This window comes from Megascapheus bottae, chromosome 15 (assembly GCF_031878675.1).
Source record: "Megascapheus bottae isolate mThoBot1 chromosome 15, mThoBot2.hap1, whole genome shotgun sequence".
In the NCBI taxonomy this organism is placed as follows: Eukaryota; Metazoa; Chordata; class Mammalia; order Rodentia; family Geomyidae; genus Megascapheus; species Megascapheus bottae.
Window position 1 is genome coordinate 11101590 of NC_143523.1, and position 57005 is coordinate 11158594.

Below are 57005 nucleotides of genomic sequence, written 5' to 3' on the forward strand. Positions count from 1 at the left end.
CCTGGAAGTTGAAAAGACAGAATGGCTTCTGCTCTGGAGTCTCAGGAGGAGTCAGCCCTGTTGACACCTTGACTTCATCCTGGTGAGGTTTGGGTCCAGTGACTGAACCCTAGAGCTGGAAGACAATCAACTTGTCTAAGCCATGAAGTTGGTAAGAGTTTGTTGAAATAGCATCTGGGAGTAATGTATTACTAATCACCATGCAGGTCAGGTCAGAGAACAATTTCGTCACTCCAGAAAGTTCTCTGGGCCTCCTCCTAGTCCCTATCCACATTGGACTAGTTGTGTGTACCTTTTCCTGAACTCTGCATACATGGAGTCACTGAGTACTTATGCATTTTTGCCCAGGATCTTTTTGTTTCTGTTTTGTAAGTTTATTTATTATTATTGTAAAGGTGATGATGTACAGAAAGGGGTTATGGTTCTATGTCAGATAAAGAGTACATTTCTTTTTTTTTGCCAGTCTTGAGCTTGGGCTCAGGGCCTAAGCACTGTCCTTGGACTTTCTCAAGGCTAGAGCCCTACCACTTGAGCCTCAGCACCACTTCCAGCTTTTTCCTATGTATGTGGTACCGAGGAATCGAACTCGGGTATTCGTGCATGCTAGGCAAGCATTCTACCACTAGGCCAAACTCCCAGCCAAGAGTACATTTCTTTTTGAACAATGTCCTCCATTCCCTTGCTCTCTCCCTGTTTTTTCCTTCCCATTCCTTGCCACGTTTTATAGTTCATTTTCAACATAGTATCTCGTGAATACCACTGCTGCATTTGTTCACCCTTTGTCCCTCCATTTCTGTGCCCCTTCTGACCCTCCTAAAAACAGAAAAGGAACAAACAAGACAAAAGAAAATGAAAACAAAAACAACAACAGCAGAAAATCCTCCACATTTCCTGTCCTATAGATTATTTCAATAAATGCTATTTTATATGGTCAAATATAGGTAGCTATTGTGCTCGCCCAGGGTCTTTGATTCCCACCGGGTTTTAGAGCTCCAGGCTTTGACTGGGTACTCCAGTTGTTGGCTTTTTTTTTTTTATTGTTGAGTAAACAGCTCGTTGCATACGTATGCCACACTTCATTTATCTGTTCTCTTGTGAACTGATGTTTGGATTATTTTCAGTGTTGTTTTTTTCTAGTGTCAAAAACAACAGCAAATAAAAACATTCTGCTATAAACATTCTGGAACAAATCTTATTGTGGATGCAACTCATCATTTCTCATGGGTGAAGTCCAGGGAGTGAAGTTACTGGGTTGTAGGCCTGCAGCCTGGATACTGGGTGCTGCTAGCTGCCCTGCTTGCCTTCAGTGATGTGTGTACGGGTGTCCATGTGATGAGAGATAAGTGGCATTCTCTCTGGCCAGGGAAGAGGGCTCAGAAGTTGTTAGGCAAGAGACCCTCAGCTGCCACATGTGCTGTGGATCTGAGGATGGCTGGAAGAACCTGTTCTGTGCCCTGTTCAGTGCTGGAGCTTTCTTACTGGTCTGCATGGTGGTTTCCATATAACCCTGCTAGTGGGACAGTTGTGAGCTCTGTTTATGGCTGTAGAAATGGTGGCCAGGGACACTGTCCTGTCTAGGCCAGAGCTGGTAAAGGGCAGACAGACGTCGGAATTCTGCATCTTCAGTCCCTTCCCCCACCCCTGGAGGGATGGCTCTGGGCTGTGACTGTTTGAAGGGCAGCTGTGAGGGTCAACACCTCCCACGGGAGGGAAGAAGGTCTTTCTGCTTACATACTGCACAAGATAGGCTGTGCAATGGCAGATGGCTTTTCAGATGGCAGAGAGCACAGCTTGGCTGGAGCAGAGGGGTGGACCGGGGACAATAATGATTGGAGGTGGGCAGTGTTCAGGTTCTCATGCTAGCAACTGATAGACTAGTGTTGAGTCTGATCACAGGACAATAGAGAGCATCAGTAGACAACTGAGGCTGGGAGCCATGTGCTATACAATTGGTGGCCGGAATGCACTCGCTGGGCAGGGTGTTGCTGGCTGGGATGGTGTGGTGTTCTCATGGAAGCTCTTCACATACTTTGCCTTTGCTGGGGTTGTCCCTTCAGCCAGGGGCTGAGCCATGGACCCCTCTTCTTCAAGATGGACATTCCCTATTTAACACCCTCAGCACAGTCTCCTGAGCTGACAATCAAGGATGACCTCCATGGGGTTGCCTCCCCCAGCTGTCCTCCTGTCCTGTGATATCAGTCTGTCCTGGCACTAAACAGCTTACCCCAGAACTAATATTTAACCTAGGGGGTACTTTAATGTAATGCGTAAGTTGAAGATACTGGCTCCATCTGAGAATTCACAGCGGGATTTTCCTGAACCAAGTGCACATGTAGCGTGTGTTCACTGGAACAGGCCAGTGGGAATGGGGTAGGGCAAGTTCATAAGGGCCTGTTTGTCCTCCTATGTGCTTTCCAAGGATGGTTGGAGTTAGGACCTGAGGCTGGCTACCTTTTTCCTACTGCATATTTAGTCTCTAGAACTTTCTCACTCACTAACCAGAATATCCTCTGATTGTCTCCATGTCACCCAGGAGCTTTCCAGACTAGGTATGTAGAGAGGAAGAGAGGTCAGGAGGACAAGGGAGGAACACCTTTGGGTGTTCCTGTGACCAGCCCTACATTGTATTTTCCAAGTCTGAGCCTTTCCTGTGGCCAGCTCCCAGGCTCAGGTCAGCACATGGGTTCAGACATGCTCAGTGGAGTGTGTCTTCAGGGAGTCAGCCTGGTTCCTTTAGGAGGATCTATGCAGAGAGATGGTGGCTGATTGAGTTCCAGAGGGAGCAGCTGTTAAGCATGACAGTGGAGAGGCGTTCCTATACACAGCCCAACTGCATCCTGGGATGGGATGGACCTATGGGGTAGCACTAATGAAATGCCAGACTGCCCTGGATGCCCAAGACCTACTGCCCAGCATGGACCACTGTTTGTACATACATGGAAGTCAGTTCCCTGACCCCTTCTGGGAGGCCACATGTCCTGAGCCTTTTCCTGTCTGCTCAAGGCTATCATTGTGGCCTCTATCTGGCCCACTGAAGCACAGTACATATATTAGTTACTGGTTTTCTATAGTTCTGAGAACTGCTGTCTACTCACTGCCTCTGCTTATAAGAGTAAAGAGCTTGAAGGGACTCAGTTTGTATTTTTGTGTGGATGTGTGGGAGGATTGGGGATGAGGAACTTTGGCTTTATCTGCTTTGTTCCTCCTCAACTGGTATACATTATAGAGTTCTTGTTTTGAAATTTTAAAACTTACCAAAATTTAGGAATCCTATTAAAAAAGAAGAGGTTGAGGAGCTTGGGTTTATTTTGTTGAACTTTGGTTTTGCCTTTCTTAGGAATCAAGTTGAATTCTTCCCTGAATCTATCATATTTGACTCAACATATTTGCTTATATTTGCATACCACCCAACATACGTATTTATAAGTTTATAAGGTAAATCTAGCATCTACATATAAAGGAATTCATGTATCCTTTGTCTCTCTGGACCTGACTTAAGACAGTTTTTCCATTTCTTTACAAGTGGTACAATATCATTATTTCCAGTGGATGACTAAAATTCCATTGTGTGTATATACCATATTTTCTTGATCAATGGATCGTCATTGGATTGATTCTATACCTTGGCTATTGTGAATAGTGCTACAATGAACATGGTTATGCTGTTAGCCTTACTGTATCTTGATTTGTAGTCTTTTAGATAAATGCCCAGGAGTGGAATTGCTGTGTCAACTGTTAACTCTGCTAGCTCTGTGTTTGTTTTCTTTTCGTTTTTTTTTGTGGGTCATGGGGCTTGGACTCTGGGTCTGGGTGTTGTCCCTGAGCTCTTCAGCTCAAGGCTACCTTACCCCTTGAGCCACTGCGTCACTTCTGGTTTTCTAGTGGTTAATTGGAGATAAGAGTCTCACGGACTTTAGTGCCCAGGCTGGTTTCAAACCTTGATTCTCAGATCTCAGCCTCCTGAGTAGTTAGGATTACAGGCGTGAGCCATTGCGCCCAGCTCTGTGTTTTATTTTTTGAGGAACCTCAATCATGCAGAATGGTTGAACAAGTTTACATTTTCAACAACAGTGTATTAGGGTTTGTACAACTACTTAATGGTAATTAAAAAGGGGGGAACTATGAGGGATAAAAATAGAGATATTTCCATATTCCTATTTAGGAATATGGAAGAGGCTAAGGAGGATGAAGGAGGGAAATTATTGAGGGTAACAGATGGGGTGCATATGATCAAAATACATTATGCATGTGTAAAAATGTCACATTGAAGCATATTACTCTGAACAATTTATAGCTGCCAAAAAAGGAAATATAAAATGTAGTTGTTGAAAATCAGTAAATATTCACTTAGTAAAAGCTGTTTGACCAAACGGAGGGGGGCTCTGCCAATCTCCCCACAGCTTCTTGGCCTTGGGGTGGTCCAGGATACTCTGGTGACTGCTGGCTCCGGTGGCTTGGTGCCTACCTCCTGCTCTGTGGAGCTAAACCTAATTCTATAGAAAGTACTTCTTTGTGGCCTTTATCATTTCTTGGGAATAGACTTCAGACTTCCGGCCCTGGGAAAATGCTTCACCTAGTGCTCTGTATTTGTTTTGCTTCCCTCTTCTGCTCTGGAAGCTGAGTATTTTGTTTTCTCTCCCTCAGAAGGGAGTCACTCTTGAAACTTTGCTAGGCATGCTTAACTTAGTAAAGTGTTATGTTAATCAGTAACTGGACCCAGTTACAGATTCTTTCCTTGTAAGGTAGTAAATCCACCATTGCAGATTTTGTATTTGAAAAATAAGGAGTAATTATGGTTTTGAGCTTAGGTTTTAAGTCTTAGGAAGTCCATAAAAGGTGTCCTCTCCTTCCTGAGCCTCATGTGAGGAGGAGCCACGTATCCTGCCCTGGCCACTTATTTTTTGAGTGTGGTATGGGCTTCTGGGGTTGTTCCTATGTCCTGGGCAGCTGCCACCAGTCTCCCCTCCAGGCTTCAGTGGACAATCCTGGCTCATCTTTTTGTCTTTTTGAGCCTTTCTTGAATTTTCCATTTTTGTTTACCTTCCAGAACCCACAGTTTCTGGCACAAACATCTAGGCACAGTATCTTCATGCTGGTGCAGCTTGCCTTCCTGACTAGGTGGGGGCCTGACACTTGTGGGCTATTGGGCATGTCCTCCTAGCACTTATTCTAGAGCTACTTACCTGATGGGCCCACAGTGATGTCATCATGATGCCTGCCTACCATTCTTGTCTGGCCACTGACTTCAGAATGTCTAAGGGAAAAGTGCAAATACAGCTATGGCTCACTCAGCTATGGCTCAGGTTCTTACAGTGTCAGACTACAAGGTGTCTGTTAGTACAGGAAGGTTGTCAGGAGAGGCCAGTGCAAGCCGCTGCCTCAGCCCTGCTCCCAGAGTCAGAAATGAAGGGCCAGATTCCTGGGTGGGAAGGAAGGAGGGAATTGTGTGCAGGGTGGGTGGGGCATGGCTATCGTCCGATCTCCTGAAGGCAGGAGAAACTGGGGCCACTTGTATTTACAAGGCTGTTTCCACTTACTCTGCAATTGATGCATCATAATACTTGGCATTTTTGAGGTACAAAGTTAAGTCTTTTTTTAGTGTTCACACATTGGTGCAACTATCGCCACCATCCAATTCCAGAACATTCCTTTACTCTGGAAAGCACCTGGCACCCATTAGTAGTCACTCCCACTCCCATTCCTTCTGGAGCTCACTAACTTGCAACTGTTCCTTACTGCAAGCTGCCCAGTCCTGGAACACTGTCGCTGGATGTGGCTGAGAGAAAGGCCTTGGGTGTTGGAGATAGGTACTTGCTAGCTATGTGATTTTATTTTTCCTCCAATACTGGGAATGGATAAAATAAGAGGATGCAGACAGTGTGTAAATTATTATTATTTAATCCTCCACCCCAAGTAGTATAAGTTATTATTCCTTTAGAATGTATAAGGAAAACCAGACTGCAGGGAAGTTTAGTAACTGGCTCAAGGTTGCACAGCTTTGTGTCAGTTTTTGTTTACAACAGGGGGAAATCTGACTTTGTCATGTTTGCAGAAAGGTGAAATAAATTGTCTCAGGGTAGAGACCTAGAGCTCCACAGGCTCTCAGGTGGGTGGACTTGGCAGTTCATAGAAAGTCTCTGGTGGGCATCTGTGGGCTTGTGGCAATGGTAGCCTCAGGTGGCGGCCTCCTCTTCTGCGGGTCTGCCCTCTTCCGTGGGCACTTGCTGCACAGTCGGAACATTACCTCTCCAGGAATCCACACGGAAGAACAGTGGGACACAAATACATTCCCAGGCCTGTTCCATGATGGGCTTAGATGTCTCGGGATTTACCTCTGACCTAGAGAGGAGTTAGTCTGCTTACTTCACTAAAATTGGGGTGTTGATGAAAAGTGACAAATGCAGGATGGGTGGCCAGCAGTAGCCCCTAGAAGCTACTAGTCACTGAGGTGAGATTTGACTCGGCCCTCTCATGTCCAGGCCCCTGTGCACACAAGAACAGCAGTCTCTGTAGTGAGCTGGCGGCATCCAGGAGCCTGCTTCCCATTCCACTTCCCCTAAAACCTCTTTTGCTCTTCTACAGCTCAAAGAGACATGCCTGGCCTCTGCTTGAACTCCAGGGATGGGCAAATCAGTGCTTTTCCAGACATTTCCTTCCTTGTTTTGATGATAAAGTCCTTCCTTTGACCATGCTTTGGTGCAGAAATTGGAAAAATTCCCCTGTAGGTGATGTCATCCTGGCACCGGTGGCACTTGACTATAAGGATATGACCTCTCTGTCTCTGGGTGTATGCAACCACACTTGGGAAATGTCCCACCAGTAAGTGCCTTTGCACAGTGCAGAAGCTGTACAGCTGCCTCAGAACAATTCTTTCTCTAACGAGCTCTGCAGAGGAGTATTCATGCCTCTGCCCTGGCACAGGGGTGTTGGTGGTTTGGTTCAAGTTTAGATTCTCCAGGCTTGGGGCACAAGGTGGGTTAGAGGCAGCCATCTCTCCATGGACAAGGCACAATTCTTTTCTTACTATAAGATTCAGCAGACAGGAGGTGAGCCAGATGTGCCTCTTCTCCTGCTGTCACCTCCTTTTCCTTCCCCTTCCCCAAAGGGCAGATGGTGAAGGTTTGGGAGATGAAGTGTTCTCAGGGTAAGATCAACTGGCAAGGAATGGCAGAGGTGCTTTCTTTAACCCCACAATAGCAGTGGCAGCTGTGCCATTCTTACCTTGTTCTCCATAAACTTAGGGAAGTCTGAACCCAGGGTTCCCATAGGCCCAGGCAGGCACAATCTTTTCCTTGGAGTGGAAGGGACTTCATTGATCCATTCCATTTTAAAATGGGAAATCGGGCTTCCTGGTGGAAGACAGGACAATGAATGAGGTCATGGCCACGTGATTCTCCATGTGGTCCTTGGTGGTTCTGGAAGTGTGCCCCATGGTGAGCAGGCAGCGGAGACTGGAGACAGGGCCAGATGGTCTCTCACTCCTAGCAACACCATGGTGCATGCTTCCTTCCCATCATGGAGAATTTTCCCAAAGGTTCCATTTGCCAAGTTTCTGTCTGGCGGGAATTTTTAGCATAGATTTACAAGTCTGGAGAAGCAAACAGTAACAGAAATACATTTGCTGACCTTGTATATACGCGGAGGGCTCTCCCTGTCCCATGGTTTAGGCATGGGATCTCATGCTCAAGAGCAGCTAGACCAGTCTTGCAATGATGATGATGATGCTGATGTTGAGAGAAATACATGGAAAATGACATTTATACTTTCTTGGGTATTTACTATGCACCAGATTCTATAGATATTATTTTCTTTATCCATAGCACTTCTATAAATTATCTCACTAAGATCACATGACTTTGTTTTCTCGGTGAGAAAAATAACAAGATGTGAAATATCTCAGTCAAGGCCATGCTGCATTTGAGTTCCAGCTTTCCTGACATGCACTTGTGCCTTAACTCCTGTGTCATCACAGCCTTTAGAGTCTGAAGGCTCCTGAAATGGAGCCCAGAGAGGAATGAGCCCGGAGTCTCTGGTCCTGGAGCTGAGATGCCAGCCAGGACTGGCGATGCCAGCCTGGTGATGGTATCCTGGCTTCCCCTACACTATGTGTGCATCTGTGAAGTGGGGATTTACATTCACATCTGATACTGTTTGGGTCCCCAAAGTTCCTCATGTGTTGGAAACTGAGACTCCAATGTGACAATGTTGAGAGGTGATCCCTTTAAGAAATGATAGGTCATGAGGGCTTTGTCCTCCTGATGCAAAATAGCCCAGGAGTGTGATAGTTTGTGGAGAAGTGGGGTCCTGATAAGAGGATGGTTCCCCTCTTCCTGTCTCACTCTTGCTCTTTTGTCCCCCTCCCCTCTACCATGGATGAAGGAATAAGAAGACCTTTGTTAGATTTACACCCCCCACAGGATTGGACTTCCCCCTGCCTCGAGACTGTAAGAGATAATCCCCTGCTCTTTATAACTTCCCCTGTCTCAGATGCACCGTGTGGACTAAGTTAGCATCAGTCTCGTGGTTTCATGGCCATGAGAAAGGGCACCTGTGAGGGTCCTGATGTTCCTTCCTCATAGCGCAGAGTCCATGCAGACTCAGAGTCAGAGCTCTGGGTCTGTATGGGTGGCACCCTGACTGGCAGTGTAGGCTTCTGCCGAACTTTGCAAGCATCGCTTTTCTCATCCACAGAATTGGAGTAATGAGGTACCTCAGGGCAGGATTTCCTGCCATGCACCTGGGAAGTGCCTCGTCCACTGAGAGCTGGCTGATAGCTTTTCTTGTAGATATCTGCATTTGCATTTCTCTAATCATTTCAAACTGGTAATTTGAGTTTGACTAATCTTGCAAGGAGCCCAAAGTAAAAAACAGACATAAGTATCCAACTCCATGAAGGAATTCAGAAGATGGTGGGTGGGGCCATTACTCCATTCCTTGACGTAGTAGTTGATGTGGCAGGGTCAGTTTTCCATCAGGCCCGAGGAGAGGCACAGAGCTGCCCAAAGCTTACCTCTGCCTGCTTTGTCTGACACGAATGTTCTTTCTTTGTCATCGAGAGAAGCCATTTCGTTGTCCAGTGAGCCGACGGGTTGGCCACTGTTCCATAGCTACCCTGCTTCTTAACCATGTGCAACCTTCCAGGTATGATGCACCCCTCATCCCAAGTCTCAGGCCGGGACCTGAGCGTGGGGGAGACTGCTCACATGCTAGGTGCCTACGGGAGCATGTAGACCTCCTTCTAGGCTTGTTCTTCCAGTACAAAGGGTCTCAAAATGACATCTGCCATCAGGATGACAGCCAAGGGAAGTGCCAGAGCCTCTGCTGGCCTTCCTGGCCTTCCCATGTAATCCTGAACTCTGAGCTGCTCTCAAAGCTACACAAGAATCTCTTAGTCCTTACAGTAAGATGGCCTGGCTCTCTAGGGGCAGGATCCCATCTCAGACATGGGGAAGGGCCTCCATTGACCCTTCTTGCTTCCTGCCCACCCAGGGGATGTCACTCCCAGTGACATGAAATGCACAGGTCCTTTCAAGCCCATCGAGGCAGTGAGGGCAGTTTCCTTCTCCCTCATTAGCTGAGATTCCCACACTGATGTCTTGGTCCCTGACTTGTGCCTCTGAATGTGCTGGCACCTACTGAGAACATAAGGAGGTGTATCCAGACCAGCATCCAGCATGTGGAGGCACTCCTCCATATCACCCTGTAGATGACCCCAAGATATGCTCCTGCCCATCTGTCTTCTTCCCAGAGACTTGACTCAGTGAGGCAGGGCCATGTCTTATTTTATCTCTGATTCCCCAGCTCCTAACATGTTACAGGCACCAAATGGATGGATGGACGGATGGATGGATTGACAAACAGGTGACATATGACTGGTGGATGGATAAATGGTCAGACCTCCTTCAGCCTGTGCTTGGTGCTGTGATTTTGCATGGCAAATGCTCATTTCCATAATTATGATTTAGCATTTGGAGAGTGGTTGTTGTATGCTCAGTGTTCTTTGTAGTGAGTGGTCGCCCTATTCATGCCAATAAAATTTCCATTTACTTTGGACATCAACCATGGTGATTTAAAAAAAAAGCCCATGAATTATTTACTGAAATGGAAGTTCAGCTTACGGTAATAATGCATTAGTTCAGCTGGCCATGGAGCCTGTTAGAGGGTAATAAAAGATTTTTTTATTCTCCTTCTTCAAAGACATTTCCCAGTAAACTACACATGACCTTGAGCTGATCAATTTTCAAAGATGATGCCAGAAGGAGGACATACAATAGAGAAGAGGGAGGGCTTTTCCCCCTGCTAAAGTAGCTTGATTTAGGCAACTGTCACCATCTACCTGTTATGGTATATGGAAGAAAAGACACGTGTGTGTGTGTGTGTGTGTGTGTGTGTGTGTGTGTGTGTGTGTATTCGTGTTCCATTGTTCTTAAAAGCTGTGAGGACCAGACTTTTAATAGGGTCAGCCAGAGCTTCTGTCTTCATGGGTTGTATTTGGGGAGTGGGATCGATATTGCTCTGCCTCAGGTCTACTATTCTGCTCACAGTCATTTGCTGACTAATATCTGCTGCAGAGAAGAACAAGAAGCAGGTTTGTGAAATTGTGATGCCCTTTGAGGTTTACTGTAGCAAGATGTTTTATGTTAAGAACATTTGCTTTGATTAAGGCCACTAGAACTAGCAGCACATAAAAGTGAGTCTGAATTCTGCATGTCTTGCATTTTATGCCTAGAAACCAGACAACCAACATTCAAATTATTTCTCTCCCTTCCTCCCTCCCTCCCTTCTTTCCTTCCTTCCTCCTCTCCCTCCCTCCTTCCCTCCCCCTCTCTCTTTTAAGAAGTACTAGGGGTTGAACTCAAGGCCTCATACTTGCTAGGCAGGTGCTTTGCCATTTGATTTATGCCCCCTAACCCCCTTTGTACTCATTGCTTTTAAAATAGGGTCTTGCTTTTTTTCCCAGGCCCACTGGACTGTGGTCCTCCTGTTTATACTTCCCATATAACGGACAAAGGTGTGTCACCACACTCACTTTTTATTGATTAAGATGGAATCTTGCTACCTTGCACAGGCTGGCCTCAAACTACTTTACCAGTAGCTAAGGTTGCTGGTGAACTACCAGCATGTAGTGGCTGACATTTGAATTCTTGTATCATGGAAGCAAGACTGAAGACTAAAAAGACTAAAACAAATAAGACTTAAACAAATTCCCCTTTAAATTCTGGTTTGGTGTTCTAAGAAGTCAGGTCAGTAGACTTGTTGGCTGAGTAATCCTTTTTATTTATGTTTTCCATATTGCTGCAGAACATTTTCATTTATTTGCATTCATTTTATTCTGCAAAATATTTTACTCTTTGGTTTTTCTCTGATAGCGGCATTTGAACTCTGGGCCTTATACTTGCTAAGTAGCACTTTACCACTGAGTTATGCCTCCTGCCTACAAAACTTATTTTGAAAGTGACTTGAAGAAAGCCTTAAGGTTGGAAGACTTCAGGTTAAAGAACATAACTATAAGTACCCTGGTCAAAAAAAATTTATTTATTTATTTTTTTGCTAGTCCTGGGGCTTGAACTCAGCGACTGGGCACTGTCCTTGAGCTTCTTTTGTTCAAGGCTAGCACTCTACCACTGGAGCCACAGCACCACTTCTGGCTGTTTCTGCTTATGTGGTACTGAGGAATTGAACCCAGGTCTTCATGCGTGCTAGGCAAATACTCTACCACTATGCCAATCTCCCGGCTCTCACAACTTTATTTTTTTAAACAGTCATTAAACTAAACAATTTTTCTGCAATACTAACTCTGTAAGACTAAAATGATGTGGGGGGCTTGACCATTATTATTATTATTATTTACACTAGAAAGCTCCCCCAGCGCAATCAGTGATCTGTGGCTGACAGTTTGCCTTCTCGAAATGCTCTCTGCTTTTTCTGATATGGTGCCACATGGAATCTTTCTACTGGGGTTTGGAAGTGGTATCCCTGAATACTGCTGGGAAGTGGTAGAGCCTTTAAAAGATGGAGCCCACTGGAAGGAAGGGAGGTCACTGGTGTGCCATTGAAGGAGAAAGTGAGACCCCAGGCCTCTTTCTCTCTGCTTCCTGGTGGACATAAGGTAACAAGTCTTCACCATGTGTTCCTGACAGATACACTGTCCTGCCATGGGCCCAAAGTGACCGTGAGTCATAATTAACCTTTCCTCCTTTTAAGCTGCTTACCTCAGCTATTTTGTTCCAGCCACAGAAAGCTTGACTGAGATATCATGTCTGTCATGGGATGTTGGGGTGATGTGGTGCTTACCATGTGCAGTGCTTTGGGTGGTCTTGAGCCACAGTGCTACTTCCTTTGGGTGGTCTTTATACATATAGACCTTCCATAGTTTTACTCTTCTGTTGTCTGTTAGCTTTTATCTATCAATACTCAGAGAAAGATTATACTAAACTGACCATTTTTTCCCCCCTCAGGTGTTAGTCCTAAGGTTTGGATTCAGGGTCTGGGTACTAGCACTCTACTACTTAAGCCACAGCCCCCACTTAGTTTTTTTGGAGGTTAATTGGAGACAAGAGTTTCACAGACTTTTCTCAGGCTGGTTTCGAGCCCTGAATCCTCAGATGTTGGCCTCCTAAGTAGCTAGGATTACAGGCGTGGACCACCAGCAGCCACCCAACTTCATTGGCCTTTTTGGTGTATAATTACTTATTGGGCACCAGAGATCTCAGGACTTTTAGAAACGGTCAACATGCCAGAAGTAGCCTTTGTACTCTTAACCTATCGAGGGAGCAGGGGATATCCAGCCCACAGGCCATAAAGGTCAGAGAAATTATTTGATAGATGAGTGGCTAAACCAACATGTATTCTTCTCATTCTTCTCATTGGCTGTCATCAGCTATCCATAGCCATCTGCCTGTACTGATGATTTTGTATAGCCCATGGATGATGTTATACCCTGCTTTTGGGAGGAAGGGGGGGTTTTCACACAGAGTTCTGAGGACTACCTTGACATCTGGAAGAGTAAAGTATTTCAGGTTAGTCTGAGCGCAAATGTGTTACTATGGGCTTTGTATTTTCCTGTGTTGGGTTGGTGGAATGTACAAGTGGATTGCCTTTGATATGTGAGTATATAACTATGGGAATGCTCGCTGTGCCAATATCCATGCATATGACCCCTTCATGGCTTCTCCAACAGCCCCTAGTCCTGCAGTGATTAGCAAGGCACATGATTCATTTAATACTGCTCCAGAGGCAGTGGGCATGGGTGGTATGGGGAAAACCAAAATGTCCTTGACTTTTGCCCTTGAAACTCTTGGGCTACCCATGGGGTCCCAAGGCATGTGTTCAGTGTGTGGCCGGAGACATGTACTTTGTAAGTCAGTAGGATGACCCAGGGCATGCTCTGAGAGAGGTGGAGTGATGGGTTAATTAGAACCAAACTGCAGCGGGGATGGATTGTCTGTGGATCATAGCATGCTCACTAACTGCCAACCCCAGATTTTCTGGGCAATTAGATGTTTGATGTCTTCCAAGGCCTTCTGTGCAAATGCAGACACATGGTTGCAGGCCTTGCAGGTAGCAGGTGGCATGAGGGCAGCTCTCTGGGAGTGGATGGCACCTTCCAAAGGCTGTCCTGGGGCTGAGAGCAGGACAGAGCCATCACCAACAGGTGGAAGCATCAGCTATCTGGGTCCTATTGTAGAAGAGCAGAGTTCCCCTGCTCTTAGATGATCAGCAAAGCGAGTGGAGTCCAATATATACATGTATATATATATATATATATATATTCACACACACACACACACACACACACACACACACACACACACACACACAAATATACCTTGATCATACTCACCTCTTGTCACTCTTCCTCATCTCCCCTTCCCAGACCAATCTCAGTAGTCTTCATTGTTCCATTTCACAAGTTCACATAAACCTATTTGACTATATTCGCACTTCTTCACTTTCTCCCTTTCCTCCTCTGCTGCCAGTGGCACTCATACCCTGACAGAATCTGTTTATATTCTTGTCACTCATTTTTTAAGTGTATGCACTGAAACCATTTTTAAATGTTCAGCTGAGTGGCATGAATTATATTCACAACATTGTGCAACCATCACCACCATTTCTGATTTTTTTCTCATTCCAATCAAGAACTCTGCCCTCATTAAGCAATAACTCCCCATTCCTTCCTCCCTCTGGTCCAGCTCCCGATAACAACTTCTAGTCTATATTTTGTCTTTATGAGCTTGTTTATTCTGGATATTTCATGTATATTTTAAAATTAGGTAGTATTTGTCCATTTGCATTGAGCTAATAACATTCTTTTTCACAGCTTAATACCATTCCATTGTATAGATATGTCATTTTTTGTTTATCCATTCATCTGTTGATAAACACGGGTTGTTTGTACCTTCTGGTTATGCAAATAATGTACTGGATGGTCATATGCATGCATTTCTTTGAGTCTCCATTTTCAGTCGTTGGGATGCATAGGATCAGATTGCTGGGTCTGATAATAATTCTGTATCTGACTTTATGAAACCAAAATATTTTCACAGCAGCTGTACCATTGTACACATGGCTCTCAGTTTCCTCTGAATTTTTGTCAACTCTTGTTCTTTTCTTCTTCTTTAAAAAAATCATAGTGCTGCTAATGGGTGTGAAGTGGTGTAGTTCTGTATTTTTGGCTTGTTTTTCTCTGATTGCTAGTGACATGGGGAATCTTTTCATCAGCTTACTGCCCATTTGTATGAGAAATGTTTACGTGACCCTTTTGCCCAGTGAGTTGGGTTCTTGCTTCCACAGCGGTGTGACTTTGCATTTGTCTGGTGGAAGTTGGAGCTGAGTGTTTTTTGGGAAGACAGGCTGTGAGTCTGCTGAGGGAGGGTGGACTCTTTCACCCTTCAGCCTTTTTGGGATGCATAGTTCTGCTGTGGGAGTCCCCTATAGATAGAAAAAGGTGTATAGCCCAGGAGCAAAGCAAGGCAAGGAAGAGATGGATGGAATTGTGCCCTCTGAGACAGATAGGCCTTCCCCAGACAGGTGCAGGCCTTACACAAGATAGTAGGTTGCATACTAAGTAAGCCTTCCCCCCACTCCTGCATCTCAGCCCTGGGTCTCCCCAGTGCACTGCCCCTGACCTTTGTCTCCCAGAGGGAGTGTTTAGTTCTCTGCTGCTCTGGAACTCTGCCAGTCCTGGGCAGCGGGCACACGGGCATCAGGGACATGGGCTATGCTGCCCAGTAACTGTATGTGACTTCCCCTTGGGGATTCCTTCTTGGCAGGGGAGCCGCTGAACTCGGAGGTCTCTAGAACAAACATCTGTGTTTGAATAACGGAGACAGCTCTGGGGCAAAGGGTGCCCTGTGCTCTTGGTCCTTCTGCTGTCTGACCTTGGTCTCCAATGGGCCCCAGCTGCAGGGACGGACAGCCTTGCTACTCTGACTGCCTTTTTGCTGTGATTTTTTTTTTTTGTACTGAATGTCAGAACCCATCAGTGTCACGTAAGAGATGAGTTCACGGTGCTCTTGAGGCCCCCAGGCCAGAGCGAGGGTGGAGGGCACCTGTCTCGTAGGACGCAGTTGCCACCCTTTGGGGGAAAGTGTCCCATGTTCCTTTTGTGTAACCAAGGGCTGTGGATATGGTCCCAGAAAACACCTGGGAAACCTGCACACCCACCCAAGTGCTTCAGTCCTAGACTGAGCACCGGCTCTACAGAGCTCTCAGCCAGGGTCTTCTGATGATACAGCAATGTCAGTTGATGGAGAATGGATGCCGACTGCTAGCTGATGGGGGCCTACTTGTCATGACACATTACCCAGATTTTGAGAAGTCGCATGCCAGCTTTACTCCTGTTCCCTGGTCAGCCCTTTCTACTTCTAAAGAGCTCTGTCTTTCCTTCCAGAAACAGCCTCAACATCTACATATTCATCTCCTGCCCGGAGCCTTGGGGACACAGGAATAACACCTCTCTCCCCTTCCCACATCGTGGTAAGGCTGTGTGTGTGTGTGTGTGTGTGTGTGTGTGTGTGTGTGTGTGTGTTCATGTGCGCCTGCGCATGTGTACGCTCACCCCGTTCAGGCTGCTGGAAAGCCCCCACACATCCACTGGGAGGAGATTAGGAGATAAAGTCAGCTCCTGACAAGCCCCTCTGAGCCTGGAAGGGAGCCCTGGCCTTGAAGCTCTGGAAGACACAGGATCCAGAGATTGCAAGCCATCCTCTCATTTCTGATGCAGTGCCTTCATCCACTGCAGTTGCCAGCATGTCCAAGAGCCTGTGGCTGGGAAATTGCTTTCTGCCACAGTTGGCCTATGAGAGAAGACCTGAGCGGCCTGCAGGCAGTGGGCTGGAGACTGGACTGTCGTAGGGGCCTTGATATGGTAGACACAAGCAGATGTTCCCAGAGGTACCTGGAACCTGCTAAAAGTAAAGCACTGGATAAGGGAGTGGCTGTGCATGAGACCCAGCCGAGAACTTGAGAGCCGCCACTCAAGAGGGAGGTAGCTGGTTTTAGTGTCCTCAGAGCTATCCACAGTCCCGCATCCTGCACTCTCTCCATCCTGGGCAAACTAGGAGGGTTGCTCACCCTGGCCAGGTTCTGTAGTTCTCAAACACTGCACCTAGTGGGAGCTCGTAGGATAGTGGGGCTAGACTTTAGTAGTAGTGTCCTCTTTTCCTGTTCCAGCCCAGAAGGCCAACTACAAAAATATGCTGTTTTTGCTGGGCGCCATTGCTATACACCTATAATCTTAGCTGTTCTGGTGGCTGAGATCTGATGACCATAGTTTAAAGCTAGCACCCATGAGAAAGTCTGTGAGACTCATCTCCAATTAAGCACCTAAAAAGCTGAACTAGAGCTCTGGCTCAAGTGATAAGAGTGTTAGCCTTGAGCATGAAAGCTTAAGGACAATACCCAGATCCTGAACTGAAGCTTCAGGATCAGATTTAAAAAAGAAGCTGATTTTATAATTTGGAGTTCTGTGGGAGCTTTAAAATTGTTTTAGAAGCCCATGTTGCTTAAAAACAAAAACATAAAACAATGGAATCTGGAGCAGCCTGCCCCAGTTACTTGAGGACATGGGCTTGGCGGGGTCAGGCAGAGTCAAAGAGGGTCCACACGTGCCAACTGCTCACGTTTGTGGGATGCTGCACAGATGGAGAGGGCACTGGGAGGTGCAATGGGCACAGCTGGCAGAGTGCATGGGGACCCAGGGAGGCCCCAGGGGGGTGGTATAGGGAGCTACCAGGCTTCTGCCCCATTGACCACATTTCTGTAATGAATGATGTGCATGCACAGTGGAGAAGGGAAGCAGGCAATACCTACTGCCCTTGCCCTCAGTTTCTTTCTGAGCCACATAAGTGGCTCAGCAGCTGGCCTCATGTCCCCCCTCCCCCCAAGGGATGCCATGTAGAAATATGGGGGCCTCTCAGTCTGCTATGACTTGTCTAGCTGGGCAGGATAGAAGTGTCCTGAAGGCCATACCAGCCTCCGCCCCACCCCATTACTATGTATCTACAGAATGACACGGATGCGAATGATGCAGAACAGCAGACATTTCTCGTGGTGGTGGCCATTGACTTTGGAACCACATCTAGTGGCTATGCCTACAGCTTCACCAAGGAGCCAGAATGCATCCATGTAATGAGGTGAGTGTGGGGTGGGATGGGGCAGACATGGGGGGCATGGCAGGTCTACAACCTGAGTGGCCTGGGGGCAGGGCCAGTCCCAACTAAAGTAGACTTTTTTTTTCTTTTTCTTTTCATATATTTTTTTATTGTAATTGATAGAAGGGTTACATTATATTCACCAGATAGAAGGTGCATTACTTCACAAACATTGATACCCTTTCTCATGTCTTGGTCCCCATTTCCATCCCCCCACCCCACCCCTTATCTTGTTTTCCTCCATTCCCTATCCAGTTTCAAATAACCAAATATGCTTATATCCAACTAAAGTGGACTTTAGGATAGAGCTAGTCATGGGCTTAGGAGAGTGACTCTAGATTCTGGTCCAGCCCAATCCACTTTGAGGAGCCATTTTTTTTTTCCCATCTGTCAAAACATTGGTTTAATTCCTATTCCGTTGGTATGTACAGTACATTTGAAACTCAGATGGGGTGGTTTCCTGGTATGTCCTGGGCAGGAGGGGGCTAGAAGCCAACGTAAAGGATATCATGATCCAGGTTGTCCAGGGGCTAGTTTGGCCATTTTCTATGTGACTTTAGGCAATTGCTGAACTTGCTCCACCTCAATTTCCTCATCTGTGGAATGGGGGATAAGGGCAGTCCCTGCCTCACAAGGTGTCTGTGCAATGAAAGATTTATGTGCTCAGCTTATATAGATAGGGAAGTGGTCTAACACCAGCCCAGTGGCCTGACAGGCTAAGTTACCCCAGGACTCTGGGGCACTCATGGTTTGATGCTCCAGTACACAGCAGCCTGGCACCTCTTATTCCCACCCAGACCCAGGCTCACACTAATCTGTCCTGCTGCCAATATTGGCTATGACTTTCCTATGGTAAGTTTAGGGTGGCTAGAATTACCACCCCCATTTTTCACCTAGGGGAACTGCTTAAGCTATATAGTAATTGGCTTTACATTGTTTTTAACTGAGTGATTGTGGAATTCAGTGATCACTCCCAGAGTCAGATATTAGGCAGTTTTCTAAAGTGTCTCATAAAACACAAGTCATCATAAAAGTGGTTCTCAGTAAAGCTTGGTGGAAGCCTTACTTTCTCTGGGAAATCAGAGATAGCTCAGCCCAAGGTCATTGTCATCAGAGGCTCTGGAGAATGTCGGCTCACTAGGAAATAACAGAACCCAGTTCTGCCATCACATGGCCTCTAGTCCTCTATGATGCAGAGATGCTAACAGCTCTGTATGGTCTGAAGAGGGAAAATCTGGATGAAAAAATAACAAGACTCTGCTAGTCAGATTCTAGACAATTCTAGGAAACTCTGTTCCATAAGGATGGCCAGGCAAGAAAGTAGAAAAAGAGTGACGATAACTTTGAATTTGTTTGCAGGAAGACTTACAAAGCAGTACTGTGACGGCTCAGGCCTCTGAAGACATCACCATCTCAGTGCGGAGGCTTTAGAGGAGCTGTGACTTTTGTTTTTAATCAGAGCCTATTAACCATGCTGCAGACAGAAAGGTTTGAAGAGGAAGCTTAATCTTTTGCATTTAAATCAGAATGAAGGAATACGCATATGAAGGGGAGAGAGCTCATAAGGTCATTATCTACTGAGACTGTCTCTATGGACAGCAGCGACAAGTTCCTTTGTGAAACAGTGTTCAGAGCTGATGCCAAGCATAAGAATTATCCCTGTGTCACCATATGGTCTCTTCAGGGACCCTGTGGCCTGAGGGCTGAGGTTGCATCCTAGTGGAGCTTGACAAGGAAATTTGCAGGCATGATCGAATCAAGAGCCGTCTGAGTGTCAAGCCCTCGTGCTTGGATGACGCTTATCTGGACTGCAATGGTCCTGCTCTTGCTTAAAGATATGACACGTGTGGGTCAGGTTTGAATCCAGCCTGGGTCACAGCCTCCTCTGGTAAGTTGGGGAAGTGGTTCATTCCCTCAGAATCTTATGAATCTTCACTTGAAGTTCCTAGAGACATTTCTTGGCCAGGCCTGGCTGAGAAGGGACCAGTCCGGGCCCTTAGCACCCCTGGCTTCTAACTCTTGCTCCTAAGTACTAGGTCACCAGACCACCCCTCTTTCCACCAGTCCTTTCTGTTTTCTTTCTGCCTGTCAAATAGAAGTTTGGATATGTCTCTGGGTTTCAGCATACTCTTGTCTCTAATGTCAATCTGTGTGTCCATCTCTGCGCCTTCCCCTGCCCTTTCTGGCTCCTTCTCAGTCTACAGCCCTATGTAACTATTTCCCTGCTTGGTGATTCCTCAGTGCTCCCACACTTGAAGATTCTGGGGTACCTGAGCTCCCGTTCTCCAGCACAGCCAGTGGAGTGCTTTCTTCCCCTGGAGCAGCTCGGTTCCTCTCCATGCTCATCACTCTCATCCTGTGGCTCTCTCATATCTGCCTCCATTACTAGGCCTGACTTTATCTGGTCTTCCACCCTCCTCCTGGAGTTTAGTTCACTTTTAAGAACAGCAGATCTGATGGGGTCTTAAGACCTTCACTGGCTCTCCAGTATTTCCCAGTGAAATTTCTTGAGTCCTAGAATTTGCCTCGGCCTGGTCCCAACCCCTCTCCTGGTTTCATTTTTCGCTCTTCTCATCTAAGAAGCAATCCTGTCCTCCACAGATTACATTCTGTGTAATCTGCACCATCTCTTATGTCCACACATGATCTGTGCCTGCTGGCAGCCTGGAGTGTCCTTTGAGATCTAGCTATCCTGCACTTCTGGTCTCCCTGAGCCCTGCATTCTCTTCTCCACCCACCCACTGGCACCTTTGCCTTCTCTGTTCTCAGATTCTTTCCCTCAATCCCTGTTTTTAGCAAGTAAGGCAGAATCTTTGCCGCTGTTCAATTCCTACTTTGTTTCTCACAGATTCAAGCCAGCTCTATACATCTCTATTTTCATTCAGTGCTGACAGATTAAAATAGCAGATCGCATAGCAGCCTGAGTTACTTGAAGGTAGAGACATCAGTCTTTCATTCCTATGTCACCAGTGTATAGATAAACACAGACCATGTTACTGAGCAAGAACCTAGCACTTGCCTCTTCTAGTTTTCCCTTATCCCTCTATTTCTTCCCTCCCGCCCCCTTCCCTTCTTTCTTTCCTCTCTTTTGTCCCTCCCCCTCCCTCTTCCACCTCTTGTGATGTTGGGGACTGGACATAAGTCCTCATGCAAGGTAAGTAAATTCTTAATCACTGGAGCCACACCACAGCCCTCTTGTTTTTGTTTTTGGAATACTAGCTTTGCCCTGGCCTCAAACTCTGGATCCTCCTTTTATCTCCCAAGCAGCTGAAGTTACAAGCATGTATCACCATACCTGAGTCTTTTCTTGTTTTAACTGTGGTCCTGTCTCTAGCGGCCGCTAGCCAGCGGAACTAGGGTGTACCAGAGTCTCCATATCTCCAACAGTTACGATGCATACAGAAGTTGGTACAACTCTGTGCCTGACTGCAATGTTGGAAGGAGGCTCCATAACTGCTATCCTCCTTTGGTGGCAGGCGATGGGAAGGAGGCGATCCCGGCGTGTCTAACCAGAAGACCCCAACCACCATCTTGCTGACCCCAGAGAGGAAGTTCCACAGCTTCGGGTATGCTGCCAGGGACTTCTACCATGACCTGGATCCCAACGAGGCCAAGCAGTGGCTGTACCTGGAGAAATTCAAGATGAAGCTGCACACCACAGGGGTGAGCAAGCCTCTCTGGGCCTTTCTCCACAGGGGGCCGAGATTCCTTCAGCCTAGAATTGGTCTGATGGCCTTGGTGCTGAATATCTGGATGGTGCTGGTGGAAGCACAGGGACTTCTTGAGTTCAAAGCTGTGGCTTCCTGGAACTTGGCCACCTTCCTGAGCCTGGGAGCCCAGAAGCTGGGGGATTTGGGATCAGGAGAAGGAAAAGCTCACTGGGAGGAGGGAGCATGTGCAGACAGGACATTCCACGTAGTCACTCACCAACCTTCCTGCTCTGGGAAGCAGAATTCTCTAGGCTGTCTCTATCTGGAGGACCTACCAATTTCCCCCTTTTTCTTCCTGGCCCTAATGAGTGCCACCTCCATTTTTCTCCCACTTTGTGACCATTCTCCATTCCATAGGGACCTTTCTCACCATTTGTAGTGACCTCTGTCTACACAGCATCTGGTAACATTTGTACAAAGTTCCCAGTCCCCCTCTCCCTTCTCCGGGACCATGTGCAGCTGTGTTGGCTTCTGGCCTTGGAAGGGAGGCAGCTGTTCTGGACTCCCAGTGGATTAAACAAGGCAAGCCTCAAAATAGGAGGGCTCCTATTTTGGTGGTTTGGTTGGCAGTTCATTCTGCTTAGTGTCACATGCACACGGCATCTGGTTGGTGTGATGTAGATGTCCATTGGTGGAAGGATTCTGCAGGTTGACCATGGATATGCATGTGTGACGTAGTATGGAACTCTCAGTGGCGTGGTGCCTGCTGCCTCTCTACTCTTCCTGCACTCTGTTGCCAGAGGATCCAGGACAGAGAAAGAGAGGGACAAGGGAAGGAGGGAGCTGTGAAGGAGGGCCCTGGAAGGACAGCCAGGCCTCTTCTTTGGTAAGATGCCTGCCAAACTTTGGGGGAGACATAACTATGGTTCACAAGCATTTTTTGAGGCCTCCAAGCAGCCGTTCTCAGAGTCAAAGGCAGGCCTCTCTCATCTCACTGTTACTGTTTCCCACCAGGACCTCACCATGGACACAGACCTGACGGCTGCAAATGGCAAGAAAGTCAAAGCCCTTGAAATCTTTGCTTATGCCCTGCAGTACTTTAAGGAGCAGGCATTGAAGGTAGGACTACAGTTGGAGCCAGTCAACCTATCAGCTGGTGTGAGGATGGGCCAGTGTTGCTAGACTCGCTGGCTAGAAGAGGTGCAGCCCACAGGGAGTAAGCCAGGGCTGGGGTCAGTGTGATAAGATGTGCCCTTGGATGCTGCTGGCAGGAAGGTAAAATGGCACCACTGCTTCAGAAAAGTTTGACAGAGTCTCTAAAAGATAAGCAAAGACACCAATAATCCAACAATTCTCCTCCTAGGGACGTGCAGAGAGAAATGAAAACACGTTCCCATAAACACGTGAGTACATGAATGCTCTTGGCATTCTGTATAATAACTGAAAATGGAAAACAACACAGTTGTCCATCAGCTGCAGAGGGCAACCAGAAATGTGCATGTCTACACAATACATTGTTACTCAGCCATGAAAAGGAGATGGAATGCAGATATATACCACACTGTGGATGCAAAAATGATGTGAAATCAAAGAAACTGGACACCAAAAGCCACAAAGTATATAGTTTCACTAGTATGAAATATCTAGAACAGACACAACCACAGATTAGTGGTTCTCAGGGGAGGAGGGCGGGAAGGGTAAGGACTGGCAGGCTGGGGTGATGAAATAAATTAGGTAGCAGAGTTGGTTGCATGGCTTTGAGAACAGACAAAAGCCTGCCGCTACATACATGTAGGGTGAACTCTGTCATTTGTGAATTATAGCATAGATTTTAAGAAGGAAGACAGGAAACCCACTTAGCAGCTGTCTTAGATAAATTACTCACCATTTCTGAGATTGACTTTCCTAACCTGAATAATGGTAGTTTTTTGTTTTGTTTTGTTTTTTAAAACAACTTTGTGTTCACTTGATGTTAAGTGAAATATAGGTATCTCTCTCAGGGCCTGGTATAATACAGTAGGTGCTTGACAAATGGAGGCTACTAGGATTATGTTTTTCCTTCTGCTCCTGCTTCTCTTCCTCCCCCTCCCCCTCTTCCGCTTCTTCCCCTCCTCCCCCTCATTCTTCCTTCTCCTTCCCCCTATCTTCCTTTCTCTCTCTCTGCCTTATCACAGCCTGTGGGAGAAGCTGACAGTTTGAACCACCTTAGATCTCTGCTGTGGTTTAAGCATACCCCTCCAAAATTTATGTGTTGGAGACTTATACATTTAATCCCTAAATACATATGTTAATGGCATTTAGATAGGAGACTTTTGGAAGGCAATTAAGATGAGACAATACCATGGGCCTAGAGCCCCCATGATAGCATTAATGGCTTTGTAAGAAAAAGGAGTAAGACCCGAGCTGGCACATTTACTGTCTAAGCATGCGATGCATTTTGCTCTGTTAGGATGCGTCAATAAGGTCCCCAGCTGAGCATGTGCCAATGTGTGCTTTAGAATTCCCAGCCAAATCAATCTCTATTGTTCATAAAGTTCCCAGCTGGTGGAATTAGTCATAGCAACAGAAAATAGATTTAAGATAGTCACCTTCCCAGAGCATTGTGACCATGCCAATCCAGAAGGTTGGAAACCTAGGGATTTTGAGTGGATATGGCTGCTCCATCTGAGTCTCCTCTTAAGGACACGGAGAGAGTGGTGTGAATCCAATCATTTAGGGTCCTGACGCTTTGAACTTGATCCAGACAGAATGGAGAACTTCAGAAGCAGCAGTGAGCAGGACACTATCTGAACTTGTCTCCTCAGCTCCAGAGGCTCCAGAGAATGTGCTGGCCTCTTCCCTTTCCAAAGCTGGAGGTGATGGGGCCCTCCCCACGCCCAGGCTAGGCTTAGGAAAACTGCGCGTTGCTGGGGGGAGCGTTAGCTTGTGTGACTGGAATAGGTCCCAGTGGACTATCCACTGATGACACTGACAGAAGTCACACACATGCATGAAGCTGTCAGCCATTCCTGGAAGAGCCCGAGGCACAAGCTTCTCATGTAGGCTCCTTTCCCATTCAGGCACTTTCCTGGTTGGCCTCGAAAGACCTTTTCCTATTTCAAGACTTTGTGTTAGCCTGGGTGATAGTCAGAGGCCTGCTTAGAATCCTTCCTGACCATCAGTTTCCTCACTTACCTCTGTGTGTGTGTGTGTGTGTGTGTGTGCGTGTGCGTGTGCGTGCCTGCGCCTGCGTGCATACGTGCACATGCACACACCAGCACTGGGCCTTGAACTCTCTCCTGAACTCTCATTTAGCTTTTCTACTCAAGGCTGGGTGCTCTATTACTTGAGCCACACCTTTACATCTCGCTTTTTTTCTTTTGGCTGGATAATTGGAGATGAGAATCTCACTTTCCTGTGTGAGCTGGCTTTGAACTGCAGCCCTCAGATCTCAGCCTCCTGAATAGCTAGGATTACAGGTGTGAGACACTAGTGCTTGACTTCCATCATTTGGATTTTAAAATCCCAGACAGACCTTCAAGAACTAACAAAAACAGAAAAATGATTTTAAAAAAATGTCTGCCTATATTGCCGAAATCTCAGCCTCTCAAGTAGCTAGGATTAGAAGCATGAGCCTAACTGGATGCTTGAATGGGCTAACAGACAAAGGCCTGCATAGTGGCCTTCACAAGCTCTCTCTTTTCACAACTTTATGAGCTGGATGTTATTGTCACCATTTTATAGAGAGGGAAACTGAGAATCCAAAGTCCCATAATGAGGAGGTGGCCACAGCGAGTTCTCTCAACCTGCCTCTCTCCTCTAGAGTCACATTTTTGGGGAGTAGGAGGAGCTAGAACTCCCCACCTATTAAATGTTCAGGAAATAATGCGTGTCTTTGTCACTAGCAATGCCATTCCATCTGCTGCCTCTTACTTCCCTTTAATTTAGGAGCTGAGTGACCAGGCGGGCTCCGAGTTTGAGAACTCTGATGTCAGATGGGTCATCACAGTTCCTGCCATCTGGAAACAGCCTGCCAAGCAGTTCATGAGACAAGCTGCCTACCAGGTGAGGGCAGGGCATGTGCAGTGGGGACAGAGAAGAAGAATCTAGGGTGCTCAGTGGAGTCTCCTTCTCCCAGCCCCGCCCCCAGGATCAGCATCTACCAGCTGCTGGTGGAGAGGAGACCTCTGGGAAGGGACAGGCCAAGCTCCTGCATCAATCTCATGACTGCAGGGTTGGGCTCAATTTTCTTTATGCATTTCCAGGTTGTATATCCTTAGTTGATTCTCTGAGGTTCACAGATATTTCCTGTGGGTGAATATAGCTTCAGAATCTTAAGGACAAGGCTTGGGAAGTATCTGAGAAAGAATATTTGGGAATATTTAAGAAAGAAAATAAAATGGAATGATTGGCCACGAACCAGGCATTTCAGACAGCTTGATGCGGGGGTGGAAAATAACTGCAGTGGGAAAATAATAGCCTAGGATGGTTCCCTGCACACTTCCCTGTGGGAGCCACACAGGAATATATGGGGCACTTGGAGAGTGATGCCATCCTGCAGCCTGGCTACCCAGTGTGCCAGTCAACGAGGCATTTGTCATCCTCTGAGACAGGGCCCTCCTCCCCTGAGAACATCAGTGCCACAAACCTTTAGGACGTTAAACTCACTGTCTGTAAGAAGCTTGGGCCAGGGCAAGCTTCTAGGATGGTCTGAATGACCTGCGGTTCTCCAGGGCAGATCTGACTCTGTTGGGCTTCAGCCCCTCCCTTGGGCTGTGCTTCAAATCTCTGTGCCTTGGAGTCAGACCTGGATGGAGCCCAGCACCAATGAAGCAGATTTCTCCTTGCCCTGTCCATCACACATATCAGGAAACCTCCTGCCTGCCTTTGCTGAATCAACCCTGAGTCACAGTGTGCTGAAGTGGGAGCCCCAGGGCTGCATATTCATGAGGTGCTCAGGGCTTGCTCCCCAGGCAGAATACAGAGTTCAGCTCACACATGGATAAGGGCAGGGAGCATCCCTCCCCATTCTCCCCTTTCCTGGTCCGTTTCCTCTGTTCTCCCAGCCATTCCATGCAGCGTGAGAATCTGACTCTGGATGTAGAGCTGCCAAAAATAGATTTGTTTTGATAGGATTGAAGGAAGAGGGTGGAAGCTCCAGAAAGAGGCAATTTCTTTAAGAAGACAGGAAGACAAAATGCATTCTGGTTGTCCGAAGAAGCCCTAGGCATGACAGAGCTTTTGCTGCAGTGTCAGTCTTCAGAGACACTTGCATGGTGGGTTTGGGGACACAGACCTCTGCCATGACAGAGCCCGGTGCTCTGGGCTTTCCCTGTGAAAAATATGCAAGATTATGGCTTCCATTCACAGAAAGATTTCAGTCACAAATGTGTGACCTGTCAAAGGGCCAAAGTATTTTTACCCCGAGGAAGGAAGGGGTGTTGAGACTGGTCAGCTGGTCAGTGCAGTGGGCGCTCTGGGCCATCTCTTTCTAAGAGTTTGTCTCTGAGCAGGAAAGGTGTCCCACATTGGGGAATCTGTAAAGGAAGCCAGGCAGGGGAGGGAACAGTGTCCTTGGTCTTAGTGGCCTAGAAGGGGCCTGTCAGAGAGCAAAGGGCAGCAGCTCCTGGCAGGCATACAAGTGACCAATGTTAAGGAATGTGGGGAATTTGTTTTCTGAAGTTCAAAACATACCATACATAGGGTAGGTAACTTTTCCTCTGATCCAGTGTTTGTTTGGTTTTTTTTTTAGCTTGTGGTCAAGTAACTCATAATAATTTTGAATTGCAAGAGATATATTGGGGGCATCGTTGCCTGGCAGATCTTCCTTGGTAGTCTCTTAATTTTACCCTTTGGAAAAGTCCCAGGAAGAAAGGAAATGAAGTTTGCTACATCTCCCCACACATTGGTAATCTAGAATTCAGAAGTTACAGCAGGTCTTATGATGGTTAATTTTATGGGTCATCTTGACTGGGCCAAAAGGTGCTCAGATGTCTAGTTAAAAAATTGTTGTTGGCATTCCTGCACGGGCGGTTTGGATGAGTTCAGCATTTCAGTGATTAGACTCTCGGGAGCAGATGTCCTCCTTCCTGTGGCTGGGCTGCCTCCCATCAACTGAAGGCCCAAGCAGGGCCAAGGGCTGACTCTCCCTGAGTAAGAAGGGGTTCTCCCTGCCTGTGCCTCTGACTCATTCCTAAATATTGACTCTTCCTGGATCTTGAACTTCAACCTCTGACCTTGGACAAGAATACCATCACCAGATCTCTTGGGTCTCCAGCTTGCCATCTGCAGATGTTGGGATTAACCAGCCACCATAATCATAAACCAAGTCCTAGGAATAATTCTCTTTGTTAGTATCTGGGTTCCATCTCACCCCGTCCATCTCTGTGGACCAGGGTTCATGAGTGGGTATGTGCTTCCTTCTGCAAGTTAGCCACTGTGTGCCAACCCCTACATCCAGCATGTCTCCAGCTGGTCTGCCTTCAGGCAGAAGAGCCTAGTGAATGTGGCCAAATAGGGGTGTCATCAGAACAGTGGAGAACTGGGCATACCCACTCTGTTTGCATGGCAAACACAGAAACCTTCCTTCCAGGCTTAAAGGATGCTGCCACTGTGGCACAGTCATGTGGTGCTGAGTGTCACCCTCCTACCTGCCCAGCAAGAGGGCAAGAGGTCTGGAGCGGATGTGGGATAATGCTCCAGGCAACATCTTTAGCTCTGGGGCTGGGTTGGGGATGGGGTCAGCACCCAGGCTCTGCTCAACTCACTTCCCATGAGAGCTGTCTACACAGGCATGTCTCAGCAGTGCAACTTTCCAAGTTTGGACCCAGTGCTTACTGCAGAAATGGGTTGAGTCTCTGGCTTTTATGAGTCACTTACTCAGGACACCTGCAAACCCTTTATGAGTCTCCAGAAATAAGACAGGAGCAAAGAGAACATTCAATCCTCTTCTGAAGCCTTTGGGAAAGAAATGGAAGCAGAGGAGAACTGGTATTGAATCTGGGACCGGGGACTCGGCTGGGAAATAGTCTAGTTTTTTTTTTTTTTTCTAAAGGTATTTTGCCTAAAATGTGTAACTCTAGTAGGTTCCAGAAACCTGCTTAATAAATGATATGACCATATGTATGATGATGTCATCTAACGGGAGGCAAAGCAGCTTGCATTTGCCTCTCTGGCAGAACAAGCTGCTGTGAAAAAATAATCATGTTAGGAGAGAGCAAAGTGCAACACGACACCCAGAACTTGTGCAGCAGCCAGGGCCCTCTTGAACTTGGACCATCAACTAGCAGAGCACTTACCTGATGTGGCCACAGTCCTTTGGCAGATTGCAAAGCTGAGGAAGAAGCCAGAGAACTTGCTTCTTCTGCGTGAGTCATGAGATGGGCTCTCAAGGCTACTCACACTGCCCCAGATTCCTAGGCACTCAATTCGGGTAGTGTGCTCTTGCTTCCGACATTTTCTACTTGGAGAGTCCTCAGGTTCCTCAGTGGCTTGCTTCTGTTCAGCTCAGCAGAGACCAGGCCATAAAATGCAGGACAGAGGCTGGAGGCAGGGTCATCGGATTGACCCAGTCAGCAGATCCTACCTGGTACGCTGACACCCAGTATTACATAAGATCCATAATGTGTCTTGGAGCAGGCAGATCTCTGCTTGTCTTCCTTCATGCAGAATCCTGAACACCACCTGGGGGCCCGCTCGCTCTCTCCCGGTTTAGTGTCTAGTCTCAGTTTTGGAAGAGAGCACTGTAGAGATATGCCTTTGTGCCCCTCTCCAGGGAAGCTGCCATTGGCTTCTGTTCTCCCAGGATGTCCTTGGCGCTACGAAACCAGGATGCAGAACTTAGTGCATGAGGGGGATCTGTTTTGGATTTCTCTTTGGGTACCCTAAGATTCAAGCTCTTACCATTCCTGTGGGCATTTCAGGTGTGTAACCTCCATCTGCTTTTCCTGGACATCTTAACTTTCAGCTGTCTCACACACAGTATGTCTGGTAGGGCCCCTGGAAGAAAGGGCAGCTGGGGCAGAGGGACTTTTCATTGCTTGAAATAGGGAGCAGCAGAAAGCCTTGCTTGCCTGAGTCATGGCCAGTGTTGCCTAAGGGCAGACACAGCTTCTTGGCTAGCACTCTACCACTTGAGCCACAGCACCACTTCCGGTTAATTGGAGATAAGAGTCGCATGGGCTTTAGTGCCAGGGCTGGCTTTGAACTGTGATCCTCAGATCTCAACCTCCTGAGTTGAGCTACCAGTGCCTGCCTATCCATCTATTTATTTGTTGTTTTTTTGTTTACTAAATCTAAAAGGTCTGGTGGGGAGCTCAGAGAAGGGTGGAGGGGTGACAGGAGAACACTCTTGTTCCCTAGGAACTGACAACAGAAAAGACACACAGTGGAGACAGGAACAATGTGTATTGTTTTTTGTCCTGCTCAGACTCTGCTGTGAGAATCCTGCTGTGGCTCAGAGCTGGGGGAGGTGAGCAAGAATCTGGCTGTAGGTCAGGGCTCATCGCTCTGAGCATGCTCACAAAGATGGCTCTGACACTCCTGGATTTAACTTTCCTTAGAGCCTGGAGTGGCCACGTGTCACCTGCCACAGAGAAGCATCTCTGTCTTCTGTCAGCCAAGCTCTGGAGTGTTTGCAGATAAAAGACTGCAGATGGGAACTTAGGGGCTAAATTCTTCTGTCATTAACAATATTTATTGTATAATAATATGTATACTTGTCATCTTCGCTACAATGGGAAGTAATAATAGGTGGATCACGGTCTAGGCATGGTTGGGCAGAAAGTGAGAACGTATCTCAAAAAGACCTAGTGCAAGGAAGTGCTGGAATATGGCTTGGCCATTGAATGCCTGCCTACCAGGTGTGAGGCTCTGAGTTCAAAACTCCAGTGTTGTCAAAAATGTTTATATATCACTACTACCATGACATTTTAATATATTTATTATATGTGTAATTCACATATTAAAGAAACGAAGGCTTTGAATAAGATACATGCTGCCTGCCTATCCGCACTTTAGAAAATGAAGAACTCCATGAGTCAGGCTTCCTCTGGGAGCTGCTGCTGCTGTTGTCCTCAAACTGGGGTCCAGCAGCTCTAGCGTCTGCTCTGCCTTAGTCAGACTGTGAGGCCCATTATATCTGGAAATGGATCATCTCCCTTCCATCCTGTGGTATTTTTCAGAGACCTTCACAGTTCTGCCCCTGTACCACTTGAATGCAGAACCCATGTGCCAAGTGCATCCCTGTTACCTCCTCCCTGGTCCTTCTCAAGAAAGCCTCGAGTGAAAGAGGTTTCATGGCTGGAGCGCCTTGTATGTCTTGAGGATGTAGATCTATTTTTATGGCTACTCTGAGGTGTTTGGGGGTGCAGCTCTGAAGAGGCCTAAGGAGGGAATGTCACAAGCAAGTCGAGTGAGCATCTGCCCTTGGGAGTGTCAGCGTGAGGCCCGTGTCCTGTGAGCAGGCCTGCCTGGGGAATCCCGGGTCGCAGCCTCTGCTTCTCTCTTGCAGGCAGGTCTGGCCTCCCCAGAGAACTCGGAGCAGCTCATCATTGCCTTGGAGCCTGAGGCGGCTTCCATCTACTGCCGGAAGCTGCGGCTGCACCAGATGATCGAGCTTAGCAGCAAGGCGGTGGTCAATGGGTACCGCGGCAGTGACACAGTAGGAGCGGGGTTTGCACAGGGTACCTCTGCTCTCTCTCTCCCTCCCTCTCTTCCCCTCCTGAGCCCTGGATGTTCTATTTGAGATGATGTGAGAGACACCTAGTGCTGGGTGGAAGAATTGGGATATCTAGGGGCTTCATTTTTCGGTGCACAACTCCTACCTGGTACCTCTAAGGACCCCAGCGAAGTAAGCATTAGTTACCCCTGCTCATCACCCACCACATGCTGGAGGGAGACTTACTTGTCCCCAAGAACCTGAAAGGGGAATCTGAGAGCAGTTCTTGGCCTTGCATTTTACTAGGCTTTTAATCTTCCTTGCTGATTAACTGATTCTTACTCTTATGCAATTTGCCTATTATTAATTCCTTCATTAAGACTGTTGATTTATGGCTGACTCACTCATTGGGCTGCTTTGTGTGTGCTGAGCTCATTATGGGTCCTGGCTGAGAGGGTCTAACACAAGGGCGATGGGCCAACTGGTCCTGACCCAGCCCATGTGTACTTGGTTGTGGGCAATAGTGCCCCCTTATAGAGGGCCAGCATGGGTCTGAAGGAGCTTTTTCTCCTTCCTGGTTACCTATATGCAAGATGATCACAGTCTTGGTCCCCAGAATGGCTTTCCTCAGTGTCTGTGTTCTTTGGGTCTGTCCAGGCTTCCAGGGTCTTTTAGGTTGGTTAATGTACCACTGGGAATATAGGTGCCTGTGGGGTAGTGTGTCAGCTCTGAGCTCTCCTGTGCCTTCAGAGCAGGCATGTATCCGTCACCAATGCCCACTCTAGGCTGCCCTGGAAGGCCCCTGGCCCATGGAGATGAGGCCCATGGAAGACGTCAGTAAGGATTATCCCCAACAAGCTAAGTCCCACATTTTCCTTACTAGCCTGCACCGTAAGCTTGAATCTCTACACTTCAAAACCCACCCAAACCCTCCCAGAAGAAATGCACATTCCTTCCCTCATGTACTGGGGTCTTCTGCAGACCACCCATTGCATTTCTTCAAAGAGTAAGTCCCCCAAAGGCCACCTCTTTGCATTTCAATCCCTGGAATTAGGAGTCTGTAAATCTCAGTCACCAGGCTGTGCAAAGAGCTTTGCTTGCTACCAGGTTCCTGCTCCAGCCTGCCAACCAGTGATCTGACTTAATGAGAAGGGGCTGTCCTTTAAAATGAAGAACTGGATGAGTCCCTTTCTAGCAACCCCAAAGGATGGTAAGGTCAGCCTTACTGCTAATAAAATCAAATACATTAATATTTCAAATACTCAGGGCTGTGCATGCATTTAAATCTGCTTAGTGTCCCACTGGGGAAAAGTCTGGCCTTATTTTGACAGATAAGTTCTCAGTTGCTCATATACAGAAATTTCATGTTAGAGCCAGCTGACGTGCTTTGGAAGTCTGGCCCTTACATTTTAGGTGGAATCTGGCTTTAAATAACAGAGTGAACGCTCAGTGTGGGGTTTCTTTTCTTTTATCACTTCTCTCCTCATGCTACTGTGTGTGCATGTGTGTGTGGTTTGTGGGATCCACTGTTGTGTGTGCTCGGAGGATTTTTTTTTTTTGGTTTAGTAATCCACAAAACTTTTATCACAATGCCTTTTGAGGGCATTGAGGCAGGAGGTATGGAGAATTAGGAGGGGAGGAGTCTGTGTGGCATTTATCCAGGTGCTTCCTGGATAAAGGATGGGCTTGTGGGCTTCTGAGCCATCGGAGCCCAGTGGGTACCACTGGTTGGGGGCGGTGAGGGGAGCTGGCAAATGAGCTTTGCTGTGGCATCACTTGACTCCTCAAGGATTTAATGAAATCAATAAAAGGATGCATTTGTTCATAATCTTGGGCTTAATATGCCTGAAAACTGACACGATATGCTGGGAACATGTTAACCTCACCAGGATGTTTTTTTTTATGAATGCCATTTCATGGGCCATCAAGATGTTTTGGAGACTTAGATCCTCGCTAATGAAGTATGTAATATGTGTTCATTTAGAGCCAGTGAGGGGCACAGAGGAGAAAGTTTGAGGAGCCCTCTCAGGGTGCCTCCCTCTCCACTCTAACCCAAGCACTGAAGAACTTAGTGCTGTCCAGACTTTCTGATCCCCAGAGAAGTTGTTTTGTGAACTCTGCTTCTTGCTGAAAGGTGCAGGTGGGTGAAGAGTGCTTTATTGGACAGCCATCAGTTTGATGGACAATTTGAAAGCACTCACTTGGGGACTGAAAGAACAAAATGTAAACCACAGTAGTGGTGGAGGGTGAGGTGATGGGACCCGGTACCACGGTCTTCATCTGCTCTGAATCATTGTAGTTGACCAGCAGGTCTCCTAAATAAGTGTTTTGCCCTTATCACCTTCTATATGCCTCTGCCATACCAATTATGCATTTGAGACCCAGAATGCATTTAGAACCAGTCCCTCCTTTGCCCATGAGAAATCCCTATTTTATGGGTGAGGAAACTGAGACCCAGCAGGGTGAAGGCATTGGCTTGAGGCCACCTTGTCTATGCTCTGTTGCTTTCCAGGTACTCTGAAAGCACCTTGCCCATCCCTCACCATCCCTTTATCCTGTTTTTCAAGGTTCCTATAAATCATTAAAGCTCAAAGGCAGGCTGTGTGAGCTGAGAGGACATTTGGGGTTGCAAAACAAGAGTTGTAGGAAGAGCAAGTCCTTTAACCTTTCCTGACCTGGTTCCCTCATCTGAACATAAAGACAATCACTTGTGCCCTGGTCCAATCCACGGCAGGGGTGGTGGACTGCCTCTGAAGTGGACCCTGGGGTTTCTAACTGAGCCAGGCAGTTCAGGGCTTTGCCAGGCTTGGATGCCATCTTTGGTTAAAGTGCCACCTTGTGGCTGCAGAGCACATTCGTTTGAAGAGAGTCAGGAAATGGATCCCCAAACCATGTATTTATTTACCTAGGCTCTACAGAGCAGCAAAGTCAGGCAATTGGCCCTTTGTCATTAATCCATAGAACAGGGTCAACAGAGGTCAGAATCTCATCTGGGAGGGCTTTGCTGCTGGGCACAGGAGAAAGCTATGGAGCAGATGAATGGAGGCTGTCAGAGAGCTACTTTTCCTGGGAAGAGCTGGCTTTGCCATTACTAACGTCGTGTCTCGTCATCATTTCGGTCAAGTGTCAATAGACCTTCCATTCCTGCACCTGCTCACACTTGTCTCCACTGACTACTGATGACTGTCCGCCTTTTCATGCTTTCTTACCCATCATCATTTTCTTTCTGTCGGCCACTAGCAAAGGAACACATACGGCGTAATCGGCAGAGCCGGACTTTTTTGGTGGAGAATGTCATAGGAGAAATCTGGTCCGAGCTGGAGGAAGGTAGCGTCTTTGAACTTGAATGCTCTTTGCCCTTGTTGGATTTTTTTTAATGTGTGTCCCTAGGTGCCCCCTTCTCCCCAAAATGCATTCCCATTTGTTCCTCTGGTTTTGCTTTGATAAAAATGTTCACTATTAGTGGGGTTTAAAGGCCACTCACTCAGGAAGAGCTCTTTGGGGAGCTTTAGTTTTCATGCTGTAAAACCACATGAACTCTTCCAAAAAAATGTAGGGGTGGCCAGGAGTTTAGCCTAGTGATAAGAGTGCTTGCCTATCATGCACAAAAACCCAGGTTCGATTCCTCGGTACTGCATACATAGAAAAAAGACGGAAGTGGTGTTGTGGCTCAGGTGGTAGAGCTCTAGCCTTGAGAAAGCCCAAGAACAGTGCTCAGGCCCTGAGCTAAAGCCCAGGACTGGCAAAAAAAAGGTAGGGGTTGAGGCTTCCCTGTCCTGGAGAAGTTTTGCACTGGACAGCAGGTAACGGGGTGTACCAGGTGTGTGCTTTGATCTTCAAGACACGTTCATTTGTGTTCTTTGTCATCTATACTGAGCTGGCCCTCCTGGGCTGACGTGATTGCATTCTCCACAGTCATGAATAACTTGCTATGCTTCTAATTAGCAAAACCACTGTGCTAATGAATGGGGTTAATGGCACTTAGCTAGGTATACCAGTTATTTTCCACCAGTGTAACTGAGATCGGGTTGACAAGTGTTCTATCTAAAGAATGGCTGTTTTTGCACTAGGCGACAAGTACGTCGTTGTAGACAGCGGTGGAGGCACCGTGGACCTCACAGTCCATCAGATACGCTTACCAGAGGGACACTTGAAGGAGTTGTACAAAGCAACAGGTGAGCCAGTACATGGCTACTTTTCTCATCCCTGACAGAGTCTCAGGATACATTTCTGTTTTGTTCCTATCAGTCTTTTTCAGTGGTTTTTTTTTTTCCTCTCTATGCCCCCAGCATGTGGACTACAGACAATAGGGACACTCGTACCTGCTTGAAATTGGAAAGAAAGGGTAGTTAAATGTTCTTTCAAACATGCTACATCAAGCGAACCTGGTCACAGGAGGGTATGCGTACACATCCATGCACACATGCGCGCGCACACACACACACACACACACACACACACACACACACACCCCGGTCCTGGGGCATGAACTCAGTGTGTGGGTTCCTGACCCTGAGCTTTTGTGCTCAAGGCTAGTGCTTTCCATTTGATCCACAACTCCAATTCCAGCTTGATGGTGGTTGATTGGAGAGTAGAGTCTCATGAACTTTCCTGCCTGGATTGGCTTTGAACCACAGCCCTCAGGTCTCACCCTCCTGAATAGCTAGGATTATAGGTATGAGTTAATAGTGCCTGTAAGGGAGGTTGTTTTTGGAAGTTGTTTGGAACCTGCTTCCATCTATGATTTAGAATGAAATCAGGTTTGTAGGATGTCTCAGTCACCTGGGCTTGGATCAAAATTGCCAAAGCAAAGAACATGCGTTAATAAAAGGCAAAAGATGTGTGTGTGAGAACTTTCCCTTGCTGGTATATCATGCAGACATGAAGTGATACCCACAATTTCACAGACTCTGCCCTTGGCTTTCCTTAGGGGCTCCTAGTTAACTAAGTGTATGGGTCATATTTGAGATGTTATTGACTTACAACAGTCTACCGATGAGCCATTTCTGCAGGAAATGTTTTCCACATGGAATGAGAGAAACTAAGATTATGAAATAACTGTAAGTAAAAATGTTTGCATTTCTTGGAGTGCCTTGGAGAAGCGCACTGGGTAGGCTTGACTCAATCACAATTCAGATTCAGTTTCTGGTTTTTGTGTTTTGTGTTTGTTGTTATTTTTTTAACATCATGGATGACTGTTTCCTTCTGCACTCAGGTGGACCCTACGGGTCCTTGGGTGTAGATTATGAATTTGAAAAACTGCTGTGTAAAATATTTGGTGAAGATTTCATCGAACAATTCAAGATCAAACGTCCCGCAGCCTGGGTGGACTTGATGATAGCATTTGAATCTCGGAAAAGAGCGGCCGCACCAGACCGAACCAACCCTCTGAATATCACCCTGCCCTTCTCCTTCATCGACTACTACAAGAAGTTCCGAGGCCACAGCGTGGAACATGCCTTGAGGAAGAGCAAGTGAGCTGGCCTCGCCAGGGGCCCGGGACAATCTGCGGGTGCACTGTGTGGATAGGAGGGAGGAAGAGGCTGTGGGCTCTGAGTTCTAATTCTATCTGCTAGCAGTGTAATCTTGGGCGAGTGATTCAACTTTTCTGTGCTTCACTTTTTTCATCTGGGAAATAGGGATAATAATCCCACTTAACTTCAAAGCGTGGTTGTGAGCATGGAATGGACTCATTTAGGTTAGGTGCTTAGCACAGAATCTGGGACATAGTTCTGGCCAGTGCTGTGTTCCCAGGTCATCAGTATGGGTTCAGTAAATGCTGGGTGACCCCTGTGAGAACCGAGCCTCTCTATAAACCAGTGTTCATAGCTCAGTTTGTTGAAAAGATGTTTCAAAGCCCACTTTAAAAACAGATAGACAAAAACCATAGATTTTTAATGAGTATGAAATAGTTTTGGAGCCAGGCAGGGTGGCCTGTGCCTGTAATCCTAGCACTGAGGAGACAGAGTCAGGAAGATGTCAGGATCAAGGCCAGCCTGGGCTACAAAGCGAGACTCTGTCTACAAATAAACTGATACTTGTTGGGTACCCCAAACTTTCCTAAATGTCTTCACAGACATGACTGTGACATTTTTTATCTTTATAACCTCCCCGGTGAGGGAGACAAGGCAGATGTTGTTATTCACACTTGCCTTCCAGATGAGAAAACCAGCCTAGGAGAAAATGGAGGCCAACGGGCTCAGAATCAGTAATAACTAAGTGGTGGGGCCAAAATGGAGCCCAGTCACACCCCAAATCCACTGCTGTCTCCATTCCATTACCACTGCTAGGTCGTTGGTAGAGACCACGAGGCCATCCCTTAGGATCAGGCTTGTGACACTGTGCACGCGAGCACATAGTTCATAGCTACTAAAGCACTACACCCTACAGGCCTTTCATATGCATGCATCCCACGATTGCTGGTAGTCCCCCAAAAGCTCGAGGGCTTGTCTTTTCCACTAGACTTTGGGCCTTCATTGTGTCTGGGGTAGTTCAGTATAGTAAAAAGCTTTGGGAAATGCAGTGTCTCAAGCAGAAGTGGCTAGCTCTCAGGCCTTTCTGAGGGTCCCAGTCCTGGCAGGGTGAGGGATTTGTTTCCCTTGCTGTGACAGATGCTCTGCCAGAGCTCAGGTCTGTGCTGGCACTCAGTGTGTGTCCTCTCTGTCTGTCCCCTCGCTTTCAGTGTGGACTTTGTGAAGTGGTCCTCTCAGGGGATGTTGAGGATGAGTCCAGATGCCATGAACGCTCTTTTTAAGCCAACCATCGACAGTATCATTGAACACCTCCGTAAGTACCGGCTGGCGCCTGGCCACTATGGGGCAGAGCCATGCAAAGGGGGCCCACTGTCACCAACCAGGGTTGGCAGGGGGACATAGACCGGTGGTGGGCGGAGTAAACGGGGCATGTGTGAGGGAGGATACGGGGCCAGGCTCTAGATTCTGCTTCTCAGATATGGAAAGGCCCTGTGCTCACCTGTGCTAACCTTTAGCCTTGAAAGTCAGAGAGCCAGAAACTCCCAGAGTGACAGGGCAAATTAAAGCTCCTTTCCCTGCCGAAGGAACTGTCACGGGAACCAACAAGAATCTGGAAATGCTACCATCGGGCTGTATTGACCTCCATCAGGAAAATACAGAGGCCCATTTCTCCAAACTCCTCATCCTTTTCCCATCCTTCTCCTGGGAATCAGAGCCCCTGGGAGTGGGATGAGATTTTTACCTTGATTTACCCAACAGAACCATGGGTGTGGAGACCCATAGGGATCTTCCTCTCAGAGCAATGGCCTCTGAGTGCAGTGATCCGCCCCTCTGGTAAAATGCACATCCTGGTAGCAGCAGCTCTGATCATGCAAAACTCTCCACAAGGTGAGCTCAGCAAAAGTTCAGGTTCAGCGAGCACAGGCTTGGCCAGCCTTCCAGTGGGCTGGGGCCATCTAGTCCATTCTACACAGACTCAAGACAGCTCTGCTGCCTTCCCACTGGCTTTTGGTGACACGAACTCCTCCCCACCTTCCCTTTCAGAGGACCTGTTTCAGAAGCCGGAGGTGTCCACCGTCAAGTTCCTCTTCCTGGTGGGGGGCTTCGCGGAGGCCCCACTCCTGCAGCAGGCCGTGCAGTCTGCCTTCGGTGACAAGTGCCGGATCATCATCCCGCAGGACGTGGGCCTTACCATCCTCAAGGGCGCCGTCCTCTTCGGCCTGGACCCCGCTGTCATCAAGGTGCGCCGGTCCCCACTCACCTACGGGGTGGGCGTGCTGAACCGCTACGTGGAGGGCAAGCACCCAGCCGAGAAGCTCTTGGTGAAGGACGGCACTCGCTGGTGCACCGATGTCTTCGACAAGTTCATCTCTGCCGATCAGTCCGTGGCCCTGGGGGAGCTGGTCAAGCGCAGCTACACGCCGGCCAAGCCCTCGCAGCTGGTCATCGTCATCAACATCTACAGCTCGGAGCAGGACGACGTGAGCTTCATCACTGACCCGGGGGTGAAGAAGTGCGGCACCCTTCGCCTGGATCTCACGGGGACCAGCGGCACAGCAGTGCCGGCCCGGAGGGAAATCCAGACCCTCATGCAGTTCGGGGACACCGAGATCAAGGCCACCGCCGTCGATATCGCCACCTCCAAGAGTGTCAAAGTGGGAATTGACTTCTTAAATTACTAACCATCCCCACCCAGCTCTGCCATCTGACCCCCCTCAGACTGACGCATCTGCATCCACTGACCTCAACCTTGACTGTCCTTGACCTGACCTTGCCCCTTAACACCATTGCCCACCTGAATTTCAGCAAGAAAGAGAAAAACAATCAGGGTGAGAAATAATCATTTTTTCCAAGGACACTTCGAAGTCAGAAAAACTGACAAATTAAGATTGAGATCAGGGACTAGGAAATTCAAGGATCCTAGAAAAGCAGCTGGTTTTCATAGGTTACCAAAGTGGTCAAAACAAAACAAAAAGTCACCTGATGCGATGTGGGAATCAGTACATTTCTGCAGTGTTAGTCACACTTGGCTTTGAACAGATCCCTGTAGTGTAGAGTTGAGGATATCTGATTGCCATCTCCCTAGATTTGAAATGAAATCTATTGAGCAGGAGGAAAGGTACAGCTGAGACCTTTTAACCTTTTGAATGGCAGACAATGTAAAATGTCACCCATCTGCGGTGAATTTCTTCCCATGATTACGGTGGGGTTTAAAGTGGCAATTCAGTAGGGATTTGGATTGTTTCTTTTTTTTTAAGCTGATGGAAGAAGACTGCCTACAAAGGGTATTATTTTAGATTCTTTAAATTCCTAGGACGTTTGGTGGAAAATAACAGCAGCTTTGGTAAAATCTGGGAGAGTAAGATAGCTGACACCTTAGCTTTTTAGCAGGTAAAATCTTGATTTGGTGAAAATGGGTGGCCAAGAATTCTGACTTGCAATACTCCTTTTCACCTGTGGGGGCTCCCTTCCAAGACCACCAGCAGGTGCCTCAAATTATTACATCTGAGATGCTTTTTCCTGTATCCACATAGCTATGGAAAAGTTCAGTTTATAAGTTAGGCACAGTAAGTGATGAACAACAAGTACTAATGATCAAACAGACCAGTTATTCAACATACTGCAATAAAACAGATATGAATATGGTACTGTACTTTTGAGGCGGTGGTTGACCATGGGTAACTGAGACCTGTAATCCTAGCTACTCAGGAGACAGATCTGACGGTTGTGGTTCAAAGCCAGCTCAGGCAGGGAAGTCCATAAGACTTTACCTACAATTAATAGCGAAAAGCTGAAAGTGGAGTTGTGGCTCAACTGGTAGAGCACCAGCCTTTAGCAAAAAAGTCAACTGATAGTGTGAGGACCTGAGTTCAAGCTCTAATGCTAGCACAAAAAAAGAGAGAAAGAAAAAGAAAAAGAGAAAAAAATGAAGAAAAAAGGAAAAAGAAACGAAACAGTGGAAAAAGAACTAATGTATATCTTGTGATACAATTACAAAAATGCCAAATTCTGACTTTCTGAGTTCATAAGTAATTTTAGATAATCCTGGTAGGAATTCAGTTTGAGGCTATCAGGTTGTCATTTGCCTTGCTCACATAGCAAAGTCCCAAAGTCTGGAACAGACTCTTGCCTTGAAAGCATAAACATTTTAAACTAAGTCCTCCTTCTTGCTCCTCTTCATCCTTCTTGAACATCTAGTCCCACCTTTTGAAAGGAATCCATGGATAGAAGCATGCAAGGAGAAACTTTTCTATAAAATGTTTCATGAAAAAATGTGGAGACCTAATCTTGAAGAGCTAGGTGGACTTTCTCCCCACCCCCCCCCCCCTGCATTGTGAGGCTTGAACTCAGGGCCTGGGCTCTATTTCTAAGTCTCTCTGTGCTCAAGGCTAGCACCTTATCTCTTGTGCCACAGCACCACATCTGGCTTTTTCTGTGTATGTGGTACTGAGGAATCAAACCCAGGTCTTCATGCATTCTAGGCGAGCACTCTACCACTAGGCCACAGTCCTAGCCCCAGGTGGAGCATTTTCTAAAACGAGTTGTGGCTCACCTGAGTCAGAACTGCCAGGGTGTTTTTGTTTTTTTTTTTGCCAGTCCTGGGCTTGAGCTCAGGTTCTGAGCACTGTCCTTAGACTTTCTCAAGGCTACAGCTCTACCACTTGAGCCTCGGCACCATTTCAGCTTTTTTCTATGTTTGTGGTACTGAGGAACCGAACCCTGGTCTTCGTGCATGCTAGGCAAGCACTCTACCACTAGGCCAAACTCCCAGTTCCCAGTACCATTTTAACTGGAGCAGACTTAAAGGGGAGGAGCAGAACATGCATTTTTAGTGCAAGTTTACAAGGGAATAAATTGCAGTTGGAAAGTGAGAATTCCTACCTTTCAATTTTATGCATGCTGTAGCACAGCCAGTCTGTACCTCCAGTCTTCCCATCAGAGTTCCTCTAAGGAGAGGGTTGAGCTCATACCTTATCCTTCTGGTGAATGGGTTGGGGCTCCATCTGGTCTAGAGGATGACCCTTTTAACCTTCACAAGAAGGATCTGGGGAGAGAAAATAGATCACAAAAGGAACCCAAAGGTCCGCCTTCTCTACTTTCTTATGGTCAAAGCCACTTTTCTCCAACATTCCAGAGCCAACTGAGGATAAAGAATCATGGATCTGATTCCCAGTCCATCTGGTCTGTTCAAAGTTGTCTTTCCTACCTGCAGGAAATCATTCTGATTTCAGATCATGAGAAGCATGCAGAATGAATGAATGAATGAATGAATGAATGAATGGAGAATGAGCAAATGAACTTCAAATGCAAGTTGGATCCATTCTCACAGCCAATATGCAGATTTTAAATAGCATTTCAAATCTCATTTTAGCATAATTCCTTTTTTTCACATTGCCTGCTGCAGCTTCCTTGCTAGAATGTGAAACATTATCAGATCACAGAACTACATGAGTCTTATAACTAAGTCAGGGGATTTTATCTTCAGGCACCAAAGTGTGTTTTCTAGGGGGTCTCCCTGCTTCCAAAGCTCAGTGCTGTGGATCTCTCTTTGGTGTTGCCAGCCATAGTCTACAAAGAAGCCTTTCAAGTTGTTATGCGGAATATAATTTTATGTACATACAATATTAGAATCTTGTACAGAATCTTCATTTCTACGATGTTTTACTTGTTTTAAAAAAAGGAAATGCTCTTTAATTTTGTTGATGACATTGCTGCCTGTAAGTTTCGGGATTCATTAACTAACTGCTTTCACTGCTCAGCCATGCGTGCCGGTACCAAGTGATGGACAGTGTGTCAAGACTAAGACACAGAGATGCCCAAACGTCGGAACACTGTGAACCGCCTGGAGGAGCAGCTTCATCCGCCTCTTCCACGTGCACGTCCTTCCCAAAGATTCAGATGCTGTCTTTACGGGAGCCTGGAATGTATTGATTTCTCCTGTCCAGATTTGGAGAGCTGAATGTTTTGGTGCTGTAAGCAATGTGAACCTTGAAAAATGACTTGAGGAACCAATCAGAAAACTCCTTCTTAGACTCCTCGCATCCTGCAGGGCTGTTAACTTTTCCTGATGGGGCAAAGCATTCACTTGGAAGACAAAGCGTAGTCCACTTGTGATGCTTCAGTAGGCCAGGGTCAAAGCAAGGAACCAGATGCAGAAAGCTAGCTTTTCTTCTGGGTTGAGTGTTAAGTGTGAGCAATGCAGTCAAGCCCCTCTTTCCCTGGCTAATGCAAAATGCTTCCCACCTTATACAAAGGATGCCTCTTTTTCTCCTATTTCCTTTAAATGAGCAGATATCTGAAGTTGGGGGAAACTGATGATGAAGTGGGGAGGGGTGGGGAATGATCATTTTACTGGACTTTACTCTGGTTCCAGAGATGCAGGCCTAGTAGTTAAACTTAAACAGCTCCCCCTAAATTTGTCCTCTCTTTTACTGAGATACTCTAGAAGAAGAGGTTTGGATAAATATGCTTAGATATACTTCCTAATATTAGAACGTTGCTCTGAGGCCTGTGGTGTGGACCCATTACTCAGTGGTTACGGGCAGTGGTTATATGATACTTGCCTTGCTCAAGAGGGGTGCCGTTGCCTGTTGACAGCAGGCATTCACAAATGCTGAGTGACAGACAAGCTGACAGGAAGGAGGACACATAGGAGTGATGGCCCAGGCCAGATGAGAGTCTGCCCCAACCTTAGAATGTTATTAGCCCAAGTTTAGCTTTTAGAGCCCAGGCCTGGTTAATTGCCAGGGTAGCAAAGAATTGCATGCACCAGTACACACAGGAGTCAAAATGTACTCTTTGTCAAAGACCGAATTTCACGTTGTAGAGATGTAATGGCTGTGATTAAGCTGCACTCGTATGCTTCAGTGGGAATGGCTTCAGTGAGTGGCTAGTATCAAGTTGTTGGCTGTAATGTCACTACCACCACTCATTTGCTTGAAATATGGAACCATATTCTAAAATCCCAGCCCCTGGGGGTCTTGTTCACTACAGGATAAATCCAAACTTTGCAGCAGTTCACAACCAGGCAGGATTGTATCTGCAAATGCTCTTGTCTTCACGGATGTTTAATAAAGTAAAACTCTGAATCTGATGTGGCCCAGAATTTTCTTTTTTTTTTTTTTTTTCTCAATGTGGGTTTGTAAGTCGGATCATAGAACATTTCATCTCAGGCAGGACTGGTTTGGGGGTCCTTTCGTGGATGAAATAAACATTTTTAACAATCTTTCCAAGATTGGCCTTTGCTGGGAACCAAAGCTTCTTGGCTGCCCACAGATTTCCCTCCCAGGTGGGAACAAAGTGATCTGGCCAGAGAAAGCAGAAACTGGGGGTGATGAGTCCATGCACCCAATGAGTCATTAGAGAAGCAGAAGGCCTAAGGTGGCGCCCTGCCCCCTCCATCTTAGCAGACATGCAAAACTGGCTGTCTCTCTTCCAGGATCCAATGGCCTGGGATGGAATCCCAGCTGCAGAAGAGAGGCCGAAATGGTGGTTAGCCCCATCTCCTGAAGTTCAGTTTCCCAGGGGATAGAACAGTAGTGCCACCAGGAGGTTGGGTCTTGGTTTCCATCTCTGTAAGGACAACAGCCAGGGCTAGCCATCTGTAAGATGATACAGTCATTCTCCATCTGGATTACAGAGTAGCATGTTAGTGGTTTGATGGAGTCTCAGGACGTCCTCCTAGAAAATCGGTTTAGTTAAAAAGGAATATTCAGTGTCCCCAGACATTGGGCTTCATTTTGATTTAGGGCTTCTTTATGTGTTCTGAGCATTTGAAAGACAAAAAAACAGCCTCTCCTAATTGGAGACAGAAAGCAATGGGTGGAGGTGGAAGTTGGTAGGCCCAGGAATTGCCTAAACTCTGACCTCTCGCCCAGGCTTCACCTGGCACCTCTTCTGGCCCCTGAGCCTTTGGCCAGCTCAGTCACCACCTTCCACCACTCTGGCTTGGCACCAGGCAGAGGGCCATTTCAGCCTATTGGCTTCCTCCAGCAACCAGCCCAGACCCTGGGGATCTACACTGCAAGATGTAGGCCTTGAGCAGGGAGAAAGGATGGCTCCGGACCAACCATTAGTATCAGTGCGTGAAATTCACTGAGTCTACTCTATCTTTGTCTAGGCTGGTCCTGGCAGTATGGGTCCGGGGATAGGGGTGGGGCCAGCCGGGGGTGGAGTCTTGCACTAACCACGCCCACCCAGGATGAGCTCACAAAGACCTACAACGCCAGGGGCCAGGAGTCTGGGGCCAGGAGGCTGGGGCAGAAGCCAGACATACTGGAGGCCCTTCCTGCAGAGATTGGACTGCACAAGTGAGAGAGGGGTCAGGATGGGCTGGGGGTGGAGGAGAAAGCCCTTGTCCTCTCCCTCTGGCCCCTTCCCTGTCCCTCCCTTCAGGGTCTTCATCTCCAAACTTCTCCTCATCCACTTCTTCCCCCAATCCCCACCCAGACCTCACTCTTCTGGGCAACGAATCCCACTCCTGAGAGTGGCGAGGCCCTCCATTCATTCCAACCTTCGCTCCAGAGCCCTCCAGCAAGTGACTTAGACATTTTTCCTTATGATACCCCAGCTGTATAGCGGAAACCCCAGTAAGTACTCACCCACAGGGAGGTGTGGCGGTGAAATAGGATGCCTTCCTCAGGTTCCATAGCCAGTGCTCCATAATGGTCTGCTGCCTTTTGAATCCTCATCTGGAACCATCCCTCTGGGCTGACCCAAGACTTCAGCCCTCGGCACACCCTAGACCTTCTCCTGACCTCAGGGGCTTGTCAGGACTGGCTGGCAGAGGCGCACAATCCAGAACTTGACTCACTGGAGGACCACTGAGGGGCCCTGGTGTGGGATAGGGTGGTCTCGTTCCAGAGACAAGCATGCTCGAGCCCACTATTCCACCCATCCCGCTACTCCGCCCATCCACTACCCATCCTGCCACTCAACCCTTCCTGCTACTCTATCCTGTACCACTCCTCATCCTCCTACTCTACTCAACCCACTATTGTACCCATCCTACGGCTCTGACCATCCCGCCACTCTTATCATCCTGCTACTCTACTCATTCAACTCCAGCCTTTAGGAACTTTAGCTTCCTTCCAGCCAGAACTAACTTAGCTAACAGAGCTCTTGGTGTATCACAGGATAGCAGCCCCAGAGTCATTTCAACTAAAATATCCCTGGATATTTCCAGGTGTTCTGGGGGTGAAGAGAGTTGGTAACAAAAATGACCATTACAAGCAGTTTCCACCTGAATTAAAAAGGGGGTCAGGCCACCGGGTATGGGTACCTCAACTCTCTTCACCCATAAGTTTCATGGACCTTACCTAAAGCTCCTGAGTCTTGCTCATTTTTATATTACTCACCTCTAACACATTTCATAGTTCATAAGGAGGGAGGGATGGAGAAAGGGATAGATGGAATGGATGGATGGACAGACAGGCAGACAAATGGATGGATGGATGGATGGATGGATGAGTGGGCAAAAACCTCCCAGGGAGAGAAGACACTCATAGTCAGTTGGTGATCCATACATCTGTTTTCTAAGATAGCATTAAAGGTGATGGTCCTTTGGTGCCAGATCATTCATTTCTAAACGCAGCCACTTTGTCTATGGCTTTAGAGTAAGATGGAGCGGCTGCCTCAACCGCATTCAAGGTCATTCTCCTTCCAGGGCCTCTTGCACGTGTGCAATGCATTCTTGAAGCAGGGACTTCTGAGGAGACGATTTCATTTCTTCTTGACTTCATTAGCAGAGAGAAAAATGAAGCCTTCCAAGACTACCTTCATGAGAGAGGTGCCTGTGACACCGGGCTACAGTGGTAAGTGGCAGTGTTCTGGAGAACTCTGGTCCTCATTTCTGACACTGGACCACTGTACCTCTCTGCTGTGCCGACTGAGCCAGGACAGTTTTCCTGGATTTTAAGACATGCACTAAAAACGACTCAGGGCAGCAGATAGCTGATATCTGGGCTGTGATGCGGGGGTAGCCAGTACTGCCGAGGATATGGCCTGGCGTGCTAGCACTTAATATCTACTGGGTATGTTTGGACCAAGAGGGACATAATGTTACGAGGGTAGACACAGCACTTAAACTCGTCCTTCTCAAATTGGATTTTCCCAAGTTTCCTTTCACTTATGATCCCATATTCTTTTCTAAAGGGCAGGTGGCCAACTGCTTTGGTTTTCCAAGGGGTGTCCTTATTGTAATGCTGGAAGTCATGTGTCCAGAAAAAGCCCTAGTCTGTGCTGATTCCTATTGCTAAGGCTCTTCCTCCTCAGGTTTCTAGGCTACTGAGAACTGATTTTTGTCCCCATTCCATAACACATCCTATGACCGTGAGCAGGAGCAGGAAATCTTCTAAAGCTGCTCAGCCTCTCGCCAGTCCTACTAACTGGAAAAGTAAATAGGCTGTGGGTTCTGACAAATTTAGACTGAAGTCTCTGATTGGGCATTCCCTACGTGACTGCTGAGTATCAACTTCTTATGGAAAGTTGAAAAAATCCTGGAGCTCCTGTCACAACTTACCAGAACACTCAGTAGCATAAAACAGTAGAAGCTTAGTCCCCGTTCTGGAGGCTACAAGTCGAAACCAAGATGTCAACAGGGTCATGCTCTCTTCAAGTCTCTAGAGAAATGTCCTCTCTTGTCCCTTCTAGTTTCTGGGGACCCAGGTGTTTCTTAGCTTGCGGCAGCATTGCTTTTCAGTCTCTGCCTCAATGTTCCCATGACTTGTTCCAAGCCCCCCAACCGCCTCCTCCCCAAGTGTCTCCTTTCTCTTACAAGGACACCAGTCACTGGCTTTATATCCCATCCCAATCCTGGGAAAATCTCACTTCTTGATAGTCTATTATAACTACAAAGGCCTCATTTCCAGTGTCACAGTCATCCAGATTTAAGACTTGGTTGTATCCCATCACATGGGATGCAGACAATTTTGTGGTCACCAAAGGAATCAGCACATAGATACACTTTGAAACATCTTGGTCTTAAGCAAGGCTTTGATATGCAGAAGCTTAATAGAGGCAGCCCACATTACTGTGTGTGAGCTTATATGCCCTTCTACCAAATCTGTGTGGCCTTAAGTAGACCCTGGTGGCTGGCACTGCAGAAAAGCCCTATTGTTTCTGTGGTCTCCACCATATTTGATTTCCCAGGGTTATATAGAGACTGGGCAGAGGGGTGGAGAATTTCAAAACTGTCCAAATCCACCACTGATCAGACTCTTCTAGAATGCATGCAGTGGGGCACAAGAGTCAGAGTATGTGTGGGGCTGTGTGTGTGCCACTCTGAACCAGAAGCCAGATTTCCTTGCCTGAGGGACAAAGGAAAAACACTGGCCTCCCATCCCTGCAGATATTTATTTATTTACCCCATGGTTTAAAGCCAAGCTCTTCACCAGTTGTCCTCTTTTTTTTCTTTTAAAAGGGTTCCATTGTGACAATACTCTATAGTACTTAGGATTCAGCATCCAGTTTAAATAAATAGTTGTGTTTTATCCATACTAATTGTAATGATTACATGCTATTTTGTAGAAAATGGTGAAAATTTATCCTGGGGTGGGCTTCACAGATAATGAATTTACCTTTTTGTGTAATAGGGTCCCTGCTTTTAATAAGCCTGTAATTTCTCCATGGTCCAGCAAGAAAGATCCCAAATTGCATTTGGGAAGTGTCAAGGAAAATACACTTTCTCTCTTTAAAAAAAAAGATGAATAATTTCAATTACTCCTCAGAGTATCATTTTGGCCCATTAAACACTTTCCCCATTTGCTGCTCAAGCTGACATTGAGGGCTTTACTATCAAAGAACATGACTGCCATAGCCTTTTTTGAAATAGGCCTTTCACCCCCAGCTCCAAGGTCATTTTCTTTTTTTTTTCTCCCCTTCATGGGGGAGACCAGCCACAGAGGGAAAAACAGCCCTGCTTGTATTCATGGCCTGTGAACAAATCCAGTGTTGTTGGCTGAGGAGGAGAGCACGGGGTAGGCTGGGTAGCTGGGGTCCCACGCAGGCCTCTGTGCTCAGGTTGCGATGCTATTGCGTCCTTTCAGGCTTTGTGCCATACCTCAGCTGCCAAGAAAGCTCCAACGAGGACAGAATGGACTACTGTATAAAAGCCTTCCAGGAGAAAACACAGCGCCTTAAAGATGACATGGATCGATTTTACTATTCAGTGGCTACCAATAAGAAATTGAAGCCCGTCTGTTCAGAGGAGAGGGTCCTGCGGTCGCTGCACGATTATGCCCGGCTCTATCACCCCATGACCCTGGGTATGGCCTCTACTCCCAGACTCCTTGTCCTGGCCTCAGATTTAAACTCCAGTGGGCAAACTGGGCAGCCACAGAAAGAGCAAAAATCTAGCACAGCCTGGTGCCCTTGGGGCTCAGTAGGAAACCTTAAATTTCAGTCTCCTTATGGGAAGATGAATTTCTGGGGAGAGGGAGATGTAATCCGGGAAGGTTAGGGGGAGGCCTGAGAGCCCTCAGGCAAATCCTTTTCCAACACCAGCTTTGGGATTTGGGGGTGCCATTTGTAATCATTTGTGATCCTGCACAGGCCTACAAGTCGAGACTGTTATCCCCATTTTGAAGGGGAAGTGAGGTTTCTAGTGGAGCTGTCACTTGACTGAGACCACTTCCTAAAGTCAGCTCTGAGTTTGAATCCAGCCCTTCCAGGCATTTGTCTTGTAGGAAGAGGTTTCACACAGAACAAGAAAAATCATGACAGTTGATATGATTAGAGAATAATAATCACACTGGTGTTTGACCTAGATTATTTTTACAAAATAATGTCCTATAGCAAAAGTAATACAAGGGCCAGGAGTGTGGCCTAGTGGTAGAGTGCTTGCCTAACATGAACAAAAACCTGGGTTCAATTGCTTGGTACCACATACACAGAAAAAGTGGGAAGTGGTGCTGTAGCTCAAGTGGTAGAGCTCGAGTCTTGAGAAAGCTCAAGGACAGTGCCTGGAATCTGAGTTCAAGTCCCAGCATTGGCAAAACAAACAAACAAAAAAGTAACAAATGGATTGTTTTTTACTGCTATAATTATAGTTCTTGGGGTGCTTTTCAAGAAAATATAATCTCCAAACATTACAAAGAATCTCTGCACAGGTTTAGGATTTGTAGTCTAGTGTTGTGACCACGTGCTGTGTGAGCAAATGCAAATTGCCTCCCCTCTCTGGGTTCCATTTCTTCATCTGGGCATAGAATGGCTGGACTAGATGTTCCCAAGAGTGTCTTCCAGTTCTGATTTCTGAACCTTGGTAACTACAGGGGGCAGTGAGGACAGGAAAAATTTCCAGGGTCACCTTGCTGACCAGTCACAGTCCTAACCTGAAGGCAAGTTCTAGGTGTTGAGTCTGCTGGTCTCTTCCTGGTGTGCTTCCACACATGAAGGGAATTGTGGTACTATGTGGTTGGTGAGAGAATTCAATGAAATTCAGTTGGAAAAGCCCTCCCCCCAGATGACTGACATTTACCATTACCCAATCGTGAGGCTGTTTTTATTACCTGTGGAGACCTAAGGGTTCCTGGATCCCCTTTTGAAATGCCAGTGAGCTTCTGAGTGCTGCCTGTTGAGTGTTTTTCCAAAACCTTCAGGACACGTAATGTCTCTTTACAGAGTGCAAGTATGTGAAGAAACCTCTCCATGAGCCCCCCATCCCAGGCTGGGCAGGTTACCTGCCTAGAGCCAGGGTCACTGAACTAGGCTGTGCCATGAGGTATACTGTCATGGCCAAACACTGCTACGAGGACTTTCTGGATATCATAGAGAAGGATAGCAAGGCAAAACAGGAGACATATGCGAAGTAAGTATGGCTCTTCAAGTCACTCCCACCGACAGCCAGATCCAGGGAGCAGAGGAGAGCTCAACTGGTTGGGACTACCCCACCTACACTCTAGGGACCATCTTGGGTCTGATTTGCTGTTGTGGGGCCTTCCCAGTATCCAGCCAAGCTCCAGCGCCTACCTTGTGTTGCTGCTGGTCTTTACTGGTTTGTGGGGAAGGGGCAGGAAGTACAAATCAATGGGGCCAACTGTCCTGGCACAGATGCTAGGGAGAGGAAATAGCAGAGATGTCATGACCCCATGGAGTGGGGCCATTCCTGGGGTTGAACTTGGGGCCTGGCCACTGTCCCTGAGCTTCTTTTGCTCAAGGCTAGCACTCTACTACTTAAGCCACAGCACCAATTCTGGCTTTTTCTGTTTATGTGGCAAGGAGGAATCAAACCCAGGGCTTTGTACAGGCTAGGTAAGCACTCTACCACTAAGTCACATTCCCAGCCCTGTTCTCTTTAAAATGGGAAAAGAATATGAGCCTAAATGATAAGACTTAAAATAGCCAGGCACTGGTGGCTCATGTCTATAATCCTAGCTACTCAGGAGGTTGAGATCTGAGGATGGCGGTTCAAAGCCATCCTGGGCTCTTAAAGTCCTTGAGACTCTTATCTCTAATTAACCACCAGGAAACTGGAAGTGGTGCTATGGCTCAAGTGGTAGAACCATAGCCTTGAACTGAAGAGCTCAGGGACAGCACCCAGGCCCAGAGTTCAAAGCCCCATGACTGTCATGTGTATCATAATTATCCTTATTATTTTATTGTTAAAACCAGTAACTGCGTGGCTTTGATTCTTACATTAGCAAGTATAAGGTCATCTCTGAAGAGCTTCCCCATCCTTCAGATGCTCTGCAGCTGGACAAGCTGCCACCCACATGCTCAGATCTCATCCCTTCCGGTAAGTCAGGGGGGCTTGTCCTAACGACTGCTTTGCACAGGGAGACAGAGTGTACACAGAGCCCCCTCTCTTCTTAGCTGGACCACTGGCCTGTGGCTCACATTGGGATATTTCTCTTCAGGAGGAAGCTGCCCTACCGGTGGGAGACCCCTGAGTGAGAACTCCAGAGTTCCTACAGATGACTGCGCTCAGTGGCCAAATGTGAGCTGCCACAGGAAGATGCATTTGGATGCAGAGGGCTAGGAGGGCGTGGCCTCTCAGAAAGAGGTGGATCTGAGCAGGTTCACAGGCCTGAGAAGCTCACAGTAGAATCAACCCTCCCCCACCCCGCAAAGAACAAAAAAAAGAATTGAAGGACACATATACTTGAGCTGCTGTCTGTCCTCTGCTGTTGGTAAGAACATAGACCTTGGTGGTCATTGGGGAATGAAGAAGATATCTGCTAGTCTGCTAATGGTGGGGTTTTTTTTTGGGGGGGGGTGGTTATGGGGCCTGAACTTGAGGCCTGGGGGCTGTCTCTGAGCTGTTTTTGCTCAAGGCTAGCATTCTACCACTTCGAGCTAGAGTACCACTTTCAGTTTTCTGGTGGTTAGTTGGAGGTAAAAGTCTCACAAGCTTTCCTGCTCAGATGGGCTTTAAATCATAATCCTCAGATCTCATCCTCCTGAGTAGCTAGGATTACAGGCATGAGCTACCAGTGCCCGGCTTCTAAGATACTTTTGACCTTGAGAAGTGCCAGAATGCAATCTCCCTTTCCTAACCTTGGACCATGCTCTTTGAAGCCTTGGCTCAGTCTTCGAACCCATCTGTACCATACCGGGGTGGGGGGGGGGGTGGCCTGGCCCAGCCATGTCTAGGCCTACTTCAACTTTTGGGTTTCAGGATCCCCGTTCACAGGAAGCTCCAGCAGGAAGGCACAGATCTCTGAGCTTTCCAGAGATGCTCTGACAAAGTAACACAAGCTTCGTGGCTTCGCATGGTAGAAACATCTTGTCTCATTGTTCTAGAGTCTCGAAGTTCAAAGCTGAGGTGTCTGCAGGGACTTACTCCCACTGTAGCTTGCAGGGACATGTTACCTGCTTCTTCCTAGCTTGTGGTGATGGCAGCACCTTTGGTGTTCCTTGCCAAGTGACTGATGTCTGCCTATCTCATCAGAAACCAGGGCCAGGGGGCCAAGGCAAGCTTCTGCTGGGAGCTCTTGCCAAAGCAGGAATTCTTGCTCCCTGCTCCCTCCCCCCAGATCCCAGAATGCAAAACCTTGCTGAAAGAAGGCTTCCATCTCCATTGATATCAGCCCTACAAGCCGAACTTAGAATTGTCCGCATTTCTCAATGTAACCAACAGACATGACTGTCATCTCAGACTTGGAGAAATCACAGGGCTGATTTTTTTTTTGCATCACTTGTTGCAAGCAGCTGGAAATATTAATACACATTGGTGTATTTATAGTTGCTCTTCAAGTTACTGTGTCCTGCTTTCCAACATAATGCTATCCAATACAGGAAGAAAGACACATTCATATGGTGATTTTCTTGATTCCTTTTCTTTTATAATCTTACCTATTTGGTTGTAGACATTGGAAAACATTATTTTGAGAAGAGGACTACAGTTCACCGCTATGATCAGGGTGCATCAGAAATAAAGAACCCTTGAATTGCCTGGCACCAGTGGCTCATGCCTGTCAGCCAAACTACTCAGGAAGCTGAGATCTGAAGATGGTGGTTCAAAACCAGTGAAGTTCATGAGACCCTTATTTCCAATTAACTACAAAAAAGCTGGAAGTAGAGCTGTGACTCAAGTGGTAGAATATCAACCTTGAGCAAAAATGCTAATAAACAGTGCCCTGGCCCTGAGTTCAAGTCTCAGTACTGGCACACACAAAAGAGAGGAGCAATTGTAAAGGGTGATTGTCCTATAAAGCAACAACCTCATCTTTACAGGATTCAGGGTTATAGTACAGAATATTATGCAGGAGTTGGTGGTTTAGAAGGGAAAATATTTAAGATACATCAACAGGACAGGTCATAAAATGTCCACTAGCAACAAACCTAAGTGTGTATACATACCCACTCACCCGATTGTGTTTTTCTTTAGTGAAACTAGATGAAACCCATAATTCTAATAGTTGTTATTTGGATGATGATATTAGCTGTTTTTATTTGCTCTTTCTGATTTTCTGCAGCCAACAGGGGAAAATAGAAAAAAATCCTTATTTGATTAAAAATACAAATATTCCTTATTCGATTAAAAATACAAAATATTCCTTATTTGATTATAAATTTTTGGAGTTTGTGTTTACATAGAAAAATAACATATATCTCAAAGAAGGTAGTTCACAATCTCCTCAGGGGCTGAGGCCAACTTCAGTGAACAGTCAGGATTTTTCCCAGAGACTGTGTGTGTGTATGTGCATCTATCTGTCTGTCTGTCTGTTGGGGTATGTGTCTGTCTGTCTGTCCATGTGTGTGTGTGCTGGCACTTGGGCTTGAACTCAGGGTATTGCTCTCTTAATAAGCTAGGCTGCTGCTCTACCACTTGAACCATGCCTCGACTTCTAGCTTTTTTTTGCTGGCTAATTAGAGTTAAATGGCCCACTGATTAAGTTACAGAGGCTGGCTACAAACCTGGATTCTCAGATCTCAGCCTCCTGAAGTAGCTAAGATTATAGGCATGAGTCATCTGTGTTTTTCCACCCCTCCCTCCTCGTCAAGGATTCTTAAATGTTGCATGAGTGACCCTATAATCCTGGAGAGGAAGCTAGTACTCCTCAGGTCCTTTGCATTCAGGGCCTTGCTGAGCCACTGAATCTCAACTGGTCCCTCAGAGATGTGACAGGGGAGACATGTTTGCCTGCTTCATCCTCCCTTCCCCCGTCCCCCAGAAGCTACAGTGTGCAGAGCTGTGGCGTTCAAGGTCATTGAAGGTCTTTGCAATGAAATTAAGGGAGTGTCAGAACCAACATGACTTATCATTACCCTCATCTTGCTTTTTTCCCAAGGGCACATCAGGCAGCAATTTAAGGCCTTGACTAATTTGTTTTATACCAGCTTTTAAAACTACAGCTTGAGCTATTAATCCAAAACCATTAAAATAACAAAAACAAAACCAAAAACAACCTAAAGAACAAAAAAGAAAAAACAGCTCGGTGATAGAGGCCACAAAATTAAATAAGAGCAATTAAAAAATTCTTTAACAGTATCAAATTCTGCAAGTTCACGACTAAGATCACCAAGTTCAACGTTCAAATCTCTAACTTCTTTTGTGTAAGTAGTTCCGTATTGTAATTGTTCTCTTTAATCTTTATCCTTTCTGTTTCTTCTTAGCCTGTAATTTCTAGAGCCTGTCTATCTGCCCGGGAAGGTGTAGAGAGGTGATTTTACTGCCTGGCAAATTATCATTATTAGCACAAGCTGCATCCGTAATGAGCTCATTCTTGCCATGGAAAAACAATTCCATTACCTGATAAGACAAAACTCCCTGGGAAACCAGTCCCTTTGTTGGGCTAGTTTGGCTTCCATGGTGATTTAAAGTGCTCCTTTGATGGTCTCTTCTTCTTTCTAAGTGGTAATTGACAGCTCCCTCCCAATCTGGCATGGGGAGGACCTGCCAGGGTAGACCAGTAGTCTCTGAACAGATTTCCATGGTAGCTTTAACTTTGTTCATGGTCACTGGATTCCTGACTTTTTGTTTTCCCTTTTAAATTTGGCTGTGTGACTCTAGTTGGTTTTGTGAACCTTTCTGAGTATGCGATTCCTACTTTGTATACAATAAAAGAGCCTACTCAAAACCATGGGTATAAAGGCTGGAGAATAGTTTGATAGGAAGCTGAGAATATAATTTAATGGTGGAGAGCTTGCGCATTATGCATTCTGGGAAGAAGCAGGGGGAAGAAAAGAGAAGGGAGGAGGGACAAGGGGGAGGCAGCTCAGAATTACAGACAATAGGAGACAGATCCAGGCAGTCTGAGGCCTGGGTTGCATCAGAGTAACCTTCCGGTTATACTATGGGGTCATCTCTTGGCCGTTGCCACAGTAATATGAACTACATGGAAGAGTGGAATTTTCACACTGGTTGGGCTCAGGAAGCGAATGATGAATCTACAAGCCAGCACCTCAGTGCTTTAGGAGCTATTATGCCTGTGTGTGTCATAAATACTGAATGATTTTGTTTGTTGATCTGAGTTGTTCTATTGGTTTGTTTATTTTATTAAAGATTGTATCTCTAAAAAAATAAATACTGAATGACCTTGAGCAGAAAACTGAACTGCTTCAAGCATCAATCTGGTAATAAAATGGTACTAACACCTATTTCATGAAGTTTTATTTTGGAGAATTAAGCTACACAACCCACAAAAAGGGAAAGTCATTGCTTGCAGGCATAAAGCTTGCAGGGTTTCTGATTTCCTGAGACCACAGTTAAAAGCACTGGGAAGGAAGAAGGAAAGGAAAGAAGATAAGAAGGTAGAAAAGTAGAAGGAAGGAAGGAAGGAAGGAAGGAAGGAAGGAAGGAAGGAAGGCAGGCGGCAGGAAGAAGAGTTTGGGATCTTGGCTCCCTCTTCCCCCAAGAAGACCTTGAATAAATTCCTTCTCCTGAAAATATCCCCACTTTGCTGGGTACCTGACCTAGGGTGAGCACCACACCAGCGAGAGCTCGCCTGGGGCAAAACTGCCCCGTGCAGGCACATCTGCTCTGTGTCTTCCACAGCTGCTTTTCCAGCTGAGGGACTGGGCAGGATAGAGAGGCTTCCCAAAGCAAGACCACTTTCCAGAAAAAAAAAATAGAGGAGGCAGATGCACGTTAGATATGTCTATTTAGACTCAAATAGAATGGATTCTCTTTAAGTTGAGGAGGAATCGAACAGCTTGCCTCCCCTGAGCACATCTGGGAAAGGCCTCCATTGCTCAGTGGAGCTGGGCACCAGCCCAGTGTCCTTCAGCCCTTGTTTTTTCTAAGTGCTCAGGTGAAGGTCACACGAGGAAATCCTCCAGGTCCACTCTGGCGGCAGCAGCTCCTCTTTCTGCCATGGACTCAGCCCTGGCTCTGGGATTCTGTCAGCTGAAAAGACCCCTTACCATGCAAGTTAGTCTGAAACACTTCCATCTGCTTTAACTCCTCCAATTTTATGAGCATTGGTACAAAAGTATTTGTCATTTTATTGTCTAAGGACGTTCCTGACAATTTTATGCTTTTATACATGTAGCTATGAAAAGATGACTTGAGGTTTTTTTTTTGTTGTTGTTCCTCTTAGTCTTTTCTCCTCATTTTTATCTACTTGTGAACAACAAGGGCCAGCAAGGCTCCCCCCCCCAATTCTATTATATTAATTGGCCCACTTCCGTTCAAGTGCCACATGAAGTTTCCTGCTTGGATGCTGACTACCCCCTTAGTAGAACATAAATCACCAAGTCTTGTAAACTAGAGAGGCAACCCTTCTATAAAGGGCCAGATAGTGTTTTAGGATCCACAGTCTTTGTGCTCTGTCCTAGCTACTTCATTCTGGCATCTGTTAGAGAAGCCGATATGGGCAATACCTAAAGGTCTGCTGGGTTCCAATGAAACTTTATTGATAGACATGGAAATTTGATAGCTCATAATTTTCTTATATTATGAAATGTTGTTCCTCTTTGTAATTTTAAAGCAAACATTCAAAGGGTAAAAGCTATTCTGTAGGCCCTAACTCACCAATCATTGCTATAAAGCATGAATTAAGCCAAGGATAGGGCACAGCTAGAATCTAGTTGCAAGAGACTTCTTTTGCAGAAGCATGGGTCAAGAAGACCTAGCTTTCCAGGTGGACCCCAGACACAAGACTTCCTGCAGTCGGAGCTCTCTGCCAAGAGGAAGGGAAAGGAAGAC

General features: G+C 46.8%; 2 protein-coding genes across 6 annotated transcripts; both read left to right on the forward strand.

Annotated features, from left to right (window-relative positions):
* Positions 1-15898: 15898 nt before the first annotated feature.
* Positions 15899-42257, forward strand: Hspa12a (heat shock protein family A (Hsp70) member 12A). 2 transcript variants are annotated; one of them, XM_090345787.1, is made up of 11 exons: positions 15899-15981; positions 17512-17639; positions 21134-21320; positions 22322-22426; positions 25235-25351; positions 30798-30969; positions 34185-34271; positions 35015-35119; positions 36160-36418; positions 37627-37730; positions 38462-40601. In XM_090345787.1, the coding sequence occupies exons 2-11, from the start codon at positions 17635-17637 to the stop codon at positions 39097-39099; spliced, it is 1779 nt and encodes a 592-aa protein (XP_090201913.1). In that variant the 5' UTR covers positions 15899-15981; positions 17512-17634; the 3' UTR covers positions 39100-40601. The 2 variants fall into 2 exon arrangements, 1 of the variants encoding a protein (XP_090201913.1); XR_016537789.1 differs by lacking the exon at positions 15899-15981 and adding an exon at positions 42178-42257 and having other exon boundaries at positions 17558-17639; positions 38462-39246.
* A 2388-nt stretch (positions 42258-44645) lies between these two features.
* Positions 44646-51577, forward strand: Spmip5 (sperm microtubule inner protein 5). Of its 4 annotated transcripts, none has more exons than XM_090346881.1 (5): positions 44646-44727; positions 46083-46230; positions 48463-48681; positions 50036-50222; positions 51055-51241. In XM_090346881.1, exons 2-5 carry the CDS (start codon positions 46173-46175, stop codon positions 51224-51226), a joined length of 636 nt encoding a protein of 211 aa, XP_090203007.1. In that variant the 5' UTR covers positions 44646-44727; positions 46083-46172; the 3' UTR covers positions 51227-51241. The 4 variants fall into 4 exon arrangements, with proteins under 4 accessions (XP_090203007.1, XP_090203006.1, XP_090203008.1 ...); XM_090346880.1 differs by having other exon boundaries at positions 44666-44727; positions 46067-46230; XM_090346882.1 differs by lacking the exon at positions 44646-44727 and adding an exon at positions 51271-51577 and having other exon boundaries at positions 46089-46230; positions 51055-51149.
* Positions 51578-57005: the final 5428 nt, after the last annotated feature.

What these genes read in the sequence shown, in the direction of transcription:
- Hspa12a (XM_090345787.1), top strand. An exon ending in AGGAGCGGGGTTTGCACAGG is followed by an intron (nt 30,970 to 34,184) that starts GTACCTCTGCTC and finishes GTCGGCCACTAG; the next exon opens with CAAAGGAACACATACGGCGT. An exon ending in CATGCCTTGAGGAAGAGCAA is followed by an intron (nt 36,419 to 37,626) that starts GTGAGCTGGCCT and finishes CCTCGCTTTCAG; the next exon opens with TGTGGACTTTGTGAAGTGGT.
- Spmip5 (XM_090346882.1), top strand. Translation starts at nt 46,173, where the DNA reads ATGAAGCCTTCCAAGACTACCTTCATGAGAGAGGTGCCTGTGACACCG. An exon ending in TGTGACACCGGGCTACAGTG is followed by an intron (nt 46,231 to 48,462) that starts GTAAGTGGCAGT and finishes GCGTCCTTTCAG; the next exon opens with GCTTTGTGCCATACCTCAGC. An exon ending in CTCAGATCTCATCCCTTCCG is followed by an intron (nt 51,150 to 51,270) that starts GTAAGTCAGGGG and finishes ATTTCTCTTCAG; the next exon opens with GAGGAAGCTGCCCTACCGGT.